Source organism: Lactuca sativa, chromosome 8, assembly GCF_002870075.4.
Source record: "Lactuca sativa cultivar Salinas chromosome 8, Lsat_Salinas_v11, whole genome shotgun sequence".
NCBI lineage: Eukaryota > Viridiplantae > Streptophyta > Magnoliopsida > Asterales > Asteraceae > Lactuca > Lactuca sativa.
The window spans coordinates 162,424,755-162,496,843 of record NC_056630.2 but is presented as its reverse complement, the minus strand read 5'-3'; the positions used below and the strand labels follow the sequence as shown (position 1 = coordinate 162,496,843).

At 36.6% G+C, this 72,089-nt stretch overlaps 1 protein-coding gene and 3 long non-coding RNA genes across 7 annotated transcripts; 1 reads left to right on the top strand and 3 right to left on the bottom strand.

Moving 5' to 3' along the window:
- Positions 1-18,314: 18,314 nt before the first annotated feature.
- Positions 18,315-19,051, top strand: LOC111908582 (uncharacterized). The gene is made up of 2 exons (XR_002855910.3): positions 18,315-18,761; positions 18,873-19,051. It is a non-coding gene; the product is annotated as an uncharacterized LOC111908582 (long non-coding RNA).
- Positions 19,052-20,564: 1,513 nt separating this feature from the next.
- LOC111908583 (probable receptor-like protein kinase At5g18500) lies at positions 20,565-34,887 on the bottom strand. Its single transcript, XM_023904404.3, has 5 exons — positions 34,746-34,887; positions 21,988-22,895; positions 21,616-21,846; positions 21,057-21,521; positions 20,565-20,931 (listed from the first exon to the last, which is right to left on the bottom strand). The coding sequence occupies exons 2-5, from the start codon at positions 22,879-22,881 to the stop codon at positions 20,680-20,682; spliced, it is 1,842 nt and encodes a 613-aa protein (XP_023760172.1). The 5' UTR covers positions 22,882-22,895; positions 34,746-34,887; the 3' UTR covers positions 20,565-20,679.
- A 2,863-nt stretch (positions 34,888-37,750) lies between these two features.
- On the bottom strand, positions 37,751-40,753 carry LOC111908584 (uncharacterized). Of its 4 annotated transcripts, none has more exons than XR_006185422.2 (6): positions 40,618-40,753; positions 40,398-40,486; positions 40,209-40,253; positions 39,346-39,467; positions 38,134-39,060; positions 37,751-37,999 (listed from the first exon to the last, which is right to left on the bottom strand). It is a non-coding gene; the product is annotated as an uncharacterized LOC111908584 (long non-coding RNA). The 4 variants fall into 4 exon arrangements; XR_008225347.1 differs by having other exon boundaries at positions 37,751-38,562; positions 38,674-39,060; XR_008225346.1 differs by having other exon boundaries at positions 37,751-38,906; positions 38,999-39,060.
- A 322-nt stretch (positions 40,754-41,075) lies between these two features.
- On the bottom strand, positions 41,076-42,684 carry LOC111908573 (uncharacterized). Its single transcript, XR_002855906.2, has 2 exons — positions 42,270-42,684; positions 41,076-41,455 (listed from the first exon to the last, which is right to left on the bottom strand). It is a non-coding gene; the product is annotated as an uncharacterized LOC111908573 (long non-coding RNA).
- Positions 42,685-72,089: the final 29,405 nt, after the last annotated feature.

Sequence of the window (72,089 nt, the reverse complement as noted above, 5' to 3'; positions counted from 1 at the left end):
TTTTTATTAAAAGTATAATGATTATTATAAAGTAACTAAATATTTTTAATTCCCAATCTTAGTTACTTTAGGAAAAATGTGAATATGGTGCTAGCCCATGGAATTCATACTTTGTACCTTGCCAAGTAGTTGGTGGAGCGTGTGTGGTTAACCGGCACACTAACTTGGACTAGTAAGGATCACGAAGGGTGACTTAATGTTTGTCATAGATCAATGGAGCGTGTGTGGTTAACCGGCACATTGATTAGGTGATAATATTAAGGGTACCAAGTGAATTAGTATGGTTATTCACACCTTGTTTTGTGATCCTCGGCATCCTAGTCACAAAACTTGAGAGGGCACAATCGAGATTGAAACATGCCATTGAAAAGTTCAATGAATCTCAAAAGATCTAGGAGTTTCAAATCCAATTAAAACCTAATAAATTATTTCGTTTTTCGTGGTGGAAATTGGTGAATCGTCATTCGCCTACCTTCAAATATTTTATAGCTTGGATTACGACATCCCTCTTCCAAGTTATAAAATATTGTGTTGGGTCCTAGCCTTAATATTTCATATTGGGTGTTATATTAAGGACTTAAAAATCAACTAACTTGATTTTCTCCCATTATAGATGTCTGGTTCAGACAACTATGATCATCCCAAATCTGTTGAAGATGGTGTCCCTCAACATCATGCTTCACTTCCTCCACCTCCTCCAATTATTCTCCCTAACCCACAAGTTTAAGGTTACTCAAGCCCTATTGGCAAGCATAGTCTATGTGTGCTCACATCTTGGAGATAAAGTCACATATTGACAAGCCGGGAGAGTTGGGTGTCAAAGTCTTGTGAAAGTTGGATGTTCAATCACTTTCTTGGTAACATAGTGAGTCCCTTTGGGACTACTATGAGACAGACTATCACATGACCCTTAATGATCTTATCTATTTGCTTGGTGTTGCGGAATCAGCAATGATTTGGAACACTAGTAAAGAAAATTTTATTAGAAGATCAACTTCCCAAACCTTAAATGGACATTGACAATGGTAGCATTGGATATCTAGAAAAGGATTTCTCTTCCCAATGGAAAGGGATCGGCCATAGTCTTAATTTTAGTCCTATCCTTGTTCACATAAGGAATTAGTCTTAATTTTCCAAAGATGAAAATTCTCATCCATCATATAATAAATCTTGTACGATTCCAAGTTTTGGTCCAAGTTGTGGTGGACTTGACCACAAAGATTGATAAGACTATTTGTCATGGATTGCTAAAGCTTAGTAAATATGGTTATACTTACAAGTTTAAGTATAATTCTGAAGCATTGAAAAGTTTTCAATGTGTGACAGAACGAATGGGAAAGAATCAAATTAGGCAGAAAGATAAAAGTTTCTCAAATCTGAAAAGATGGGAGAGTACTTTAGTATCGTGTTTTATGATCATCTTAATGATTATGAAGCCATATCACAAAATTCATACTCTAAGGACATCTTAGTGCATTGTTATGGCTAAGAAGAGGGTCATGAATTGCTGGAATGGTTAAAATCAAGAGAATGAGTCATACTTCGTTTCAAAATAACTCTTAGAGTTATATTCCAAGATTATAACCTTGAGTGACATATGTTAAAGAAGGTTTATTAACACTAGTAAAATGTAAGGGTAAAATGTTTTCTACTCTTGTACATTTGAAATTGGTAAGCTGTGATGTCTTGCAGAAGACAAAGACCAACTAAGACCAATTATGTGAAGTGTTTATCTTGACAAGAATCCGCACTATCCCTTGAATATTTGTTTTGTCAAGTAATGGTTCTTGACTGGGGAAACTTATATGTCAAGGGGATAGTGGGAGCCTTAAAAATCCTGAAAGAGTTTCAAGATTTAATCAAGAGTAAAACCTGTATTTTATCACTAACACACGACTTAAGGTATGCAACCTATCGTGTTGACATAACTCTTGTTTTTTTGTCTGTTCCGATTAAGTTGACTATGCATATGAGTTCTGTTAGTTCTAAACTGTGTGCATAATAGCTTGGAAGCATTGGTAGGCCTTGTGCTACCAGGTGACAAGAAATTAAGATTGAACAAGTTCAATCCATGTAAGGTTGAGTTTGTCACTAACCTTGTCTTGTGATTATGGTTTTGACAAATTCACATAGATAGGAACTCATACACCATAGAGTCTAAGTGTCGTTAGGTTTCTCTCCGATTCATGAAAATGATGATGAGGAAACGCTTTCACTAAGTAGATTTTAAGTAGATAGCAATTGTGATATTTGCATTTTCAAAAGTCGTTAGTGGAGCGTGTGTGGTTAACCGGCACACTAACATGGACTTGTGAGAAATGGAAAATGTCTAAGCAATTGAGACTATGATTACGGCATCCCTTTTCATAGTTCTAGAAATTTTTTAGATACACAAGTGAGCTATCTAAGGAAAGGTGCATGAATCTAAATTTTACCTGTCCAGCTGATTTCTGAATACATGTCAAAGCTAGTGGGAGCATAAGTGTTATGCTAATAATCATCATGTTAGTGGGAGCATGATAATTATGATTAGTATCGCAAGCCAGCAATGTTAATTATAGAAAAACAAGAGTTTCAATTCGTGAAGTTGCAGGGGTTGGAAAAGTTGTTTTGCTATAATTAAGGGAGAGGAAATTATACTTCATTTCAATTCTAAAATCTTAGATTGAGATTTTAATCATCTCTAGTCAAGGATATATATATATATATATATATATATATATATATATATATATGAATTTTATGTCTGAATGGTTCAACTTAAGGAAATTCTATATATATTGCGTTCTCAAAATTCAATTATGATTACGGCATCCTTTTTCATAGTTAAATTTTGAAAACATGGCAAATAAAATAAAAAATCTTGTAGCAAAAGACTGGTCTAGTATCATGTCTTTATGTGAGACATCATGAATTGTGTCCCATATGCTTCGGATATAGGATCGATTGCATGTGCTATAATATTTATCCTTTCTAAATTTTCCAAATGCTTAGGGCATTGAGAAGGGAAAAGTCTAAAATAGGATATGACTAAGGAGATTAAGCAATTGTTGAGGATAATTTGAGGTTCACCAAAGATTGGTTGCTCATGGACAATTGGAAGTATGATGTAAATTGTCAGAAAGGACCATATTGACCTTTTTCTAAAAAGAGGAAACTCTTGTTTAGAAGTGATAGTCAAAATGGGACTATAGAAATGTGTCCATAGGTGGAAGTTATTCAATCTATGTAAGATTAGAAAACCTTAATGCAAGAAGGATGTTCAAAGCAATGTACTTTAAATATGAGACTTCGTTTCCATAGAGTTGATCTCCTTTGGAATACTCTGTAATGACTGTTGACAAGTTTTGTGACTATGTGCATAATCATTACAAGAGGAACATTGCATAAAAATTTAAAATCTAACAGATTTTTGGTAAATGGTAGGAATTAGGAATTCTTACATTTACAATAAGGATTTGGGATTATGAAATTAGCATCATTGGAATCATGTTCAATTGATCTGTTTCACAAAATTAAAGATCATAGACAAACATAGTGTGCATACTTGGAGTATGGCATAACTATTGTTTAGAAAAACAAAGTGTACATGCTAGGAGCATGGGACGACTGTTGTTTTTATTCAAGTATTAAGTTGATTATTTGAAACATTATACAATGAATAATGTGCAATCAATATGGTGATAAATAAAAGGTGGTTCTATTTATATTCAAAAGGATTCTGAGACCATATTGGATTCAATTATTATTGTGTTTCACTTTGCATGTTTTGACTTCCATAATAGCTAGGTTATTCTTTCCGAATAACTAAGTTATTTAAACACTCCACAGTCGTTCATATGTTGGAAGTAGGTATGAATTAAGACTGTCATGAATCGAGGTTGTAGATGGCTAAAGGTGTTTATACATAGCAATGGTTGCTACAACGTTCATGAGTGCTCATAAGTTATGAGTATTGGAATAAACCCACGCTCACTTGTATCACTTCATGGAATTTATCTCGAGTGATCGTGAGACGGTAATATCATATAAGTCTTCAAACCTAGAGATATGAGTTGTTACCTATGAGTTGGTTGTGCATTGATTGCACGTAAACGCATCAGTAACTTGATGTTATAAAACGTGGCTTTGTGTACAATTCAACAAGTAGTAGAACAAGCATATGAGTCGAAGTTTATCTGTTCCTTCTAGAAATAGAAGCGATATCTGGGCCCCTCGATGATTTTGTGTTGAATCTTGTACCGGGCCCGGTCAGAACTAAGTTGATGTGTTCAATTAAGTTATTTGTCAAACAAATCGGAAATCGAGAAACAACTGCCAGACAATAAGTAAGACATTGTTCCATGTATTTGTCCGGCTGATATCATGAGAACAGAGGATTATATGATCACTTATCTAAAATGGCGCTTCATAGTTCATCAGAGTTTTCGAGAGTTACGATTGTCGGTTGGTTCCTGAAGTAATATAGGCAAATACAGTTATTAGACTTATCCAAGTGGGAGTCTGTTGGATAAGGTGTCTAAGTCCATAACTTATTTGGTATATACTTGACCCGACACGGCATGGTCCATTTGGGTTGCACTTCACCCGAACTATTTATGGATAATTTTATGAGAATTGTATACTTACGATTTATTAATATATTATAAGTTATAATATATTAATATAAAGTCATGTTATTTAATTAGTTTTAATCTTGAATTAATTGTGACATAATTTAGTGATTAAAAGGAAGACTAATTAAATCATGGGCTATTATATTTATATGGTGTGGGCTAATACTCATTTGTTAATGGGCTAAGCTTATATGGAAGTCCATGGATGATCCATGGAGCTTTTAACCCATGGATCCTTGGAAGAGGAAAAGACATGGGTTATTAGGGTTTCACCCTAACCATGCACACTATATAAACAAGCTTATGTTGCATGAAATAACACCCTAGAGTGTGTGTGTGTGTGTGTGTGTAAGGTGTGGCCGATTTCTAAGAGTGTGTATACTCTTTCATAAAGTTTTCCAAGTTTGTGGTGATTTGTGATTTCCATTTGAGGCATTCACATTATTGGTGCTTGGCTCTCAAACTCCAAGGAATCAACACTCATCAAAAAAGGTATGTAATTCGTCTAGTTCTTTTACGTTTAAAAGTTCCCCATGCCATGCTAAATAGGTTATAAACCTTGGAAAACAAATTTTGCATGTATTTAGACAAACATAGATCCAAGGTTTATTAGGGTTGCATGTACACTTAGGAAGTGTTAGAATGCTCAAAACCCAACACTTCATTGGCAGGAAGTGAGCGGATTTGTTTAATCTGTCGACGATTACCCAAATGGTGTCAAGTCCACCCGTTGTCTTAGGTAACTTAGTAATGAAGTCCATTGCAATCCGCACCCCCTTCCACTCGGGTATCACTGGCTGCTAAAGTAGTCTCGAGGGCTTCTGATACTCTACCTTAACCTTTGCGCAAGTCAGGCACTTGCCCACGAAGGTAGCTATTTCGGCTTTCATGTTCGGCCACCAATACAGCTTCTTGAGGTCTAAATACATCTTGTTTGAGCTGGGATGCACTGAGTAACAAGTTTTGTGAGTTTCGTTCATGACAACGTCCCTAAATCCACCAAATTTCGGTGTCCAGATCTGGTTCATGAGACAACGAACTTCGTCATCCCTGACTTCAAGATTTTTGTCCATTCCTCTCAATGCTTCACCTGCCATGTTCCTTGGTTTCAAGGCTTCTTCTTGTGCCTCCTTGATTTGTGTGGACAGTTGTGAATGGATGGTCATGGTTAATGCCTTTACTCGGCGGCTAGAGTATTCCTTTCTGCTCAAAGCGTCTGCAACCACATTGGCTTTTCTTGGGTGATAACGAATCTCGCATTCATAATCGTTTAGCAATTCTACCCATCGTCTTTGTCTCATGTTGAGTTCTTTTTAGTTGAAGATATGTTGAAGGCTTTTGTGATCGGTGAAGATAGTGCATTTGGTGCCATAGAGGTAATGCCTCTAGATTTTTAGGGAGAAAACTACCGCTCCTAGTTCGACATCGTGTGTTGTATAGTTTACCTCATGCATCTTCAATTTTCTTGGGGCATAGGCAATGACCTTTCCTCGTTGCATTAACACACATCCCAGACCTTGGTTTGCTGCATCGCAGTAAACCACAAATTCCTCTGTTCCATCTGGTAGGGACAAGATCGGAGCACTACACAGGGCTCGTTTCAACATTTGGAACGCAGCCTCTTGCTTATCCTCCCAGGCGAAGGTTACTCCTTTTTTAGTCAAGGTGGCGAGGGGTTTTACGATTTTGGAGAAGTTTTGGATGAATCTTCGGTAGTAACCGACGAGTCCTAAATATTGATGGATTTCTGTGGGTGTTCTTGGCGCTGCCTAACTTTCGATTGCCTTGATCTTTGAAGGGTCCACATGTATTCCTTCCTTGCTGACTACATGTCCGAGGAAATCCACTTCTCGAATCTAGAACTCGCACTTGGAGAAATTTGCGTACAAGTTCTCTGCCCTTAGTGTCTCCAGGACTTGACGTAAATCTTGGTTGTGTTCTTCCTTACTTCGGGAGTAGACTAGTATATCATCGATGAAAACAATCACGAACTTGTCTAAGTAAGGTCGACACACCCGATTCATCGGGTCCATAAACACTGCGAGTGCATTTGTTAAGCCGAAAGGCATCACTACAAACTTGTAGTGACCATAGCGTGTTCTGAAGGTTGTCTTGGGAATATCCCCTTCTTGAACTCGTAGTTGATGGTACCCTGATCTAAGGTCAATCTGTGAGAAGAAACTTGCTCCTTGTGGTCAAAGAGGTCATCGATTCGTGGCAAAGGGTATCAGTTTTTAATGGTGAGTTTGTTTAATTCTCGGTAGTCAATGCAAATGCGGAACGTCCCATCCTTCTTTTTGACGAACAAGACTGGTGCTCCCCAAGGCGAGAAGCTTGGCCTTATGAAGCCTTTGCTTAGCAGTTCATTCAATTGACTATACAATTCTTGCAGTTCGGCTAGGGCTAGACGGTATGGCGATTTGGCTACAGGAGTGGCTCCAGGAATTAGGTCGATTCGGAATTTGACTTGTCTAGTAGGGTTCACTCCTGGAAGGTCTTCCGGGAATACGTCAGGGAAGTTACAGACCTCCGAAATGTCTTTTATGTTTTTAGCTTCTTGTTTCTTGTCTACGACATTGGCTAGGAAGGCGTGGTACTTCTTGCGGAGATACTTTTAGGCCTTAACACATGAAATGATCTGATTTTTTGAGCTAGGCTTGTCGCCATAGACGACGAGAGTTTCACCACTTGACAGATTAAGGCGAACAGCCTTTTCATGACATAGGATTTCAGCATGGTGAGAGCACAACCAGTCCATGCCAATGATGACATCAAAACTTTTTATGGTGACCGGCATAAGGTCGATTTGGAAAGAGTGATTGTTTAAGGTGAGAGTACACCCGGTAAAAATGTCGTTAGTGTTCTCTGTTTTTCCGTTGTCCATTTCTACGGTGAATGTGTCTTTTAGTGTTTGTGGTTTTTGTTTAAGCAAGTGTTTAAATTGATGGCTCACAAAGCTTTTCTCCGCACCACAATCGAAAAAAATGCATGTGTATGTATTGTTGAGGAGAAACATACCGGTAACCACAGTTGGGTCTGCAACTGCTTCTTCATGGCCTATCGCTAGAACTTTGCCCACTTCACTCGGGTTAGGGTTTCTTGCTTTCGGGCAGTTGCCTTTGAAGTGCCCTACCTCTCCACAACCATAGCGGGTTCGACTTGCTCCGGCATTGGCAGCTTGTGTGTTTTGTTAGATTAGAGCTTTACAAAATCGAGCGGTGTGCCCCTTTTTGTTACAGTTGGTGCAATGCATTTCACGACAGGCACCATTACGGTGAAAGTTGCACTTGTTGGACTTTGGTAGGTTCCCGGCGTATTGCCTTATCGGAGTTGGGTTGGCAATAGTTGTGGCAGTGTTCACAGCAACCACTTGTTGTTGCTTGGCAGGGTCTTGAGCAGGTTGACCCTTCTTCTTGTTCCAGAATTTCCTTTTGTTGTTTCCCCCTTTAGCTTGCTCGAAGGTGGTTGTCACAGTGCCATGGCTAGCTTTATGGTCGATGAGTTGTTGTGCCAGTTCTTTGGCACTGTCAAAGGTAGTTGGCTTTGAGGCCAATACGTTCCCTTGAATTTAGGAAGATAGTCCCCATATGTATCTTTCTACCATCTTGATTTCCGATGGAACCATCCCTGGGCACAATATGGCTAAATCACTAAACCTTGAGGTATAAGACAGGATGTCATAACCTATCATTTTGAGACCCCAAAGTTCCTCTTTCAACTTTTGTATCTCGCCCCTTGGCCATTCCACCAGGTGAGTGCCCTTTCAGAGAATGTGCATGCTAAAAACTTGACCTTGTTTGCTTCAGGGCATGCACATATTTCCAAGACAGATTCGGTCTTCTCGAATCATTGAAGCAATGTTATGACACCTCCGCTCCCATTGAAAGTTTTGGGTTTGGCATTAGTAAAGTCTTTGTAGGTACACTCTCTCGAGCGTCCCTGGCTGTCCCCGTTGTTAGAATTTGTAGCACCACCCGCATTGTTGGTGCTTATTTGGGATATGGCAGCTGCTACTACGGCTGTTACGGCTGCCTGGAACATTACCAGGTCGAACTGAGGAGGTGGTGGCGGTGGTGGCGCTGCAGTTCCTGTGGCACCGCCGCGTCTAAGATTTCTACGAGGTGGCATTTTCTGCCATATCAAGAATGAAAAGACAATAAGTCTTTGACAATACTCACAAGCTGAGAGTTAAAACTAAACATTATTAGTTCTTTAAATGCATCATGATTTCGACTTGAATTGTATGAATCCATCCATACTAGAGATAGACTTTATGAATTTTGATAGTTTTGATTCTCATCAGATGTCCGTGATAGAATCCATACCGGTCCTGTCCAACAATCATTTGATGTATAATATTTACATATAATTAAGATTAAGTAGACTTTCGAATTCTAGGTCGACATGGTCTAAATTATATGTAACCTGGATTCATACATCAAACAATCATAAATCGGACACCAGTAAATTTTTAATCTGAAAATAACCCTTGTTATGAACTTGATGTATCATTCCCAATAAAACAAATAGCATGTCAATTTCATTGATATAACATGGTATACAATATTTGGGAAAATTTTGACCCTATAAGGGTCTAGGCTACATCAATGCATGGAAAAATTTTGACCGCCTAACAGACCCCGGAAGTGTAAACACTTAAATCGTGGGATCGGACATAGATTACTAGAAAATAATAGCAATATTTATCCGTAAAACTAGATTAAACTGAAATGAGTAGTGCAGGCACTACTTACAGCAGTTGAAGCTCTGAGGACCACGAAGTGAAGACATGAAGTTCCTGGTTTCCCTCATTTCAGCTCTAGATTCTGCCGCTTGGCACTCTGCTTTTATCAGACGTTCTTCTAAGGTGGCTCGGTGTTCTCGAAGCTCTTGTACTTCGGTTCAGGTCACGGCCATTTCCCTTCGAAGAACTTCGGTGCGGTCTCGAGTTCGATCGTGGTCTTCATCAATCCGGCGGATGTGAACGGAGTTGACTTGGCTGGTTGCACCAATTCCCATGAGGTGGTGGATGTTTATCCTAGTTTGTTCTTCATGGCGTGCGACACGGTGAACCATGATAGGGAGGGCTCTATCGGCTGATCCTCCTCTGCTGAGGTCGTAGAAACCTCGTTGCATGCCATAGGGAGGTTGTTGACCTTGCTCTCGACTCCATCTATGTATAGTCTCGGCCCATTGGGGCATTGGGCCTTGGAAGTGCTGCGAAGGGATAGGGGCAGGGTGTGGATTGTAAACTTCGGGTTCGGAGTCGGTTCCATCTGAGTCTTCTTCCTCTTCACCGTCTACCGACTCTTCCTCTTCTATAGGCTCTTCGTCCTCTATGGGTTCTTCATCCTCCATGGGTTCTTCATCCTCCATGGGTTCTTCTTCGGAATTCTCCTCGGGGTCTTCCTCGATCCAACCGGCATTCCCTTGGTTGGGGAAATAGGGGTCACCCGGCAAGTGAAATCTTGTCATTGCGCCTGTACGAGAATAGGGATAAGAAGGATGTCACGAAAAATTTGGTATAAGAAGTTAGTTATCGCAATTTATAATGTGCTTAATATGGTTTTTGTGTTAAAATACTCCTATAGTATTTTTTTTCGTTTGATTCTCGATGTTTTTGGTAAGTTCAAGACTTGTTGCTCATCATGATCCTTCTTCGGCATACGTTGGTCATGCCTTAGCTAAATATAGTTGATCAGGCTATATTCATCCAAGATCTGACTACATACCCCGAAGTTGGATCATGGTGTCCAACTTGTCTCAATACTTTTATGTTTATTGTCATTGTGATACTGAACTAGTGAGTGTGATTGTACGAATACTTTTAAAAAAATACAAATTTTTATTCTTAAAAGTATTTTTGAAAAGCTACGTCAGAGAATTTTGTCCCGTTGTATTATAGTTTGTATATCTTACGTGGTTCGATATACTTAGTTCACTATAAACAAAGTTCTGATACCAATTTGTCACACCCCCAAACCAGAACGGCGGAAACGTTCGGGGCGGAGGACGTTGTGTTCAGTATCATAACCATAGTGAAGAAAGTAAACACCACCATCATAAATATAATTTAAAAGGTTACATTGTTGCAAAAATACATGTTTCCAAATAAATTACATATGATGTCAAAATAGTTCAAAAGAAATGTGTGCTTTAGCGTCTTGCCTTCACAATCTTGTGGTTACCTGTATTACTGAATACCTGAGAATACAAGTTGTTTTTGAAAGAGTATCAGCATTAAAGCTGGTGAGTTCATAAGCAATTTATGAATGAAAAATGAATATTGTTCCTTAAAGTTTGTTACAAGTTTGTTTCCAGAAAATCCAATATTTTCTGAAAGGTTTATTGTAGTCTTAACTGAACCAAGACTTAGTATATGTAAGTAAATCATCATACTTATATGTGGTTTTATATTTAAATAAAACTCCTTTTTGTGAAATCCTTAAATTTCTGTGAACTGTGTGTTTGTTAATTCCCCATGTGAGTTGTTATAATCATACTATGACTCGAAGACCTCGTACTCGACGTTCTTCAAGCGTCGGAATGTTATGACACTTGTCACCCCATACCCGCTGGTCTAGCTGTTGCAAGCAGCTTAGGTGCGAGTTGTCAAACCCAATATAGATATATACACAACTATCACGCTCTCTCTACAAGAGATTCTGGCTATAACTACAGGACTTTTCTGTTGTACTAAAGAGTACTCCGAAGATTAATGTTTCACAAATTTATTCATTAACATGTTCACATAGTTTGTAATAAAATACTTTGCTTTATAAATCGATTGTATTACCGTTTATTTGTTAAATGACGCGTCCAAACTATACCTATTATAGTTTTATCAAAATGTTTTATGTTGTAAATGAAACCTTGTTATGCATGACCTTGTATTTCAATAAAATGATATTGAAAATGCTAAGTATAAAATCTTTCACACCTTGCTCAACATGTTACAATGTGTGAATAACTCTTAGACTCGTTTTAACAACTTAACTCTTAACTTTCACTGTTTTAGATTATTTATAGAAAAATCATCGTAAGTCTAAAACTGAATCCGTAAACTCGGAGAGTTTGAATAACTTTGGGAAGTGATAATGATCATCTGGCTTGATGTGTTTTATTAATGTAAAAATGAAATTACAAACATGATGAAGGCAATACGAGTACAAATGTAATGGTCAAGCTAATCGTGTATGTAGTGTGCTACTTACAAGTGTTATTTATAGTCTAAGTTAATTAACAAGTCTGAGATTTTTGGGATCCTCCTTGAACAGGTATTTGCACTTTGTTTGACTTAGTATTCTCGGGTCTTAAGCTTGGTTGAAGTAACTTTCCGTTGAAAATGAGTCACGTGATGGCTAGTTCTGCACATGTGAGAAAAATAAAGAACAATATAGCCATTACTATTGTTAGAAATATTATTGGTAATAATCATGATCCTGGGATATGTTTAAGGATCCTGAGGCTTCAGAAATATTTAAGGATCTTGAATATGATTCAAGGATCATGCCCCTAATAATGTCATATATTCAGGTAATTAAACCATATGCCGACGACAAATCGTCAGTATATTATTAATGAAAACTACTTAGTATCGTAATTCTCGGAGATTAAAAAAAAGTTATTTGTGCCGGCAACTTCTTGTTGGGATAGAGTTCATGCGGGTCATCACATCGTTTTTAATTTCTATACCACTGGATATAAATAGATCAAATTATAAATTTCATGTCATATATCGACGACATGCCGTCGGCATAGATTTTCGTAAAACCGCGTATAGACTTTTCGTTCTCGCCGAAGTTATGGCGACGACACACCGTCGGCATAGATACACACGTCAAACTAAGTTAGTCAGCCCCGACGGCATGTCGTCGGCATAGCTACATTTGTAGCGACAACTTGTGTTGTCGGCATAGATGTCGTTAGCATAGGGTGTTATTCTTGTTGCGATAGTGATCATCGCGCGCGCGTGCACACACACACACACACACACACACACACACACACACACACACACACACACATATATATATATATATATATATATATATATATATATATATATATATATATATATGAAAAGGTTCAATAGAGAACCATAATTATGGGTTCTTCAAGGAACCAAATCTTTTTTTCAATTTCTAGAGTTTATTCTTTATCGAAAAAAATCTAAAAATATCTAAATTCATATATTAACATTATGAATGTGAAAAATATTTTTCGGATTCACGTTGTGAATTTTCGAAGATTCACATTGTGAATTTGACGTAAAAATAAATAAATAAATAAAATAAAATAAAATAAAATTCGAATTTTATATCATTGGAAAAAGGATAAAAAGTTATGAGTTTCTGTATTTTTAGTTTTTTTTTTTTTTTGATAAAAAATAAGTTCTAAAAGTTGAAAAAAAGATTGGTTCCTTGGTTAATTATGGTTCTCTATTGAACCTCACCCTATATATATATATATATATATATATATATATATATATATATATATATATATATAGAGAGAGAGAGAGAGAGAGAGAGAGAGAGAGAGATAGGTTCAAATGTTTTTGACAAATATTGTGTGCCTAAATGCTCCAATCAGAATTTAGGAAAAAAGAAATCATTAATTAAATAAAAAAGGGTAACTTAGTCATTTTACCTTTATAAACCAAAAATAAATGTTGTATATTTGGAAAATCATTAAATGAATATCACATATCCTTTTTAAATCTTTGTTCATCTCACTAACCCTAATCCCTGCTCTTTTCTTTTTTCGATCGGCAGGCATATGAGAGACCCGATTTCTTCTTCCTCCCTCTTCATCAGATCGCAAGGAAGTGGAGCCATAATCCCTCTGAAGCCAGTAAATTTATTAAATTCTTGGAGCAAGCACAGCCTGTAGTTTGGGTGAAAGTGTGTGTGTGTGTGTTTTAGATCAGAAGCAATCTTGGGAAAGCATGGAGAGTTGGTGTTGGATGGAATTTTCGATTGCTTCCATGAAATCACGGTGGCGTTTGCTTTAAGTAGGATGATGAACTCTGCTTACCGGGTCGATACCACGTCCCGTCTCGCTCAATGACATATCAATGATTTTGGGTCTTCTTACCGAAAATCTGATTCTTTCAAGATCGACAACTGGAACTGGTAAGTTTCATTATTTACCCAAATAATATTGCCTTCAGAGTACTGAAAATTAAAGAATGCATTCTTTCTAAGAAGTATCAACCAATTCCGTTTATTGTTGGCTTCAGATGGAGTGATAGAAGGTTTGAGCTCTCCTGTGCTTGAATTTGAAAAAGACATTGAGTAACCAATTATTTATTTAGTGCCTACCAACTGTTTGTTAAAAATATTAAGAGACAAGATTTTGTTTTTCATGTTTTTCACAGGTTTATTGGCCAAGGGATAAGCTGTCATTATTGAGAATTTAAAGAAAGTTTCATGCTGCTTACCAACTGCTCGATAAAATGCTTAAATCAGGTTTCTAGATTTTCTATCCAATCTTTTTATATTCTGTCAAAATGTATTCTATGTATTCTTCCAAAATATATAAAGTGCTAGGAATTGCATGTAACATTCTAGTAATTCTGACAGAATGCATTTTTACATTCTATGCTTTAGAATGTTTATATATAGAGAAATACGATTGCAAATGGAAAATCACATGCTTTTAATTCTTTATAGTGGCATGTAAAGTTATAACTAGCAGATTTTATTTTATGTATTCTGCGAGATTGTATTCTATGTATTATGCAAGATTGTGTTCTGTATATTCTACCGGAATGAATTATATGTATTTTCCCAGAATGTATAAATTAATAGGAATTGCAAGCAACATGTTTTTAACCATTATTAGTTTTTGTTGAATTTGTGATAGGAATGGTTAGAAGAATGGTTGGAAGAATGGCTTGAAGACCTGATAAGAATGACTTGAAGAATGAGCCAAAGATTGATGACACTCATAGTTTAAGAATGTTCTTATTTTTTAAGAATTACACTTGTATTTATTCATTATCTGTATATTCAAGAATGCTGGTTTTTTATGATATTCTTTTAGAATATGTATAAATATATTAAAATGTAGAAGGCTATTAGTATGTAAAAATATGTATGAATTTGTATTTAGGTTCGAATATATATGAAAATACTAAAATGTTGTTATTCTTCAACTAGGAGTTCAAGAATTCTGTTATTCTTCATTAATATTCTACTAGAATAAAACTCTGAAAGAACATCATTCAAACAAAAATCCATTATGGCGGAATAAAATCGGTTATTTTTACAAATTATGTTTAGAATTAATTTAAAAAATTCAGATTTTAAAATTAGAAGTGTTAATGATCCCTTAAAATCCGAAAATTACCTTTTTTAAAATAGGTTAATTGACCAAAATACCCTTTTGCTGAATTTTTTGTGATTATATGGTACATGCTACTCTATTGTAATATCATAGACCCTCAGATCAAGATCATTGATTCTATTCCATCCGTTGGTCCAGATTTGTGCATACGGGCACACAATAGATGTCAAGAACATTTGAACCTAGCCCTATATATATATATATATATATATATATATATATATATATATATATATATATATATATATATATAAGGTTAGGATCATATGTGAATCCTAAGTATTGTATGAACGTATAACCAAATCTTAACCACTGGATTTGAAAAAATGAATGGTTATGATCATAGGTTACATATTATGAATATGGACTTGCATTTACTATCTGATTACATTCAATTAATTATAAAAACAAATATGTCATTTTATTAAGAGTGAGAAATTTAAATTAACTAAATTTTAGGCAAATAAGTCAAATCATTTAATAAATTAATTAATGAATTAATATCTGTTTTTTTTTTAAATAAACGAGTTCAGTTCCTAAAAAATTTAAATCACCTGTTATTAGAAATATTCTTAAAGAGTATTATATATCGATTTTGAGAATGATGAAGAATTGATTTTTTTAATTAAATAAGCATTTTTTTAGAATGCTTAAGAATGTATGTTTTAGTCAAATAAGCATTTTTAGAATGATTTTTTTTAGTTAAACATGCATTTTCAATTTTGAGAATGATTAAAAATCAATGTTTTAGTTAAAACTTCATGTTTGTTGTTGAAAATAGTTACAAATGACATTATCGTAAAATACTTTTGAAAAACGATAATTTATTCTTTAAGAATCAAAGTTAATTCATTAAGAATGTTTTGATATATAAATGTTTCCAACCGCTATTTTCATGAAAAAATATATATAGCTAAAGTTAGATATGTGCGTTTTGATTTTGAAAGACACATATATTTTGGTTCATTCTAGAAGAATATGTATTGATTGTCAAAAACAACATAGTTAAACAAAAAAACCAATATATTATGATGCATTCTAAACGAATAATATTACATATATTCTTGAAGAATATTTTGTCGCATTCTAGAAGAATATGCATTGATCGTCAAAAATAACAAAATTAAACAATATATATATATATATATATATATATATATATATATATATATATATATATATATATATATATATATATATATATTATGATGCGTTCTAAAAGAATAATACAATTTACATAACAAAGGAAATAAATTTAAGATAAATGGGTTTTATATCTAAACAAAACAATACCAAAATGACATGGACAAGAAGAACAGTTATGACACCACCCATAAACAATACCAAAATAACACTTTAGGCGAAAACTAAGATTGATTATTCTTCTAAGCAGCAACATCACAACTTGAAGTGACACTAAACATGTATATACTTAAAAAACATTCAGCCAATCAAAATTTTGCAGCAAATAATATATTATGAATCTCAACTTTTAATACTTACTTATATCATGGTCTTCAAAATTCAAATGCATTAATGGAGAGTTCAGTAGCACCCAAAGAGATTATGTTAGATGCTCTAACTTCAAATGGACTTTGTGACGATATTATATGCTAGATCTTCCATTAGAGTTGGGAAATAATGCTTAGATCCACGAACACCCTTGACTGCAAACTGGATTATAACAAAACACAACAAAAAAAAAAATTCTAAAGTGAGGGTTGGTCCCACTCTTATTTACTCTAAACACACTTCTTTATAACTAATACAAACAACTTGTAGATGAACTGAAGGCAAATACATATGAAAGAATCTATTAGAATAAAGATACACACCAAAAGAAAACCCACCTATTAAGTCCACGTGAAAAGCAAACACCTAAAACGAAAAGTCTGAAATTGCAGCCCATGTAACCTAGCCAACGGCCATCCTCTATGAGAAAAATAAACAAATGCCAATACTTACATTCATCCTGGTCTGCATCGACCACCAAACATCAATATTTCGAAAAGCAACCCGAAATTTCATATCATAAGAGAAAATGAGTTATGATCGGTTCTAAGAGAAGGGTAGCTATGATTGAGACACAAGTGGAGAAATGGGTATCACCGGTTTTTCCTGATTTCGGACCTGCATAGAGAAAAAGAAAAATAAGGAGTCGAATTTATGGTCGTATCTATTACCAGCCATCGTGAAGGAGAAGAAGGAAGGATAAAAGGGTTTTCTTGGATGGGATTATCAGGTGTCCTATATACAAAGGCATAGGAGGCGAAACCCCTGATCAATGATTTAAGAAAAGGGAAAAGGGTGATGCGATTTCATACATGAGGTTGAATCCTGATTATTTTGAAGTTTATATGAATCGATTCAAAACGGGGAAAAAGAAAGGGCAGTAAGAAGGAGAAATGTGAGCACGAAGGAAACACACACATGATGTTGGTTGGGAGTGATTTAGTCAAAGTCTAGGGTTCTTAGTGTAGTTACCGGGATGCTATAATTACAAGCTATAAATTGTAATTAGTTACCAAAATTAAAATGATTTAATATTATAGAATAACTAATTTAAATGATTGGCCAAGAATTGGCCATATATTCATACAATAATTAAGGTTTATATATGAACCTAACTATATATATATATATATATATATATATATATATATATATATATATATATATATATATATATATATATATAGCTAGGTTAATGTGTTTCTTACATTTGTTGTATGTTAAAATGCACCAATAGGAATTTAGTAAAATTAAATAATTATTTAATTAAATAAAGATAGATATTAAATAATTTCCATAATTGTATGTATAGTAAATGATATCCATAATTATAACTCTTTTTTATGGAAACTAATTTAATTCGTCATTAATGTTAGCAATAACATTTTTTCAGAATGAATTTGCATCTAAGTTTTTATATATGGGTTCATTTTTTGTTTTACTACTCACTCGCTTAAAATACAATAAAGTCGCATTAAATATGAAGAACAATGATATATACTATTAGAATACACTCTCATTCTTCTAAATACGAATTTATTCTGAAATAATATTATTGTTGACATTAATGATAATTTTAATTAGTTTCCATAAAAAAGAATTATAAGTATGGATATCATTTAATATACATATAATTATACTTAATTCTTATTTGTGCATTCTAGCATATATAGCATATAATAGATAGATGTGAAAAATATGTAAACCTATATATATATATATATATATATATATATATATATATATATATATATATATATATATATATATATATATATATATATATATATATATATATATATATATATATAACCCCTCCTGTTGGTATTTTTTTTCTAGGTGTTTGTGTTTCTCTCTGTTGATTCCACCTTTCTTTTGTCCGATAGAAAACTTCCAGATATCTACCACCGACTTCATCTCCATCCTCCACCACTCTCCCACCTTTATGGAACTTGTCCTGTTGGGATCCATTTTGGATTTAGAGTCACCGCTTCATCTTTCCATAGGTGTCCACCCACCGCATTATCTGCTTCTGATGTCCACCCAGCTCATTCAATTTACCGACCCTCCTTCTCCACATCCACGCCTTCCTTCTTACTGCTATTATGCCCACCCAGTCGGAACTGTAGCATATTCATCTCATTCTCAAGCTCCAGAATCGGTCACCACCGTGGAACCGTCGAAGCTCCAAACGCCCTTCCGCCGGTCTTCACGACCTTCGTTTTGCTAAAAATCTCCTCACACTCATTTTCTAACCAGATTACACCACCAAATACCATAGTAAGTTTGACAGCAAGATATACTGATACATTTCTTGCCATTTTGGGCATATGTATTATTGTTTAATTAAATATTTATGCATTTTAACTTCACACATCTCTCTATTTCCAGGTTTTGATATGTGAATACGTTTTTGGTGGTGGGGAAGGTGAACCAAATGGAGGTGAAGGAAGCCTCATACTTATTAACAGTATGTTTTCCACAAGTTTATTATGTTGTTCAAACCTGCACTTAACCTATTCGATGAAATGCCTCAGTGAGGGAAACAAGATCCTTTCAAAATTTTGACAGTTTTTTTTGTGGTTCTACTTTAATATTTAAAGAGTTCAATTGTCAATATATGCTCAGCTATATGGTTTCGACAAAACTCTGTTTGGACCCAATTTGGTTAAGCCCGACATCAGGCTTTCATTATCCCTAAAAACGTTAGACTGCTATAAGGGATTTCCTAGAAATAGTTAGTTGTGAGATCATTCATAAATACAATTAGGGTATAATTACTGTTATGGAACTATAAATCCGTTCGGCTAAAGGTGTACTTATTTCGTTCTAATTAAAAGTGATGGGCAAATTCCGCAACCGGTTGCCCCCTTCATTTTCCTCTAAATGGTTATAAATGCACTAAAAATGAAGTTTAATAGAAAAAAAAACAAGTACAAAAGTGACAATATGATGCTACTACGTGGCATTAACCCTATACTTTTTTTTTTATTAAAGTAAAACAGAGAATGCAATATATTTTGACATGAGCCACCTTAGCCACATAGACGCCATCTTGACAGTTGTATGCCACTTAACCGCCTAAAGGTCCTAAGTAATTGAAAAAAAAACAGTGACTAAAAATGGACTAATCACAAATTTGGTTTACCTGAATGTGGCTTTAAACCCAAAGGTTCTTTTGATCAGTTTCAGTTGCAATCTTGTGGATTCGCAAACTGAAGCTGTAACTGATGTTGTTGAGGGTATTCTTGTCATTAATGGAAAAAGTTCAATTGCAAAGATTGACAGCGACTTTATTTGTGCTACTACGGATTGGTGGCCACTTGAGAAGTGTAATTATGGCATATGTAACCACCAGGTATTGCATAATTATTAAGTTTTAGGTTTATTTAATTTCCTTCTTTTTACCTTTTCCTAGATGGATACATACTCTAATGTATGTATGTTTATATTTGATTGAGTAAACTGCTGTCACTTTCTCATATAATGGTATATATGCTAGCAAAAGATTCTAAATTTTATTCTTGATGATCTTAAATTCTACTTTGAAAAGGGTATTTTGGGAAATACAAGAAATTATAAAGAAATTGATGTCATTTACCTAACAGATGGGTACGAGTTAGTTTTAAAATGGAGTGCAATTTTCCAATTTTGATCGGATAGGTTACAACTTGTATGGCTAATGTTTATCTTTGTGTGAGGTTTATTGCAACTGCCAAAATTATGAAAAGGTAAAGATAGGTCTTTACATTTTTGATTCCTTAGCTATTAAACTCCAACAAATATATTTTATGTTGATATTTTTCTTTTTCTTTGTGTGTGGTTTTTATAAGATTCAAAGGTTTATTTAGTGTTTTTTTTGTAGATAAACAAACTCTCATTGATTAAACCAAAAAAAATATTTGGGTAGTGAAACCAAAAAAAAAAAAAAAAAAAAAGAAAGTACAATGGCTTTTCTATTTTTGTAAATAAGTCTTCCAACCCATGCAGAGCGTGGGCCTCTTTACTAGTAATAATAATAAAAGAAAAAAAAATAAATAAAAAAATAAAAAAAAAACTTAGGCTTCTACATGACAAAGTCAATGTGAAAAGGATGCCAACATTTTATAGTAACAAATTAAAGGTGTGAAAGGATCCCAACATTTCATAGCTACAAAAGGTTTTTTATTCCTTACCCTTAGCATGACCTAGTAATTAGTTATATAGTAGCTCTCAAATATACACCAATGGCATCTATATAATAGCCACAACGGCCAAAAAATCCAGCAAATGAGTCTTTGCCCCATGGTACAGTGAAAGGGGTCCCTGTTACACTACCATAAGGTCCATGCGTTTTTTTGTTGGTGATGAATGTGAGTGACGATATTATCGTAATACCAGCATAGGTTCCCCTTGAGACACCAACTGTTCCCTCGATAGCAGTAATTTCCTCGTCCCACGTAAAAGTAACCTGAGCCACAAATCGAGAAATGGAAAAGGAAAAGTACAAGTCAACCAAAACAGCAAACAATATCAGGTTAAAAAAATAACAAATACAACGAAGCTCTAGACATATACGTTGAGTGAGATCGGTACCTTAGACTTTACGTCTCCACCTTTCCAACCACCAGCCTTGTTAGAAGTTTTCTCTTCTCCCCTAAATTCGGTAGTGAACATGAGAGAGTATATGAGATCCCCATGATCTATGGTTATCTTCTTCAGGTGATGATTTCTCTCCAGTTGGAAAGACCACTGGTTTTGGGGACCTCCAGGCGCTTTAATTCCCCAATATCCAACCTGTGTGATTTCGTCAGAAGAAGCCTTCATATAGACACCGATTCCATCAATATAGTAGCCTGCAAGGCCATAAAGTCCACCAAAATTTCCTTTGTCCAATGGAACAGAGAAAGGATTAGTTGTTACTCGACCAAAAGGTCCATGAGTCTTCTTGTTCGAAAGAAATGATAGTGATGAAATTACTGTGTAACCAGCATATTGCCCTGTTGATACCCCCACTGTTCCATTGATGCCAATGATTTCCTCATCATCTTCAAACATAACCTAGCCAAGTCCGACAATCATATTGTTAAAAAAAAAAAATAGTGCTTTTAACTCTTAATAATTAAATGTATAAAAAATTAGGGTTTGTTAAGACCTCAGAAACTGTTTCTCCACCATTCCAACCACCAGCCTTTTTGGAAGTGTACAAAATACCCTTTGATTCAGTAGTAAACATGAGAGAGTAAATTAAAACACCATGATCAATAGTTATCATCTTCAGTTTATGATCTCTTTTAAGCATGAACTCCCAAATATTTTGGGGACCTCCACTAGATTTAGTTCCCCATATTCCAACTCGAGCGAATTCTGCTGGTTTGAGAGAAGCCTTGCAAAAAAAGAAGATACAAAAGTACAGCTAATTACGTACCCAGAGTAAATTAAATATAACAATTGAAATATAAGTTATACGTTATATCGAACCATGTAGAACATAAATTAAGTATCCAACATAAGTAATTAAACTTACTTGAATTTTATATGCGTTCTCGAGTTTTTCAATGATCTGAGCCATTCTTGGACGTTCACTTCGATTTACCTTTAAGCATTGATATGCAATGGCTGCGAATGTGTTAAGCGAATTTAGACTCATTTGTTTCCTCAAATTAGGAAGAATGATATCATCCAATTTCTTCGTAGTATACATACGTTCAACCAATGGACCAAGAAAACCATATCCTTCTTCATATGCCAATCTTCCACACAGGATTTCAAATAGCACCACCCCAAACGAGTAAACGTCTGATTCCTTTGTTAGAACTCCAGTATGATGATACACCGGATCTAGATAGCCGTATGTGCCAGCAGCAGCGGTTACAAGAAAAGTGTATTGTATATTTGCGGGAGCTATTTTAGATAATCCAAAATCAGCTACCTTTGCTTCCCAGTTCTTGCTGATCAGGATGTTTGCACTCTTTATGTCTCGATGGATAATTCTATGTTGTTGTCCGACTTCATCATGAAGATAATTTAAGCCACGAGCAGCTCCAATGCTTATTTTCAGACGTTTAATCCAATTGAGGTCGATTGGGTTTCCTATATATTTGTCAAGGCTTCCATTAGTCTCACGTTCATAAACAAGTATTTTTTCCTTGTCGACGTCACAAAAACCAACCAGAGAGACGAGGTTTTTGTGTCTATAACAGGAAAGAGTTGTAATTTCCATCATGAATTCATGGTTTCCTTGTCCTGATTCAGGGTCTAACCGCTTCACAGCCACATCAATGACACCATCAGATAATTGGAGTACGCCCTTATAAACACTCCCAAATCCACCTTTGGCAATGAAATTTTCTTTGTTAAAGTTTTTGGTGGCTAGCTGTATATCTTTGAGCGTTATTTCCAAGTGTCTCACTTTTTCCATAACTAATAAAATATCTGCAAAAGTAAAGCCAAAATAGTATCTAGTAACTCAGATTTTGGTCGGTTGATGGACATTTCAAAGAATTTTTTGTTTTGCCACGTATGAATCGGTATTCAATGTGATATTCAATAAAAATCAAATTATAAGTTTTAATGAATAAATATGTATTTTTATCTATGCTTTGAAGTTAGATAATAAGATTCTTAGTAATCAAAATTAGAAAATAAATGATGATATTTGCACAAGTTAGTGTTTGATTGTGTTTTTATTGCTTTATCAATTGTGGAAATGTTGGAAAATTTATCAATATTTAATAAATCTATTAACAGGAATGGAACTATGCCCTCTTCGCATTCATCAAAATGACTATGTATTAATGTTACATTTGAGATCCCAATAATTATGTGATAACATTTTGACTCACATAAACCATCTCCAACTCACTTTCATTCTGTGATTCAGGGTCGTGGCCCGAAAGTTGATTGTGTAAAGTCTTTGGGCCTTAAGCAGGCAATGTTTAGACCTTTTGGAAAGAGGTAATGTTGGTTATGAGATCTAAACCTTTGAGTTGTGTTTTAGAGTCATAGGGTAAAACGGGAAAAGTCATACGACAGGTTCTTGCATGAAATATGGATTTTTGTTCGAGAAGTTTTTAGTCCAGGATATTTAGATAATATTGTAGAGCTCTTTAATACATTTACGTGGATATAAAGATTGTCGAAAACAAAGTTGGAACACACAAGTTATGATCGTTTGAAGTTAGGGTGGTTTTGGGTTGAGTCGCGTACACTGAGCGTACTCAACATATACGTTGGTCATTCTAGGGCATCCCTAGTATGTTGGGCATAAATTCAGTACGATGGGCATATGCGATCCATTTCCAAACCCTATTTTCATGGTTTGAACCCTATTTAAGCTCCTTAAGTCCCCCAAACCCATTCCATTCTCAGCCTCCACCTCTCCAACACCCTCTCTTGTAACCCTAAGCCTAGATTGAGCCTTGTAAGCAAAAAGAAGGTGCTTTTAAGTGTTTTAGAGTGTTCTCGGTGTGCCTTGGAGAAGAAGGAACTCATTGAAGAAGTGTTCGTTGCATTGGAGCTAGTAGATCCAAAATTTGTTCATCTTGATCTTTCTTCTAGAAGTATAAAGTTTGAATATTAATGATGAAATTGTTAGATATACCTAGTTTTGGGTGTTATGATATTTTGGTCACTTTAAGTGCATAATGTTTAGATCTTGAAAGTTTGTGACATTGTTATGGATAAAGTTATAAACTTTATCCATCTAAACACCATTTTGATTCAAATCTGAAGGTTGGAGACTTGTATTTAATGGATTAAGTTGAAAAATATGCACTTTTGGGTCCCTTTGAGACTTAAAGAAAAGATCTTGTTTGTTGGGATCGTTCTAATGGATAAAGTTGGAAACTTTATCCATTACGGAGCTATTATGAACCATAAAAATGTGATTTTGGCCCTTCTATCCCTTCCATACAAGAGTTATGATGTCTTATTGGGATAAGAACTTAGGGTTTTGGACATTAAGCAATTTATAGCCATGCAAAATCATAAAGTTGGAAACTTTATGACTTAGGACATCATTTTGGGTTTGGATCTGAGTTTTGGACGTAAGGGCTTAATGGTATAAGCTCTTAATGGAGTTTTAGGATTGGGTTATGTATGTTGGGCGTACCTGGAGGTATGATGTGCGTATGCGTTCAGCGCCCCGCTTTTGGTCAACATCAGAGTACTCTGAGTGTACTCTCTTGGTATGCAGGGCGTACTCCGTTGTATATCAGATCCTTATATGAGATATAATGAATCGAGTCTCATATGCTTCGAATATAGGATCAATTACATATGCTATAATATTCAATTATTCTAATTTTTCAAATGATCAAAGCATTATGAGAGAAAACAACTAGAAATTTTTGTTACTAAAGTTATTAAACAATTGTCAAGAACATTCTAAGGTTATACCAAAAGACTGGTTGCTTGAGGATTATTTAAAGTGTGTTTTCATTTTGGACGTACCATAGTAACATCATTATGGATTGAGATGGTTCTTGATCAATATTGATGGTTATATGGAAGTATGAAATTGTTTCCATAATGGGAGATACTTGAAAAATCTACATGTGAGTTGGAAACGTTAATGCAAGAGAAGTATTCAAGAAGTGTACCTTGAATTAGAACCTTCATTACCATGAAATTGTTTCTTGTAACAAAGTTTCAATGGTATATTCTGTAATATCAAAAAACTCAGCCTTTGAGACTTTGGAATCTTGATATCATAGTAGATTAATTCACTTTAAGTCAAAATTCCATCATATCTTGGATAGTGATAAGAATATGGAATTGTGAAATGAGCATCATTGGAATAATGTCCAGTTGATCTATTCATAAATGAAGGACCATAGAGAGACATAGTATGCATGTTCATAACATGGCATGACTGACATTTAATTCAAGTGGTTAGTTAATTACTTGAAACATTATACAATGAATAATGTCGTAATTGTTATGGTGATTAAATAATAGAGATTTATTTATTTTTAATAGGTTTAAGACCATAGTTAATTATTTATTATTGTGTTTCACTTTGCATGTTTACTTCCCGAATGATTTGATTATTCAAAATTCCACAGTCGCCCATACTTTCGGAAGTAAGTATTGAATTAAGGCTATCATGAATCGAATTGTATATTTGTTGGAATAGTGTCTAAGGCTGCAACTATATTAGGCAAGTATTTGACCCGATTGTGCATGGTCCTTTTGGGTTGCCTTCACCATAGCAACTTGATAGGATGATTTATTATGAGAGAATAAATATTATTAATATATTATGAGAATAATATAAGGAATAATAATATTGGTATTTGATTAATATAAGTCATAAATTAATTAGTATTAATTTGGTGACTTAAAGAGATTAATTAAATAAGAGGGTATAAACTGTCAATTGTTTGATAGTTACACTTTAGACTATAAATCCTTAAGGGATAGGGATTGGACGGATTCTAGAGCTTGGGATAGCTCAAAATCGTCTAAGGCTTATCTAAGGTAAGGATTTGGATTGCTTTAAGGAAAGGATTATCCAACTAGGGTTTAAGGTGAAACCCTTAAGGAGTCTACAAGTATAAATAGACCCTATGGCCAAGGGAAAATCGGCACCTCTTAAGAAGAAAGAAACCCTGGCCGAATTTCTTCCCTCTCCTCTCTCTCAAATCATTTTCTTTGCTATTTGGTGTTTGTAAGCCATTAGAGGAGTGAAAATTGTGACTCTAGAGCTCCAAGACAACAAGGTCAAAACAAGAGATTCAAAGGTAAACTTCTAGATCTGATTTTGTATTGTTTTATACCTAATTAGTCATTAGAAGTCTTGGATTCAAAGCATGTTTAATTAGAAAACCTAGATCCAAGCATTAGGGTTTTGCATGCGCACATAGGAAAGTTCTTATGGCTAAAACCCATCAGTGGTATCAGAGCCTAGATTGGTTTCTATTAAATTGTTGCTTGTTTGTTTGAATCTTGTTTGCAAATTTCGAATTTTGTGTTTCTGTGTCGTAAACTCGACGAGTCCCATGGTGGACTCGACGAGTTGGCCTGACTCGACGAGTCCAGTAGGGAACTCGATGAGTTCGAGCGTCAGAAAGGGCCAGATTCGGGATTTCTTCATATTTATCTTATGGAAACTTGCCTTTATCATATTAGATCAATCTTAATCCGATTTTCTGATATATATGACTATAATCTTGATCTAATTAAAGACATTTATCAACTAATAAAATATTTAATTTCCTTATGTGATAATTAATTATTTATTTTGATTAAATTGGTAATTATCTTGCAAGAAATCATTAAATAAATCAAATATGGATATTTATGGAATTAATTGTTAATTGAGATTATTTGTTATTTGATCCTCCGTGTTTTAAATGTTTAAAACTTATCCTCAAGTTTTGAAATTTATGTTTTGTGATTAAAAGTTTTAATTTAGACAATTTAAATTTCAAACCTAGATTTTTAAAAAGTTTAAAATACAACCCTATACTAATATAATATTACAAGATTTATATATATATATATATATATATATATATATATATATATATATATATGTATGTATAACTAAATGCTAGTCTTACCGTTAGTAGGCCTCATTCATGAAGCCGATGTATAAGGTGGGTATAAGGTTGCGGCCTATAAAATGGCGCTTAATGGGTGTACACTCACACCCAACGCTTGCTTGATCGGTGGAGGGTCGTTAGCCGAACGGGTAGGATAGGGCAACCCCATCCTCTCATTAAAAGTATAATATGAAATACAAAGTAACTACATATTTTTTAAAATTTTCCAATCTTAGTTACTTTAGGAAAAGTGAATTGATGCAATCCCATGAAATTACACTTTGTACCCTTGCTAAGAAGTTAGTGGAGCGTGTGTAGTTTACCGGCACACAAATTGGTTCTAAGCAAAGGTGGCGAATGGTGATTCATTGTTTATCATAGTTTGATGGAGCGTGTGTGGTTTACCGGCACATCGAATAGGTGATTGTTACAATGAAGGCACCATGTGAATTTGCATGGTAATTCACACCCGCTTTGTGATCCTCGGTATCCCAGTCACAAACAAGAGGGGCATATCGAGATTTAAACATGCCATTGAATAGTTTCAATGAATCTCATCCGAACCTAGGAATTCTCAATACATTTAGGACTTAAAGTTATGTTTTTATGGTGGAGAATTAGTGAATCGTCATTCACTTACCTTCATATTATTTGCATGTTGGATTACGGCATCCCTTTTCTAATATGTAAATATTGTTGTTGGATCCTAGCCCTAATTTTTCTTATTGGGTGATAATTAGGGATTCATATTCTAATTTATCTTTGTCCTTTCTATTTGTAGATGTCGAACGCAAACAACGTTGCTGCTAGTTCTTTCACATTGATGAGCCTTTGTCAAAAGGTCACTTTCGATGGGACGAACTTTAGCGAATGGATAAGATACATTCGCACCATTGCTCGCTATGAGGATAAGGAGTATGTCCTCGATGAGAAGCTCGAGAAAATTAACCCTGAAATCGCTACTCCGGCTGAAATGACCGCTTTTGAAATTCATGAGTGCGATGCAACGAAGGTACATTGCATCATGATAGCCACCATGAACTCCGAATTCCAAAAGTCCTATGAGGACATGTACCCGTACGAGATGCATCAAGACTTATTGGAGAGATACCACCAAAACGCGAGACAAGAGCGTTATGAGATTTTCACTAACATGATTTCCGCTAAGATGGGTCATGGAGAGTCTCTTACCGTGCACCTGCAAAAGATGCAAAGGTATTTCGACCGCCTTCGCAAGTTAAATGTTGACTTTGGGGAAGACTTGGCGATCGACATGGTGCTTCAATCTTTGCCTCCGAGCTACAATCAATTTAGGATGACCTACCACATGAACAAAGAGGAGGTCACCCTAAGCAAACTCCAAGGTCTCTTGAGGGTCGCTGAGAGCAACTTCAAGGACAAGTCTGTTGCACCAACTCCCAATCCGCCTGCTGCTCCTGTCTTGGCTATTGGACAAGAAAAGGGAAAGAAGAGGAAGGCTTCGTCTAAGAACTATCATAAGGTTAAAGCCCGAGATGGTGCCTCTTCTAGTGGGACCAAAGTTGATCCTGCTAAACCCTGCCCTAACCCGAAGGAGGCAGAGTGCCACCACTGCCACAAGATAGGACATTGGAAGAGAAGTTGCCCAGAGTACCTGCAAGCCATCAAGGAAGGAAAGATCAAGCCATCTTTCGCAGGTATATACACAATTAAATCTAACGATTCTAATCATGCTATTTCTTGGGTTCTTGATACCAGTTGTGGTTACCACATTTGCTCTAATGTGCAGGTACTAAGAAGAAGTAGGGATGTGGAGCAAGGAAGGATCAATCTAATCATGGGGAATAGAAGATCGTCGCATGTGACCAAGATTGGAGTGTATTCTTTAGTGCTTAGGAATAGTTTATGTTTAGATTTGAACAATTGTTGCTATTCGCCAGAAATGGCTAGAAACATCATTTCATTTCATGGTTTGTTTAGACAAGGTTTTAGATTTTCTTTTAATAATGAGAATGGTTCTATTTTAGCTTATCTAAATGGTGTCTTTTATTTTGAAGCTTTACCATGTAATAGAATATATGAAACTGTTATGATTGTTGATAACTTAGGAAATGATGTTTTGAACATAGATTCTTCCAATAGTATGGATAGAGCATCCTTATGGCATTGTCGTCTTGGACATGTCAACAAGAAACGCATAGCCCAACTCCAAAAGGATGGAGTGTTGGAGTCATTCGAACTTAGGGAAGATGACACGTGCGAGTCTTGTTTACTTGGAAAGATGACTAAGTCACCCTTCACAAGTACGTATGAAAGGGGTGAGGGTCTATTGGACCTAATACATACCGATGTATGTGGACCGTTTAGATCAACCACGAAGGATGGGAACCGCTTCTACGTGACTTTTACCGATGACTATAGTAGATATGGGTATATCTATTTAATCAAGAAAAAGTCAGAAACTTTTGAAAAGTTCAAAGAGTTCAAGAATGAAGTGGAGAATCAATTGGGCAGGTTAATCAAGATGCTTCGATCCGATCGAGGAGGAGAGTACCTAAGTCTTGAATTCCACGATTATCTCAAGGAGTGTGGAATAGTTTCACAATTGACGCCACCTAGGACACCACAATTGAATGGTGTGGCAGAAAGGCATAATCGAACCTTATTGGATATGGTTCGCTCTATGATGAGTCGTGCTTCACTACCTATCTCTTTCTGGGGGTATGCCTTAGAGATTATCGCCCATATCCTTAATCGAGTCCCTACTAAGAAGGTTGCCAAAACACCTCACGAGATGTGGACAGGGAAAGCTCCCTCGTTGGCACATATCAAGGTTTGGGGTTGCGAGGCTTTCGTAAGACAAGATACTCACGACAAGCTCGAACCTCGAAGTGAGCGATGTATTTTCATCAGCTACCCGCAGAAATCCTTTGGATATCTCTTCTATAGACCGAAGGACAATGTTGTCTTCGTTGCGAGGAGAGGGGTTTTCCGAGAGCGAGAACTCATAAGCCAAGGAGACAGTGGGAGGCAAATTGAGCTTGAAGAGATTCAAGAGTCGATAGATGAAGGAACCTCTACCGCTGGCACTCAACCCGAGGAGGAAACTCCGGTTGAACCGATTGACGAGTCCTTACCTCTTAGACGTTCCGATAGAGTTAGAGTTCAACCCCAGTTTTATGGTTTTCATATTACTACCGAAGGGGACACGTATATTAGTGATGGTACACTGATAAACCTTGATGAACCTAATAGCTATAAGGAAGCCATGGCAGGCCCGGAGTCTGCAAAATGGAAAGAGGCAATGGATAGCAAGATCCAATCCATGAATGATAACCAAGTTTGGAATTTGGTTGATAATGTGCCCGGACGTAAGACCGTTGGGTGCAAATGGATCTTCAAGAAGAAGACCAACGTGGATGGAAACATACACACATATAAAGCGCGATTGGTCGCGAAGGGCTTTACTCAAACTCCCGGAGTTGACTATGATGAGACCTTCTCACCAGTTGCGAAGATAAAATCTATTAGAGTGATGCTAGCGATTGCCGCATTTCATGATTATGAGATTTGGCAAATGGATGTCAAGACCGCTTTCCTTAATGGTAAGTTGGCTGAGGATGTTTACATGGCTCAGCCAGAGGGGTTTGTGGATCCGAAGCATCCGAATAGAGTGTGTAAGCTTGAGAAGTCCATTTATGGACTTAAGCAAGCGTCTCGCAGATGGAATCTTTGCTTCGATGAGAAACTCAAAGAGTTTGGATTTGTACGAAGCGAAGATGAATCATGTGTATATGTCAAAGCCAGTGGGAGTATAGTAAGCTTCCTCGTTCTATATGTCGATGACATATTGCTCATAGGAAACGACATCCTGACTCTGCAGGAGGTTAAGTCCTGGCTCGGGAAGTGCTTCGCTATGAAGAACCTCGGAGAGGCTTCTTACATTTTGGGAATAAGGATAGTGAGAGAAAGAAGTAAGAGACTAATAGGACTTAGTCAGAACACTTACTTAGAGAAGGTACTAAAATGTTTTAGTATGGAAAACTCGAAGAAGGGAGAATTACCGATACAAAGTAATGCCAAGTTGAGTAAGACTCAATGTCCGAGTACCGAGGCTGAAATAGCAGAAATGAGTCGAGTACCATACGCTTCCGCAGTTGGCTCAATCATGTACGCTATGACTTGTACTCGCCCTGATGTAGCCTTTGCTTTGAGCATGGTTAGCAGATATCAAGGGAATCCTGGCAGAGCCCATTGGATTGCGGTGAAGAATATTCTTAAGTACCTTCAGAGGACGAAGGAATGGTTCTTAGTCCTCGGAGGGAGTGATGACTTGAAGGTGAGAGGGTATAGTGACGCTAGCTTTCAGACCGACAGGGACAACTACCGTTCGCAGTCGAGCTGGGTCTTTACCCTGAATGGAGGAGCAATGACATGGAAAAGTTCCAAGCAGGAAACGGTAGCTGATTCAACGTGCGAATCAGAGTACATTGCAACGAGCGAAGCGTCGAAGCAAGCAATATGGTTGAAGAACTTCATCGGTGATCTTGGAGTTGTACCCGCCATAAAGGAACCCATGGAGATTTTCTGTGATAATGAAGGAGCGGTTGCCTTGACCAAGGAACCGAGAGATCATGGTAGATCACGACACATCGACAGAAAATACCACTTTATTAGACATCGTGTAGAAGAAGGACAAATTGTAGTGAAGAGGATATCATCAGAAGATATTGCTTTTACCTTCTTAGGATAAAAGTTACAGATAAACTTCGACTTATATGCATTTACTTATTCATTAATCAACTATACACAACAATGCATTTTATAACATCGAGTTACTGATGCGTTTTCGCATCATCAATGTACAACCAATTAACAAATAACAAACCATATATCTAGGTTTTAAGACTATATGATATTATCGTCTTGCGATCACCCTTTTATATCATATTCCATAAGGTGATTCTAGCAAGCGCGGGTTTATTCCAATGCTCAAAACCAGTTCATAAGCACTCATGAACGTCGCAACAATCTTTTGCCATGTCTAATACCATTTAGACAATCTACGCTCCAATTCACGACAATCTTCATTCATATCTACTTCCAACATATGAACGATTGTGGACAATTTGAATAATTCGATTATTCTTAACAAATTCAATTATTCTGGAAGTCAAAACATGCAAAATGAAACAATAGTTAAACAATTAACATAAGACAGTAACATTACTCATAAATAAAACTCCTTTATTTAATCTTCAAATGTTAAAAACATGCTAGGAGTATTGGGCTGAAGGATGATATTAGCATAGATTAGATAGTATTAGAAACGTGTAATAGACAAATGTAATTAATTGAAGGGTACATATAAAATTAGCCTAACACAACTATTGAAAAAAGTTACTATTTTTATTCTAAATAAAAGACAAAAATAAGATAAATTTATAAATTTAGGCAAAAAAAACACTTTTTCAAAAAATATTCAGCCGATGAAATAGCATATGACTAGACCCCATCCGCTACTTGAAATCCTCTTGCTACAAAACCATGTTTTGGATTGTGATTGTGGCCTAATTTTTCGGTTCATAGCCCAAAAATAATGAGTGTATATAAAAGATATGATTTTATATTTTTCTACTAAAATTGCAGGTGGAGCGTATGCGACTACCCTAAAAAATTCATGTTTTTTCCCAATAAAATACTATGAAATCTGACATTTTTAATTATGAATTCGTACAATTATAGTGGATTATAATCATTATATATATATATATATATATATATATATATATATATATATATATATAAATATATATATATATATATATATATATATATATATATATATATATATATATATATTATAACACCTGTGTCAGGTACGAGCTAATTTATTAAACTTTGAATTTCATTCTTGGGTGGCCACAACGTAGTGGATCTTTATTCTTGGGTGGCCATTACGTGATAGGTGATTTTAATGAAACCCTAGATTTCCGGGTTGGACCTCTATATAAAGGAATGAAGAGGATAGGGTTTACACACTCTGAGCCTCCATCAGCCTCCTAAAGCTATAAAGAAAAACCTAACATATTTCCTCCATCATTGAAGCCCCTTTTGGTGTTCTTGGAAGTTTGGAAGAGAGAAAGAAGAGAAGGAAGTTAAGATCCGGCAAACAGGTCTCCATTCTTCACCCTAGCATTTTTCTGGACCTTTGTAATTGTCCAAGACTAGGTTTTTTTTATTATGCTAGATTGCTAGATCTTGAGTTTTAGCCTTTAATCTTCTTGTTCTTGATAGTTGGAAGGTAAGACTTCATAAATGTTGCAACTTTATGAATCTTTTTAACATTTAGTATGATTGTGGGTTTGGATCTAAAGTGTAAAGTTTTTGAGCCATGCATGTGATTTTTTATCAAAAATCCATATTTTTGACCCATTATGGCTTCAAGACATGCGTTAGACATGCATGTCTATAAAGCACCCATCTTTATGCTAGATCTGGTATTAGAAACTCTTATGGAGTGGGTGGGTAAATGACCTTTTCGAAATAAGGGCTTAATGGTTAAGACATTATGGTATTTAACCTTATTTGGCTCTAGGGTTTGGGATTTTGTCATTTAGGGTGGTTCTAATGGATAAAGTTGGAAACTTTATCCTTTTAGACCATGTTTCAGAAAGATATGAGCTTCGGAGCTCTTGAAACCAAAGAAAATGGCTTAACCCATTAAGTTGTTGGAAATCTAGTGTGCACAACATGGCCTTAGGTCACCACGACGTGATGACTGAGGAATGCCCGTCTATTGATCGTATGAGGGTCACGGCGTGGCAAAGGAAGGCCACAACATAGTGGTTAACTACAATCAACATTGACTGTTGACACCAGGGATTAAGTGAAGACCAAAAGGATTATACATATACCATAGTGGAAAGAGGCTGGGAGCAGCAACGAATACAGGAGATAGGCTAAGTTAAGGATGGCGACAGTAACAACATAAATCCAAAGGTCAATGTCGACATTTATACATCTTGAAGCTCCAAATACATAAACGTGTAATTTTTTACTTTTAGGATTTTTTTTTCATACTTTGTATTACTTTTCAAATGCAAAAGATCAAAAATTTAAAACATATTGTATCTATTATCTATAAAAGAATTTATTTATTTTTGTTAAAACCCATTGTTGTCTATTATTTTGGTTTCTTTTTATCATAACTTTTTTGGTTAAAATACATATTAACTTTGTAAAACATTTGTTTTTAACAACATATCTATTCAATCAATATTTCCAATTAGATTTGAACCACGACCTTAAAAAGAAATGAAGTCCACAAGACTAGAAGTCTTTGATGTTGTAAAACCTATTAGATCCCGACAGTAAATCTATTAAAAGATATACTAATGACACCTTAAACACAAGACAGCCCGGGAAGACAATACCTTCTTTCATATGTTTCTACAAATAAATTATTGTAAATAAAACAAAATACTTTTTGTTGTAAGTTGGGGAGAATTATCCAATAATGGATATGAGTGTAAATAACAAAAATTAAAGAAGAACTGAAGAACAAACCAAAGAAAGAAAGATGAATTTAAACATGAACTATTGTAGATTTGTAGGTAAAAGATTCATTATCGATCAAAAGCACCTAATGAGTATCAAGAAGAACTCATTAATATATCTAAACACAAATACTTAAATAAAAAATTAAAACAGAGAAACTGACTTCAAGAGAAAATTAATTGTAGATGTATCTTACCTATCAATGGTAGAAATGCTGGCTGAAAGAGTGAATTATAAATTTCGTCTCTGCACCTGAAGCTAATTTTTCTCACCCCTAAATGCTGCAAACATGAAGCTCATTGCAATATATTCTACCATTCCATATATATTTCGAGAATTTTACAAAATTTCACAATTGGTCCCTATGTTTCTAAAAAGTGACAGATTAAAAACCACTTTCAAAAACGTTTTAAATATGGACATATAATTGAAAAACGTGCACTTTTGGTCATTTTTTTAGCGTTCCGTCCAAATGGAGTTGTTATTTCTTTAAGAAAATGACCAATATATCCTTGTTAAGCACAAAGACAATTTCTGAAAGATATTTCCTTGAAATCTAAACAATACCCAGATCTCATGTATTCATGTGTACTTTTTCAAGAAATCTAACAAAACTCAGATCTTCATGTGTTGTGTGTTCATGTTCAGAAACTCATCGAAGGTTCTAGTTCTTGCTCTTGTTCTTGATGAACATGATTTACCTTGAAACTCATAAAATTGTTCAAGATGAAAATGATTTGCCAAGAAACTCCACTGTTCTCTCGATAAACAAACCCCAGAAATCAGCTGATGAACAAACCCTAGAAATTGGCTGATGAATATGAACACGTTTTTTTATTCAGGAACAAACCCTTAAAATCGATCATGTTCTCTCTTCTCTTGATACACAAACCCTAGAAATCGACTGATGAAGATCACCGGAAGATCAAGAGCACGTTTTGATTCAGGAAAAAGAGCCTATAAATCCTTCATCTTATCTCTTCCCCTTAAAAAAGCTGACCAGAAATCGATTCAGGAACACGTTTTTTAATTTCATATATGATTTCATTTAGAATGCAAGCTCTAGAACACATTTTTTTAGTGTACATACTTGTCCAACTTTAGAGTTGCATACAATAATAAAGAATTCAAATCCTACCATCTTGGGTAGAAGAGGAGAACGTATAGAGGTGTGCGAGTGTTTGGTTTTATAAAAGGATAACCAGGTCAATTTATATATAATTAAACTATGTTTATTAACAGAATGTTAAAAGGACCAAAGTTTCAACTTTTTGAAACCAAAAGTCCATTTTCGAATCGTTTTGGAAAGTTTCCTCAACTTGGCATTTTATTAAATACTGACATGACTGATTTCTGAAATTTTGTCTGTTTAGGAGACTATAACACAAAAGTAAGGAGACTCTAACCAAAAGTCAATTTTTGAAAAATCAAATATATTAGGAACATTTTTATTAAAAATTACCTATAATAAATTATTTATAATTTATTTTGCTGAAAATAATACAAATCTAACCAATAAAAAAATCTAAAAAAATCAAATAGGATGTCTATACCGAAAAAAAAAAAAAAAAAGTTTTTAGTCAATTCCTATCTTTTTAACGGTTTTAATCCCAAATTTAAGAAACATGTCGTTTTGGTTTTTGGAAAATAAAAAAGAAAAGAATCGACACATCTCTCTCACACATACAAACACAACCACATATTTATAAGGATACAAACACAATCATTTGTTTAACACATAAACACCCAAAATCTCCAATTCATGTCCGATGAGCTCTGGTTCTCTTCCTTCTATCCCTCTTCCCTAGAGTTCACCATCCTAATTTCACCACCACCATCGCCACCATCATCCATCTCCACCACCCTCACCTCATTTTTTACGACAATCAACCCCCACCATCGACGTTGCTGACAACTAAATCTCACTACAACCCATCGTTTGGCCCTGATTTCTGAGAAGCATCCTCCAATATGAATCGTAGGAAGAACTTAGCCAATGGAGTTGGTGGAGAACTCAATTTCGATGGCACCCCCACCTCCCCTTCCGATGAACCGGAAAAAAGGGAGTTGGAGTTAACAGAAGAAACTTTTATAAAGGTATTGTTGAAACCGATGATATAGGGTTCAATTGGGTTTAAAAAGAAAAGGTGTAGAAGGTAAGGGAGGTATACGCCAGTGAACAAACTTTTTTGAGTTTGTGATGTTTTTTCAAGTCATCAAGTTTGATCTTTTAGCATTTGGTTTTTATTTACCGAATCATGATGTTTTTAATCACCATCATCCTACATGGTTTGATTTCAAGTATCGATTATGGTTTTAATTTATGGCTTTGATTTCAGGCGGAGAAGGGCGTCAATGATTTTAGCTTAACTTTAGTATTTTTTTGGAATTTTCATTTCATATTGAGTTCAAGTTTTGTTTCTAGGCTATATGTGAGGAATACAAGGGTAAATGGAAAGAAAAGTGAAAGAAAGGAAAAGAAGATACTGAAATGAAAGAAAGGAGAAAGAAGAAACAGAGAGGGATCGATATCAATAGTGAGTGCAAGCTTCAATTTCAGCTTGACTTCCAATGAGAGAGAGAGGATGGCATCTGTGGGGGTAGACCTATTTCTTTTTTCTTTTTCTTTTTTAATTATAAATTTAATGTTAAGAAAATGCTAAAATAATATAAACTATGCGGGGAGACCCGCGTTGCGGGGTCATGAACGACAATTTTTTCCGTTGTTTGTTCTTTGTAAATGTTATTTGATCAACTATTCATTTATAGTTTGAGTATTGTTATGGGGTAGTAATATTGTTTCGTCATAGATAATTTTTTTGTTATCGGATAAGCTGTTTATTGAAATATATATACTTCATGGGTTTATCATTTGGTTGATGGGATCGAACTGGAGAGCTGGATTCCACGGATCAAATACTTAATGAGTTTTTCCTCATTAAGTGTTGTCTAAGTATAACATTGGCTAGCTCAAAAAACATTTGATAAAATGACAACACAAGTATCAAATAAAAGCAAAGTCACCACAACAAAAATATAAATGAGCTTATCCGAAAGGAAAACCAAGCAAATGCTATAAGTGATGCATTGTTGTGGAAAACAACCACCAACACACATATATGTGATCATTGCTAAACCACCAACAAAAATATTAGCATAAGAAAATAATCATCCGTAAGGAAACAAAATAGAAAAAAAAAATTAAGGTAATCACCAAAAAATCAAAGCAAATTTTATAAATGATACATTGTTGTGATATAATAACAGTGTGCAGGGGAAATTTGGTCCTAAAACTGTAAAGAAATTAATTTTATTTGAAAACTCATTCCATTCTTAAAGGCGGAACCAAACATGGTCCAATTCCATTTTGACTTCATGTCTTCCACATGGTCCTTTATACCTGTAGGCACCACCCAGTTGGTTTTTGGACTTTCATGCGTTCTCTTCTATCTAAAAGATAGCTAAGGCAATAACAATACACATAAAAGTAAATTAGTTAGTTAAATGGTTATTGGGTGAAACCGGCCATTTTTTGCTAATGTTGTTGGTTTCCTTGTTAAAAATGCATATAACCACAAGGATACATGATGAAGATCCACCCTTAAGAAGCTGTCATATTTGAGTCATCCGACAGCGATGTCAGCAAGTTGATCGATTGTGAAATGTGATAATCAATATTTATTGTTGAGCTTATTTTCTAATAAAAAGTTGTAGAAGCTGAACTTGTACTTGATCTATACAATGCTTCATACCTTGAGATTTGGGAGTTCTCTAGTAATGAATATATCGCCTCTTATTTAAGAAAACATGTGTTAAGAGGTCAACAGTTGTACACTGTAATCAAAGCTTTTACCAAGAATAGACAATTTCAAGAACTGAACTCACACTTCCAAGTTTATTATCTTATGAATAATTCCTTTCCTAAAAGATGAGAAATAGTTTATAGGATTTTGTGGATTCCAATGTAATTTAATTCCATATGTAAGATTGGAGTGGAATTGAATGCATGAAATCTGGAAAAATAAGTAAGTATCGAGTAAGAATTACTATGCGTCAAGTGTAACAATGTCTTTCTCGCCTCCAGGAACTTCATGTTCCATTGACATTATTTTCTCACGGAGTACCTGTGTGGGTGGTTAACTGCAACAGATGTGCGGTGAATATGGTGGAATAGTATTCCGCCTATGCCGCCACCCGTGTCGCCTGTCAGCACTAAAGTAGTGTATTAAGCATACCAGGTGAATGAACAATGGTATGGTGAATTGATCATCTCTAGCAACCAACAATTGAAATTTCAACCTGAAACACCATCTATCAGTAGGACCATTGCATGTAATACAAATCAGACTAAATCCTCCTGTAACAAACCACAAAAAACAAATGAAGAGATGATGATTGATGATTGATGACAAATGAATCAGAATCATAATAAGAGAAACCGTATATCACTTGCAACAACATTCGACCCGTGTTTCATCTCTGTTGCAGTTCTTCCTAAGCTTTCCCATTACCTGATGAAAATTGGAAGATGATGAAGATGTAAATAAGACTGAAGGTAGTTCGGAAAGCAGATCCGAACTGAAAGAGTCTGATAAAGTTTATATTATGACATGCACTTCCATTCAAAACATGCTCTAAATATCTTAACACCACCTCCTTCTATTCAATGACAGGAATCAAAGATAGAATGGAATGATTCATTCCTGAGAGAATGTATTTTGTTAATTTTTATTATTTAGCAAAAATGTGTTTTTTTATATTTTATTATGGAATGGAATAGAATTTTTTTATATTACCCATTTTCATTTGTATATAAAAAAGAGTTGGATAGAACTTCTTCTGTAGAAACGACTTGAATGATTCCAATGTTAACTGAATCATATTATCCAACTGGTGACACTCTCTGCTTCGCATGTGTCTGTCGAATCAAAATTATAAAATCAAATTATTAGACTCATGTAGATCTAATATAAAAAGTAAATAGGCAACAGTTTTCTCCATTAAACATTACTATTCAAAAAAAGATACTATTGATAGGAAGACAAAAACAGTCGAAGTTTATTTCAAGTAATTTACTAAACATTGTTTTTTATTTTAACACTCCTACCATTTGACAAACAAAAAGGGTAATTATCTTGTAAGATAATATCAATATGATCTAACTATTTGAAGTAGTTATCCAACCTAATTCCATGATCAGTTTTCTAATTATTCCACATCTATATGGCTTGGTCTTCACTTATCCTACATACATATTCTTAATCTTGTATCCTTAAGATAAATAAATAAGATAGGCAGACTACATATACCTTTATGATAGGATGCTATTTAATTACATTTCTGGTCCAACTTTAAGAAATGCTTAATTACATAAACAATCAATTGAAGGGAAAGATAAAAAAGGGGAATTGTACCAAAAAAGGGACCACAAATACTCCTACATGTTTATGAAGAACATCGAGCTGCACCTTTTTTATAACCAAAAAGGTCACATAAAGCAACCCATATCTCCACTTGAAATATTAACAAAATGTTTTGGAAATGAGTGTGAACTAAATGTCTAGATGTATATGTATTACACCAAAAACACACATAAAAATATAGTTTAGAAGAAGTTAAATATTTGCTAAAACAAACCATAAGAGGAAATAATTTATACCCCGTTTGGCAACAAACATATCCGTTTTGCCTGTCTTGGATGCATCTGTAAATTGACCAAGAAAAACAGCCATTTATTATAGAACAGAGAAAGATTCAATTGCCAACCCTCTCTTTAGAAAACTGTTTTACTACTTATGAAACACAAAACAACATAATCTTTATGACCCAAGAAGCCCAAATAAATTACCTCTCTTAATAAACCTAAATCCCTTTTCATCCTCAATTTATGAATCTTCAATAACCAATTTCACAAGGTAATGACCTGGTTGAATAGATCTGCCACAGAAATCAAACAAAGACAATATACGGTCATTAAAAACAAACAAACATTTCATCGAACACCTTATCTATGTACAATATACACTTTTCCAAAAGTACAAATAGAGAGACGCAGAGAAGGCGACTACAGGTGATGATGATGCAGACGATTTCGGCCACACAGATTTGTAAACAAGAGAAGATCCAACAACTGACTGCGCCATTTTCGGTTTAGTTAGAGGGTGTTTGGTTTACTTTTGTCGGGCAAAAAAAAAAGGACTTTTGGAAAAGTTATATTTTGGAAAAGTCAAAAGTTAAAGTGTTTGATTTAACTTTTATATGTAAAATGACAAAAAAGGACATGTTTACATATTTACATTGATTTACTAATTTACATATATTATTTTATATAAAAAAATTTTAACACATATTATAATTTTATAAACATTTTATTAGAAAATATAAAATATAAATTTATTTTAAAATATTTCTAATTTTTTAGATTATACCATGAAAATATTAAAATTAGTACGTTCATACAAATTGTAAATAATTTATAAGAGGACTTTTTGTATTAGACCATGACAATATTAGAATTACGTTCATATAAATGTAAAATATAAATTACGTTCATACAAATTAAAATATTTCTAATTTTTTGGATTAGACCATGACAATATTAAAATTACGTTCATACAAATTGTAAATAATTCATAAAAAAATATCATAGATAATATTACATTCATCTACGTAATGTGATTATATCTTGTGCAATAATATCCCGTCTCGCTGCCATATATAAATCATCATTGCTCGTGCGACGTGTACTTGGACCTTCTTCATAAACATCACTATTGGTATCACCTCGTACGGGATTGTAGGATTCATAAACACCATGAAGCTACGATTATCCCACCCAAATTTTGGTTTTTTCATTTTTAAAGATGTTTCACAATCACCAATTGTAGTATTGTTTTCATCCATTATCTGTGAATACATATAGTATTAACATTTAAGCAACAAACCAATTTCATTAACCTTTCTAAATGATTTCATTAGTTTATCAAAATTCTAATTAAAACAGAAAAAATAGATTATCACAACATATCAATTTCACAGCATTCAACAATATACAATGATAATACTTTGTTAATGATCTTAGTTAACATTATTTTTATCAAATATTGCATTTTTTTTAAACAACAAATATGTCAAAACCCTTAACTTACCATGGGTTTTCGGAACAAATATGTCAAAACAGTAATCTGTTAGCACAAACATAATCCATGAACAAAAAATTTCATCAGCTTGATATTTCATCAATTTCACTAATTGTTAATTCATTTTTCATAAAGTTCACAAAATAATCACTATTTGACAGCATATTTCAGAAATCAAGAATAACAAATCACTATTTTAGATGCTAGAGAGAAGAACAATTCAAGGAAATTTTGAAATCGGTAGGAGCACATTTCACAGCAAATCAATTTCACAGCATATCAATTGTTTCAGAGGCTAGAGAGAAGAACAGTTCATGGAAAATTTGGAAATCAATTTCACAGCATATCAATTATTTCACAGCACATCATTTTCACAGCAAATCAATTACATATAATATCAATTTCAGAAATCTAAAATCAAATGGAAATCGGAAATCAAATGTAACATCAGAAATCGGAAATCAAATGTAACATCATAGATCGGAAATCAAATGGAAATCGGAAATAGATAGGAAGAGATTGCAACATCTGAGATCGGAAATCACATCTGAGATCGGAAATTGTAATGAAAAGAAACAAACCTGATCGCGGGGTTGCAGATCGCCCGGTGTCGCCGGTGTTGCAGGTCGCCGGCGTCGCCGGTTTGTTGCAAGTCGAGTCGCGAAAAGCTAAGTTGCGTCACCGGTTTGTTGCAGATCGAGACGCGTCGCCGGCGGAGAGAACAAGAAGAGAGATTCGTATCTGTGAATGTGAACTGGGAATGACGTTAATTAGGGTGGACAAGGGTATATTGGTAATTTCTAATTTTTAGTTGGTGAAAAGTTAGAAAAAGTCAGGAATACGTGACTTTTCAAAAAGACTGAAAATACACTATAGAAAAAGTCATTTTCAAAAGTCAGTTTTACCTTACCAAACATCTTTTTAGACTTTTTATAAAAGATAAAGAAAAAGTCATTTGAAAAGGCAAACCAAACACCCTCTTAGACTCTTGAAATGTTAAATACCAAAAAAAAAAAACAATAATCGAAATTAAATGTAAAATGCGTAAATATAGCCATACCTGCTTCCGTTTATGAGGGTAGATAACGGTTCAGTAAGCCCCGATTTCCTATTGACCGAGAGAGCGGTGACAAACAGAAAAGACGAACACGTTTAATCAATTTGGGTAATGCTTACCAGCATGGAAATTCGTGTGCGGCTCACCATCGGTAACATACTGTCCGACCACGTACCTCATCATCAGGGGTGGTGTGAAGCGGGGGGACATGCAAGAGAGAAGGGATAAGGGGTATGAGTTTGATGTAGAAGAAACGGAGTGCCTAAAAGTGAAGTGGGAAAGAAATGTATGTATGTTATTGGAGAATAAAACGGTGAACAAAAAGAAAGAGACACGTAGATCTTTGCCATTTGCGTTCATCAGAGGTCGGAGGTGGATATTAGCGAAAGCAAGTGATGGTGGATATAAGAGAAAATGGGTCACCGTCTGGATTTAGGGTGAGAGAGAGAGAGAGAGAGGAGAAGAGGAGCGGAACATAATCGGTGAGAGGTGGTGGAATTGGAGACTGATCGTCTCCAAAAGACCGAAACAAATAGAAAGCTGTGGAAGCAAGCGTATGTGATTGGGCGAGGGAACAATGATGGGGCGGTTACCATGGAGGTATGGTGTTTGATGCTCATCTGAAATTTTGAAGAAATCAAAGGTGACAGGGATGGAGTTGGAATCGAAAGATATTGGATAAGGAGGCGGTGAAAAGGATCCGTAATATTGGATAAGGAGCGGTGAAAAGGATCTTAAGATGATAAACCAAACTATAATCAACACGTGTATACTAAATATTTTCCATAAAATACCCAGATACAAAAACAAAATGGAAACAACACATCCAAGGGCCATTCTTGCCAAACAGCTGCCAACTTTACTATTCAAAAAGATTGTCATCTTTAATATATATATATATATATATATATATATATATATATATATATATATATATATATGAATTTGAAATTGAAATTGAAAGGGTAAGACGATCTTTCTTAAAGTAATTTAGGACCATTTTTTAAAGTAATTTAGGACCAAAATTACAGAAATTTTAAAATTTTAATCTTTCCATGCAGGTTGAAATTTTTTAGGATCACATCTAATTTTTTTTGCAAAACACATAGACCAATTCTACGGTTTGTGTAGCGTAAAGCGTAAATTATTGAAGAAAAAAAGATGACCATAATAGATTTTAAGAGTAAATTACAAGAATAGTCCCTATGGTTTTGGGGTAATTTGTACGTTTGATCTCTAACTTTTTTTTTTTACATGGGAGGTCCTTACTATTTGTTTTTGTTACGCGTTTGGTCCCTACTGTTTGTTTTTGTTACGTGCTTGGTCCCTGCATTACCTAAAAAGACTATTATTTATATAAGGGAAAATGGTGGGGTAAATAAGGTAAGTGAGGGGATAGGTTCAGGGTGTGTTTATTTAAATAAATTAAAAAATTAAGGGCAAAATAGTCATTTTAGGTAAGATAGGGACCAAACGCGTAATAAAAACAAATAGTAATGACCTTCTGATTAAAAAAAATAAGTTATTGACCAAACGTGCAAATTACCCTAAACCATAGGGACCATTCTTGTAAGTTACCCTTTTTTTTATTTACCAAAATTAGTCATAAAAAGGAAAATGATCCAAACAGTCATAATTTTCGTAGATGACCATCTGCGTAGGGATGTCAACGGGTGCAAATGGGAAGGGAAGTGCATCTCACGCCCCTGAAATTTTCCTATTTCCCTGTCCCCGCCCCCGCCCCCGAAATGTTCTGCTTTCCTAACCCCGCCCCCGCCCCTGAATCCCCTTTATTACCCTCGCCCCCGCCCCCGATTTTTTAAAATTTTTTCCCTCAAACGGGACAGGGCCCCCACGGGACTTTTTGACATCCATACATCTGCGAAAATATATTGTCATCAGTTAAATTTTTTTCAAATCAACATCATTTTGGGATGTTAGCTACGAAAATCTGTCAACTTTCTTACAAATTTGGCTTACCAAAATTCATTTTCTCCCTAACTTTAAATATTCATAACTCTTTAATATAAAATCCATTTGGGGTGATTTTTTTATTGTGTTCTATTTAAAAGGTTTTATCCTTTGACATATGACACTCCAAATTTGGATGGTAGGAAGACATAATTTTTAGGTCCAAAGTAGGCTTGTAATTTAGAGTTTTATTTTGTTATTTGTGGTATTTTATAAGAAGTAATGATAATAATTATGTTTATTGCCTTTAAAAAAGACATAAGAGTTATTTATTCATATAATTCAAACATGGCAGCAAATGAACCCCTTCCATAGACTTCAAAAGAAGAGATCACACTTGTTCGGTCTTTGATTAGCATTAAGGATGATGTTATTGATTGGTTTTGAGCATAACAACAATTCCTAAATGTGCATGCAACCCTAATGCTTTGGATCTAGGTTTTCTCTAATTGAACATGCAAACTTGAACACAAAAGGAGAAGCCCTAGGAGAGGTATACTATTTTCGAAAATTTATATAAAACTAGGGTTAGGTTACATACCTTGATTGTTATACTCTAATAACAATGAATCCCTTATAGATCTTGAAGCTTGAGAACTTAGTGTCACAAGTGTAACATCTCTAATGGCTCACAAGCACACAAATGCAAGAAGATGATATGAGAGAGAGGAGGAGGTGGATTTTTGGCTCTGGCTTCTTTCAAAAGGTTTTCGAAAATCCTAGCTTTAGGGTTCTTTATATAATGCACAAAGGATGCTATAGATTAACCCTAATTTCAATTATGGTAATTATCCACCTCCTATAACTATCCATATATGATAAGATATTCTAGAAACTCTACAATAATCTTACATATACACACTAAGATTCGTCTACCCTTCCCCTAGGAAGGTTCTGGACCCTTTTGTTCAACTATTGAGTAATTGCACTTTTATTCCCTACACTATTAATTAATTTTTTTAATCTCAAAATTAATTCCAAATTAATTTCTGATTAAATATTAACTGGTAACATAATTACTAATTAATATATTATTTTCATAACATATTAACAAATCATTAGTTCCAATTTATTAATCAAATTAATAAATTCTTCCTCTTTCTCAATTAATCATCATGTCTAGTTGCATGTGTGAAGGCAACCCAAAAGGACTATGTGTTGGATTAATGTCTAAGTCCATAACTATAATTGGTAAGACTTGACCCGACCTGACATGGTCCATTTAGGTTGCATGGCATCGGGACAATTGGATTGACAAGATGAGGAAAAAGGATACTAGTGATTTATATTAATATATTATAAGTTCTAATATATTAATATATAATAATATTATTTAATTAGTATTGATCAAGACTTAATTTATAATTAATTAGTGATCAAAAGGAACTAACTAAATATGGACTCTTAGATGTATATGTATGATGGGCCAAGTTCATTTAGGTTGGCTTAAGCTTTCATGGATAGTCCATGGAGTGTTTAACCCATGGATCATATGAAATGAAGGGTCATGGATTTAACCCTAGTCTCCACACTATATACAGATGTCCTTGGTTGGTGAAATTGGCACTAGTGTGGGTACACCAAGAGGGCTAGTCGATTTCACTAGAGAGAACCAAGTATCCTTATTCTCAAGGTTATTCCAAGTTTTCATGGTGTTGTGTGAACCATTTGAGGTGTCACACTTGGGGCACTAGGCACTTAAGCTTCATGAAGACAAGCTACATCAACAAGGTATGTCTTCTAACTTGTTTTATTACCCAAGTATCAAAGATTGTATGGTAGATAGGGTAATACCTTGGAATATTCATATTTGCATGTATAATAGAGAAAACATAGATCCAATGTATTTAGGGTTGCATGTACACTTAGGAGTGTTAGAATGCTTAAAACCCAACAGTGGTATCAGAGCCTAGGCTTGTTTTCTTGTTATAATTGCAAATTTAGCTGAAAAATCGAATTTTGTTGCTGTCTGCACAACAGACTCGTTGAGTCAAAGGCAAAAAGCATCCAACTCGCTGAGTTGGTTCATACACTCGACGAGTTGGACCCCATGACAGCATATATTCGATTGTTTTGGCTGGAATTGGACTAGGAACATTACCCTAAGATGTTTTTGGACTTATAAACTTATTTTTGATGTGGCAATGTTCATGCTAATCCAATTTCAAAGATAGTTGTCAATAGATTCATGTTTTGTATTAGTTTAAAAGTTATGCTAATTACATGAAAAAGGTTTGATGTGAATTATTTTTGTTCATATGATTTGCTTAGATTAATAGTAAAGTTAATTGATTATGTGTTTTCAATCCATTTTAATCTTAGAGTTGATTCTAAAATGTGTTTGTGTAACTTGTCCTCAAGTTACATGAAAGGTCACATTTAAGTTTCTTAAAAACTCATAAAAGTTGGCAAAGGTTACAAAATGAAGAGTCTTGTCCTCATTAAATGGTTTTATGACTCTTGTCCTCAAGTTATGGAGGTTCAAGAGTCTCTTCATTAAATAATAAGAATGTGTAGCCTTAATTAGTTCCATAAGTTACAAAAGAAGAAGAGTTACATTCTTTAATAGTTTAAAGTCTTCCATAACTTGAGGAGTTATGGAACTTGAAGAGTTTTTAATTAAAACTACTTTAAACTCATAATTTATGGAATTAATTAGTTTTGAATAGTTTCAAAACTTGCCCTCAAATTTTGGAATTTGAAAAGTTTTCACTTATGAATACTTTAATTCCAAGTTAAGCCCTTAGAATTTTAAATGTTAAAATTCAACCCTTATACTTTATATTATTATAAGTTAATAATATTTATATATATATATATATATATATATATATATATATATATATATATATATATATATATATATATATATATATATATATATATATATGTATAAGAGCAAGTCGTCTTACCATTAGTAGGCCTCATTCACGAAGCCGGTTTATAAGGGGGGGGGGGGGGGGATAAGGTTATTGCCTATAAAATGACAGTTTAATAGGTGTCCACTCTCATCCACCACTTCCTTGACTGGTGGAGGGTAGTTAGCCAAATGGATAGGACAAGGACTATAATTCTCCCTTCATTAAAAGTATTAATGATAAATACTAAGTAACTAAACTCTTAGCAATACCCAATCTTATTTATTTAGGAAAATGTGAATTTGGTGCTAATCCATTAAATTACGCTTTGCACTTTGGTTAAGTCGGTTAGTGGAGCGTGTGTGGTTAACCGACACACTAACTCATATTTAACAAGGTAGGCAAAGGGTAACTTAATGTTTATCATAGTATCGGTGGAGCGTGTGTGGTTAACCGACACATCGATTGAGGGGTAAAAATTAAGGGTACCAAGTATATATGCATGGTTATTCACATCTTTTTTTGTGATCCTCGGCATCCCAGTCACAAAACCTGAAGGGCACACTCGAGATTGAAACATGCCATTGAACAGTTTAATGAATCTCAAAAGATCTAGGAGTTTCAAATCCAAGTAAAACCTAATTAAATTTTTTTTTTCGTGGTGGAAATTGGTGAAGCGTCATTCACCTACCTTCAAATATTCTATAGCTTGGATTATGGCATCCCTCTTCCAAGTTATAAAAATATTGTGTTGGGTCCTAGCTTTAATATTTCATATTGGGTGTTATATTAAGGACTTTAAATCAACTATCTTGAATATCTCCCAAAAGATGTCTAATTCAGACATCTATGATCTTCCCAAATCTCTTGGAACTTCACTTCCTCCATCTCCTCCAATTATTCTCCCTAACCCAAAAGTTCAAGGTCACTTAAGTCCTATTGGCAAGCAAAGTCTATGTGTGATCACATCTTGGAGCTGAAGTCACATATTGACAAGCTGGGAGAGTTGGGTGTCAAATTCTTAAGAAAGTTGGATGTTTATTCACATTCTAAGTCACATACTGAGTTACCTTTGGGACTACTATGAAATAGACTATGACATGACCCTTAATGATCTTATATATTTGCTTGGTACTGCTGAATCAACAATGATTTGGAGCTTTGGTAAAGCAAATTTGATTAGTAGATCAACTTCCCAAACCTTCAATGAACATTGACAATGGTTGTATTGGATACCCAGTAAAAAGCTTTCTCTTCCCAATTGAAATGGATTGGCCGTAGTCAATTCGGTTGACCAAATGGTAAAGAGAAAGGCTAAGTCTGAGATTGTCTCATGTACCATTCCCAAAGGGTCTATATGGTTCTATTGCCAAAAGGAAAGGGCGTTGGTTATGAAGCTGCCATATTTACCTGAAAGATCATAAGGTTGATCATGTCAATAAGATTGACTCTACTTGAGGTAAATTCCACTATCTAACTCTATTAAGTTTCTATTATGATATTCTTGTTACATGATGTGACCGGGTCACATGTTGATGTTGTAAGAATCAAAGACAAGTGAAGAAACTTACAGAAAGAGTATGCTGAATCTGATCGCGTAGATGGATTTCTATCGCATAGTTTGAAGATCGGATTCTTGAGCTACTTCTTAGGAGTTATGATATATTGCTTAGAAATAGATAACAACAAAGTTTTCATGTGCTTTTGCACTGTAAGGATAGCTTTTCCGAAAAGTTTTTAAAATAAAAGAAAAACATTTTGATTTTATTTATTTTAAAATATCCTTACAATGGCATTTGTGGAAAAAAAATCTTGCTTATATGATTCCATCAATATCAAGAATGGAAATATGAATTTGATTCTTTCATTTGTGGTAGTGTCTAAATTTACCAAATAAGGAAAGTTTCTCTTCACCCAAGTTTTAATTGGACCGAAACTTGGAATCATGCAAGTTGTATAGTATGATGAATGAGAACTTTCAAGCATTAGAAAATTTAGACTAATTACTTGTTCACATGGATAAAGTGAATCAAGTGAAGGACTAAGGGATCGAGTACACACTCTTGTGCACTGATCAAGTCCACTACAAAAGATCTATAAGACTATTCGTCATGTTTTACTAAAGTTCAGTAAATATGGTTACACTTACAAGTTTAAGTGTAATTCTGATACATTGGAAAATTTTCGATGTATGGCAGAACGAATGAGAAGAATCAAATTAGGCAGAAGGATAAATGTTTCTCAAATCTGAAAAGATAGGAGAGTACTTTAGTATCATGTTACATGATCATCTTAATGATTAAGAGACCTTATCACAATTCATCCTCTAAGTGCATTTTGATAGCTAAAAAGAGGAGCTATGAATTGTTGAAGTGGTCAAATCAAGAAGATGATTCATCCCTCGTTCTAAAACAAGTCTTAGAGTCATACTCCAAGACTGTAAGTTGAGTGAAATATCTTAAAGAAAGGTTTATTAACACTAGTCAAATGTAAGAGTAAAAGTATCCTACTCTTGTACATTTGAAATTGGTAAGTTGTGATGTTTTGGATAAAACAAAGACCAACTAAGACCAATTGTGTGAAGCGATTTTCTTGATAAAGAATCCAAACTATCTCTTGAATATTTGGAAACATAGTCTTATATATCAAGAGGATAGTGGAAGTCTTAAAGATCCTGAAAAGAATTTCAAGATCTAATCAAGAATAAAAACCTATAGCTTAACACTAGCACACGACGTGAGGTTTATAACCTATCGTGCTGACATATTTCTATTTCTGTGCCCATTCCAGTTAAAGTTGGCTTTGCATATGAGTTCTTAAAGTTCTCAATTGGTTGCATAACAACTTGGAAGCAATGGCAGGCCCTTGAGCTGCCATGTGGCAAGAAAATAAGATTGAGTTCAATCTATATGAGTTTGGATTTGTCATTATCCTTGTGTTTTGACTATGGTTTTGACAATTCACATGGATAAGAACACATACACCATAAAATCTAAGGGTCATAAGGTTTCTCTCCGATTCATGAAAATGATGCTGAAGAAACACTTCCACCAAGTAGATTTGAAGCAGATAGCAAAGATCTAAACAACTGAGACTATGATTACGACATCCCTTTTCATAGTTTTAAAATTGTTTAGACACACATGTGAGCTATCTAATATAAGGTGTATGATTTTGATAAAGTCTTATCAAGGCAATCTCGTCTCAGAAATTTGAACTTTGGTAAGAAAGTCAGTAATGTATTGACTTCTAGAAGTCCAGCTGATTTCTGAGTACATGTTAAAGCTAGTGGGAGCATAAGTGTTATGCTAATAATCATCATGTTAGTGGGAGCATGATAATTATGATAAAGGTCGCAAAGTAGCAATGTTAATTATAGAAAACAAAAAGTTTCAATTCGTGAGGTTGCAGGGGTTGAAAAAGTTGTTTTGCTATAATTAAGGGAGAGGAAATTATACTTCGTTTCAATTCTAAAATCTTAGATTGAGGTTTTAATCATATTTAGTCAAGGATATATATATATATGAATTTTATGTTGGAATGGCTCAACATAAGGAAATTCTATATATGAGTACATTATTTGCGTTCTAAAATTTGATTATGATTGCAACATCCCTTTTCATAATCTGAATTATGAGAACTTGGCAAATAGAAATATTATAGTAAAAGGACTGGTCTAGTATCATGTCTTTATGTGAGACATCATGAATCATGTCCCATATGCTTCATATATAGGATCGATTACATGTGCTATAATATTCATCCTTTGTAAATTTTCCAAATGCCTAGGGCATTAAGAAGGGAAAAGGTCTAGAATTGGATTTGACTAAACGGATTAAGCAATTGTCAAGGATAATCTAAGGTTTACCAAAGATTGGTTACTCAGGGACAGTTGGAAGTATAGTGTTAATTTTTGGAAGGACCATATTGACATATTCTGAAAAGCGGCAACTCTTGTTCAGAAGTGATAGTCAAAATGGGAATGATTCCATAGGTGGAAGTTGTTCAATTTGTGTAAGATTAGGAAAACTTAATGCAAGAAGGATGTTTCCATGGAATTGATGTCCATTGGAATACTCGGTAATGTCTTTTGACAAGTCTTTGTGACTTTGTACATAGTCATTACAAGAGGATCTGTGCATATAAGTTTAAAATCTAAAAGATTTCGATAAATGATAGGAATTTGGAATTCTTACATTTTCGATAAGGATTTGGGAGTATGAAACTAGAATCATTGAAATTATGTTCAATTGGTTTATTTCACAAAGTAAGGATCATAGAAAAACATAGTGTCACACCCCCAAACCAAGGATGGCGGAAACGTCCAGGGGTGGAGGACTTCATGTACAGTATCACAACAACGTGTATAATAGTGCTCAAAGTAAATACAACCATCATAAATATAATTGAAAGAGTTACATCAAAGTGTATGTTTACATGTTTCAAAATCAATTACAATATGATGACAAAAATAAATTGTTGACGGTTTATCGTCCCATCCTCAAAGCGCTGAAATTTTCCTGTTTCACTGATTTCCTGAGAATACAAGTAGTTTTGAAAAAGAGTGTCAACAATTAAGTTGGTGAGTTCATAAGAGTTTTGTTTGGAGTAGAAACCGTTTTCCTTTTTAAAATCGATGAAGTTTGATTTCCAGAAAATCCAATATTTTCTTAGTTAAGTGTAAACAGAATAATCCTAAATGATACGTTGATGAATTCTAGATTTACCCGTAGATTTCCCCTATAATTGTCCAGCCTATATAAGTTATATAAGATTTAGGTTAGATATAACGTCGAATGTAATGGGTCCGCCCTAGGTCCACAACCAAACAAGGAACAGGAGATGAGGCGGGCACCACCAATTTCAAGCCAATCCAGACTAAATTCTTGTATAACTCAAGCATATACGCTCAACGATTATAGTTGAAGTCTAACCATATGAAAATCTATTGTGATTATAACCTATACATATCATAGTTCACCGGGGAGTAATAGGGATTAGGGAACCTGAACTATGCATATGAATAGCTTATCAAAAGTGATGATGATGGTGAATATAACCTATATGATGTGTTAATGTGAATATAACCTATACATATCATAGTTCACCGGGGAATAATAGAGATTAGTGAACCTGAACTATGCATATGAATAGCTTATCGAAAGTGATGTGAATATAACCTATATGATGTGTTAATGTGAATATAACCTATACATATCATAGTTCACCGGGGAATAATAGAGATTAGTGAACCTGAACTATGCATATGAATAGCTTATCGAAAGTGATGTGAATATAACCTATATGATGTGTTAATGTGAATATAACCTATACATATCATAGTTCACCGGGGAATAATAGAGATTAGTGAACCTGAACTATGCATATGAATAGCTTATCGAAAGTGATGTGAATATAACCTATATGATGTGTTAATGTGAATATAACCTATACATATCATAGTTCACCAGGGAATAATAGAGATTAGTGAACCTGAACTATGCATATGACTAGCTTATCGAAAGTGATGTGAATATAACCTATATGATGTGTTAATGTGAATATAACCTATACATATCATAGTTCACCGGGGAATAATAGAGATTAGTGAACCTGAACTATGCATATGAATAGCTTATCGAAAGTGATGTGAATATAACCTATATGATGTGTTAATGTGAATATAACCTATACATATCATAGTTCACCGGGGAATAATAGAGATTAGTGAACCTGAACTATGCATATGAATAGCTTATCGAAAGTGATGGTGAATTCCTTTCTTGTAATTAAGTTCCTAGAGTAGATGAAACATAAACTATACCTATTATAGTTTATTACTTTGTTTGTAATATGTATTTACCATAACTATACCAATTATAACTAACGAGTTCGTTTGTGGGGGTATAATGGCTTAACTATACTTATTATAGATTATCTTAATCGTCCATAGCGGCAATAACTCTTATGTAAGTGTAAGACCTTTAATATTGTGTTTGTTATATGAATGACCCTAAACTATACCTATTATAGTTTATCGATTGATTTCGTGGGAAATGAGCATAGGCCTTACTTGTCATAATTTATCAATATTTATATTTTAATGGATATAGCCTCGTAGTATCGTATATATATATATATATATATATATATATATATATATATATATATATATATATATATATATATATATATATATATATATATATATTTGTCATACTTGTGAAGATGTAAATCCATGTGTTTTCTGATGTATGTCTATGTAGGAATACAAAATTTGTCACATATTGCAACTACACATAATCAACTAACGATGTATACCTTGCTCGACATGTTACAAGGTGAAATGAAATTTATTGTGTTTTTCTGTTAATAACCTTTTCTGTAACTGATATTGGAAAAATTATAGAAAAATCATAAAATGTCCAAATCAGGTTCTGTAACTTCTGAGAGTTTGGAAAATGAGTCTAGTTTGTTCATAATTTTTATTATAATTTTTAATGATCTCTAACTTGGGTGAAAAAGTCCATAATCACAGACTGGTCCGGATTGATGTTAGAAATGATATGCGGTTTTGTAAAAATCACCATAAATTGTAGAAAAATCGTATGGAGATGTGCAAGTAGTCATTTTAAAGCTAAGAAGTGGAACTACATGCACCTAAAACAGTTTTGAAAACAAAAATATTTAAGATGTCCAAAACAGTCCGTGAGTGGAGTGAAACTTTTCTGATGAAAGCTGTTAGAAAAATGTAGTTATGTTCTAAGCATTTTAACTTGTATTCCCCCCCTAAAAACTTGAGAAAACGTGAAAATGTAGGGGTATGAACTCACCTTGTGTGATTTTAGTAGATAAGTGTTGAAGAAGAGAAGTGTTCAACCCAAGAACACTACAAGAACCGTTTGAAGATTCGAAGCTCTACACAAATATAATGGAGTTTGTGTAAGATATCCATGATTTGAGTGGAAATAATTGAGGTAATCATAAAGGAAATGGATTATGCTTACCAAAGATGGAGGAAACTCTCAAGATCAGCCCTTGAATCTCGGATTTCTAGAGAGAGAAAGTGAGAGAGAAAGGAGTTTGATCTTCTTGTGAAATGAGAACAAATGAAAGAAAATGAGGAGAGAGGATGATTATCCAGCTCTCAAAGGCATGGGGATGGCTTGTGAGGGAGGTAAAAAGTACAAGGTATGGTGGGGAGGAGTGTGGGTTGTCATGGAGTGGACATGGGGGTTGCTTGCGTCATAACTAGGGTAAGGCCAACACTCTTCTTTTGTACTTTACCAACTCCTTTTTAAATAAGATTTTATTCTTAAAATGTGACTAAATCATTAATTTAGGGGTCTTATAATTAAAAATAAAGTTTTGGGTGAAAATCCCATGTTAAAATAATTAAAAATGGGTTTAAAACGCAAACATATGCAAAACCGGGGCGAAAAATGCAATTTCCAGCGTGCTTCTTCGGATCTCGGCCGAGGCTCGGTCAACTGGGCTCGGTTCGGACGCGGGTGGCTGAGGTGGGGAGGCGAAAGGCGAACAAGCTCGGTCCGAAGCGATGCAGTCCGAAGCGAAGGCGAGAAGCGGAAGGCGGGTTCGGTCCGAGGTAGGCTATCCGACGCGAAGGTAGAGGTTCGGTCCGAGGCAGGCTAGAACCGAAGGAACTGTAGTGAACAGTACCTTCGGTTCGGATCTCCCTTCTACACTAGGTTCGGTTCGGACCTTTCTTCTTAGCAGGGTTCGGTTCGGATCTCCTTCATGGCTGGGTTCGGTTCGGATGAACAGTACTTTCGGTTCAACTCATGAACAGTACTTTCGGTTCGGACCCTCATGAATAGTGCTTTCGGTTCGGTTCATGAATAGTACTTTCGGTTCGGAGGGTTCGTTTCCTTAAGTCCGTTTTTCGCGTAGACTTCCGTTCTTGGGCTATTTTCGCCAAATTCGAAGGTCGGGATGCCCCGAGTGATTATAGAAAGTTGGGAGAGATTTCGAGAGAGATTTGAGAGAGATTCCTCGTTCTCAGAGAGATTTGGGAGAGATTTGACATACTTGGAGAGATTTCGCATACAAAGAGATATGTGGGAGAGATTTCACATACTTAGAGAGATTTGGGAGAGATTTGACATACTTGGGGAGATTTGGGAGAGATTTGACATACTTGGAGAGATTTGGGAGAGATTTGACATACTTGGAGAGATTTCGCATACAAAGAGATATGTGAGAGAGATTTCACATACTTAGAGAGATTTGGGAGAGATTTGACATACTTGGAGAGATTTGGGAGAGATTTGACATACTTGGAGAGATTCCGCATACAAAGAGATATGTGAGAGAGATTTCACATACTTAGTGAGATTTGGGAGAGATTTGACATACTTGGAGAGATTTGGGAGAGGTTTCACATACTTAGAGATATGTGGGAGAGGTTTCACTGGTGACCTTTCTGAGTGTCCGGCTACGCACTGCAAGGTCCGTAAACCCAGTTAAGCCTTGATTAGGGATCTTGCATACTCCCGATGAGTATGTAACATTGTCGTATCGGTTTGGCTTTCTACGTACCACCGTTTCAGGTTAAGGAGATTTAGGTGAACGCACTTTTCGATTTATGATCTCTCATTAGAATAGAGAGTTGTTTAGAAGTTACTTAACGTAAACTCTAGTACTCACGGCAAATTGGGTTGACCGGTTTGACTTGTTGACTTTTGCTGACTTTGACTTGACCGAAAATTGACGGTTGTCACATCATCCCCCCGTTAGAGGGAATTTCGTCCCGAAATTCGAATTTAGGCAAGGAGTTTGAAAATGACTAAGGTCGGCTCTACATTATTTTGATTCTGACTAAGAGACGAGTTATCATACATGAAACTTAGCTTATACACATTATGATATAACCAATACTGGACGGATAGTAAAATGTGTGATTCTATTTCAGTTTCACATCCCAACGAGGAAAAGAAACTAAGTCAGAATTCTCACATTTTATTATCTACCGGGTATTTGTTATATATAACTGGGGAATGTATAAGCGAGGAAATCATAACAAATAACTTAGTAATTCTTCTTAATGAATTAGAGTTCCTAGTCAGGGCTAACATTGAACCTAGATGTATTTTAACCGCTCACCTATAAAGTAGAAGTATGTTCTCGAAAGTTGACCTACATCCCTATGATGCAGTCCCATTGCGGAGTCGAAGCAATTCCTAGAATGGTCTTATGACGGCCTTGGAATTTCCTATTGTTTATGCTCCCAGTTTAATCTTTGGCATTACAACTATGCATGCTTAAATCGATGTTAGACTTAATTAAATAAAGAAATTTGGAATTTAAACGTCGGTGTTAGAAACACGTACTAATATTTGCAGGCAGTTCCGGGGTGGTCTCTCCTTCGGTGATCGCAAGTACCCTTCCACCACCACTGGCATCCCTTGCTCTTGGGCAGTTCCTTTTAAAGTGGTCTGTTTCTCCACATTTGTAACAGGCTGGGCTTACTCCAGAGCCGGGGAACTGGTTGATGGGTCGTACCGGTGCCTTACAGAAACGGGTAGTGTGCCCTTTTCTATTGCATTTCATGCAATGCAATTCTCTACAAGCCCCAGTATGATGGAAGCTACACTTGTTACATTTCGGAAGGGTTCCAGCATATTGCTTTATAGGAGTGGGTGTGGTGAGGGTTGTGGCAGCATGAATCGCGACAATTGGCGTGGTTGTCGAAATGTCACGGCTGGCTCGATGGTCGATCAGTTGTTGTGCCAACTCCTTGGCGCTGTCGAAGGTAGTTGGTCTTGAGGCCAATACACTATCATGAATCTGGGATGATAGCCCCCAAAGGTATCGTTCTATCTTCTTCTCCTCTGGGGTGACCATTGCAGGACAGAGGAGTGCTAGGTCATTGAATCGGGCAGTATAAGCTTCGAGATCCATTCCCGACATTTTGAGGTTCCAGAGTTCCTCTTCTAGTTTTTGCACTTCGCCTCTTGGGCAATACTCTTTTAGCATTAAAGCTTTTAGATCCTCCCAGCTTATAGAGTTAGCCACTGCAGGAGTAAGTGACTTAACTCGGCTATTCCACCAAGTAAGAGCTTTTCTTGTAAAAGTGAATGCCGCATACTTGACTTTGCTCGCTTCGGGACAAGCGCAGATTTCAAAGACTGCTTCGGTCCTTTCAACCCATTGCATCAGCGCGATGACGCCCCCACTTCCGTCGAAAGAATCGGGTTTGCCATTTGTGAAGTCTTTGTAAGAACACTCCTTAGTGCGTCCTGTGCTGTCCCCCTGATTCGAGTTAGTATTCCCGGATCCGAATCCGCCGGATCCATTTGTACCCATTTGCGACATTGCTGCCGCCACTGCTGCTGTTACGGCAGCTTGAAACATTATGGGATCAAACTGCGGAGGGGGCGGTGCTGTGCTCCCGGAGGGTCTGGACTTTTTCTTTGGCGGCATAGTCCTGTCATAAGTTGGTAGAGACGTACAAACGATAAGTTTTTAATAATAGAGACAAGTCAGAAGTTATCAAGCCAGACTTGTCTGTATCATGTTCTGTTTTAAAAGTATTTTGTATGTATTTCGCAACAAAGTCCTCGTGAATGAATTTTAGTGGTGGTGACTCAAATGCAACTAGTGATTTGTTTCGCCTAATCCCTTTCTAAAATTACTTGATATATATTAAGAATTTCTTAGAGTTACCATATGTATATTGTTTGTAGTATAGGGTTCGAGGATAATAGGTTTACATCTCATTAACGTAAGGAAGATTTTGGGCAAAGCTACGGTTCCCTTGAATAGTGTAGTCTCCGGATTCTGAAGGATTCGAATGTCTCCACTTAACAACCTAGGTTGGTTGTGTTCTTCTTTCCAGGTTTCCAAGCACTCTACCTAAGGAGGCGTTGGGCCTTGAATAACCGGACGAGGGTTAGGATTTGGAACAAGGGCTATCAGGGTAGGTTCTCCACTTCAAGGTTGGGGTCAGGGCCATCAACGAAGCCTTCAGCTTGGTGATCATCCAAAGGGATTTGGTACTCACTCTATGGCTCCTCTCCGAGCCATTCAGTATTGCCGTGGTTAGGGTAGTACGGGTCGTCGTGGAGAAGGAATTCAGCCATAATATCTTTGCGAGAAATGGGGATATAAGAAATAACTAAGTAGACATACTAATTAGATAATTATAAGATGATCTTTATCAGGTACTTCAATATATTATTTAGGGTATACTAGTCACATGTATTTGGGACATGATAGACCTTCGAATAAGCGATCCTAACTCTAAATCCCCAATCCAACGAGAACAGGAAGTAAAGCAAAGATTCACAGATTCTAAGCCTATGACGTCCTAGATACATATAGTCTTATTGTATCCTCTAGGCAGTTATTGACCTATTGATAAAAATCTATTTAGTTCTCAAATAACTAATTATAATAATTCCAAATACCCCTATGGTATTTCATTGTGGTAGTGTTGGTAAGTTTTTAGACTTGTTGCAACTCCTACAACCATCCCTGGGCATATGGTAATCATTTCTGGGTGAGACATAGTTGATCAGGCTATGTCATTCCCAGTCCTGACTATACATCCCCAAGCCTACTCGTATTGTTCAACAATTACTACTTTTGTCCCATCCCATCGTGATACTGACCCTAGTGTGTGTGTGCACATGCTCTTACTTTTACCGAAGAATTATTTGTTTCTAAAAGTATAGTTGTTTTGAAAACTTTAAATCAGAGACTCTCGGTCCCAATGTATTTATAGTTTGTATATCTTATGTGGTTCGATATACTGAGTTCACTATAAACAATGCTCTGATACCAATCTGTCACACCCCCAAACCAAGGATGGCGGAAACGTCCAGGGGTGGAGGACTTCATGTACAGTATCACAACAACGTGTATAATAGTGCTCAAAGTAAATACAACCACCATAAATATAATTGAAAGAGTTACATCAAAGTGTATGTTTACATGTTTCAAAATCAATTACAATATGATGACAAAAATAAATTGTTGACGGTTTATCGTCCCATCCTCAAAGCGCTGAAATTTTCCTGTTTCACTGATTTCCTGAGAATACAAGTAGTTTTGAAAAAGAGTGTCAACAATTAAGTTGGTGAGTTCATAAGAGTTTTGTTTGGAGTAGAAACCGTTTTCCTTTTTAAAATCGATGAAGTTTGATTTCCAGAAAATCCAATATTTTCTTAGTTAAGTGTAAACAGAATAATCCTAAATGATACGTTGATGAATTCTAGATTTACCCGTAGATTTCCCCTATAATTGTCCAGCCTATATAAGTTATATAAGATTTAGGTTAGATATAACGTCGAATGTAATGGGTCCGCCCTAGGTCCACAACCAAACAAGGAACAGGAGATGAGGCGGGCACCACCAATTTCAAGCCAATCCAGACTAAATTCTTGTATAACTCAAGCATATACGCTCAACGATTATAGTTGAAGTCTAACCATATGAAAATCTATTGTGATTATAACCTATACATATCATAGTTCACCGGGGAGTAATAGGGATTAGGGAACCTGAACTATGCATATGAATAGCTTATCAAAAGTGATGATGATGGTGAATATAACCTATATGATGTGTTAATGTGAATATAACCTATACATATCATAGTTCACCGGGGAATAATAGAGATTAGTGAACCTGAACTATGCATATGAATAGCTTATCGAAAGTGATGTGAATATAACCTATATGATGTGTTAATGTGAATATAACCTATACATATCATAGTTCACCGGGGAATAATAGAGATTAGTGAACCTGAACTATGCATATGAATAGCTTATCGAAAGTGATGTGAATATAACCTATATGATGTGTTAATGTGAATATAACCTATACATATCATAGTTCACCGGGGAATAATAGAGATTAGTGAACCTGAACTATGCATATGAATAGCTTATCGAAAGTGATGTGAATATAACCTATATGATGTGTTAATGTGAATATAACCTATACATATCATAGTTCACCAGGGAATAATAGAGATTAGTGAACCTGAACTATGCATATGACTAGCTTATCGAAAGTGATGTGAATATAACCTATATGATGTGTTAATGTGAATATAACCTATACATATCATAGTTCACCGGGGAATAATAGAGATTAGTGAACCTGAACTATGCATATGAATAGCTTATCGAAAGTGATGTGAATATAACCTATATGATGTGTTAATGTGAATATAACCTATACATATCATAGTTCACCGGGGAATAATAGAGATTAGTGAACCTGAACTATGCATATGAATAGCTTATCGAAAGTGATGGTGAATTCCTTTCTTGTAATTAAGTTCCTAGAGTAGATGAAACATAAACTATACCTATTATAGTTTATTACTTTGTTTGTAATATGTATTTACCATAACTATACCAATTATAACTAACGAGTTCGTTTGTGGGGGTATAATGGCTTAACTATACTTATTATAGATTATCTTAATCGTCCATAGCGGCAATAACTCTTATGTAAGTGTAAGACCTTTAATATTGTGTTTGTTATATGAATGACCCTAAACTATACCTATTATAGTTTATCGATTGATTTCGTGGGAAATGAGCATAGGCCTTACTTGTCATAATTTATCAATATTTATATTTTAATGGATATAGCCTCGTAGTATCGTATATATATATATATATATATATATATATATATATATATATATATATATATATATATATATATATATATATATATATATATATATTTGTCATACTTGTGAAGATGTAAATCCATGTGTTTTCTGATGTATGTCTATGTAGGAATACAAAATTTGTCACATATTGCAACTACACATAATCAACTAACGATGTATACCTTGCTCGACATGTTACAAGGTGAAATGAAATTTATTGTGTTTTTCTGTTAATAACCTTTTCTGTAACTGATATTGGAAAAATTATAGAAAAATCATAAAATGTCCAAATCAGGTTCTGTAACTTCTGAGAGTTTGGAAAATGAGTCTAGTTTGTTCATAATTTTTATTATAATTTTTAATGATCTCTAACTTGGGTGAAAAAGTCCATAATCACAGACTGGTCCGGATTGATGTTAGAAATGATATGCGGTTTTGTAAAAATCACCATAAATTGTAGAAAAATCGTATGGAGATGTGCAAGTAGTCATTTTAAAGCTAAGAAGTGGAACTACATGCACCTAAAACAGTTTTGAAAACAAAAATATTTAAGATGTCCAAAACAGTCCGTGAGTGGAGTGAAACTTTTCTGATGAAAGCTGTTAGAAAAATGTAGTTATGTTCTAAGCATTTTAACTTGTATTCCCCCCCTAAAAACTTGAGAAAACGTGAAAATGTAGGGGTATGAACTCACCTTGTGTGATTTTAGTAGATAAGTGTTGAAGAAGAGAAGTGTTCAACCCAAGAACACTACAAGAACCGTTTGAAGATTCGAAGCTCTACACAAATATAATGGAGTTTGTGTAAGATATCCATGATTTGAGTGGAAATAATTGAGGTAATCATAAAGGAAATGGATTATGCTTACCAAAGATGGAGGAAACTCTCAAGATCAGCCCTTGAATCTCGGATTTCTAGAGAGAGAAAGTGAGAGAGAAAGGAGTTTGATCTTCTTGTGAAATGAGAACAAATGAAAGAAAATGAGGAGAGAGGATGATTATCCAGCTCTCAAAGGCATGGGGATGGCTTGTGAGGGAGGTAAAAAGTACAAGGTATGGTGGGGAGGAGTGTGGGTTGTCATGGAGTGGACATGGGGGTTGCTTGCGTCATAACTAGGGTAAGGCCAACACTCTTCTTTTGTACTTTACCAACTCCTTTTTAAATAAGATTTTATTCTTAAAATGTGACTAAATCATTAATTTAGGGGTCTTATAATTAAAAATAAAGTTTTGGGTGAAAATCCCATGTTAAAATAATTAAAAATGGGTTTAAAACGCAAACATATGCAAAACCGGGGCGAAAAATGCAATTTCCAGCGTGCTTCTTCGGATCTCGGCCGAGGCTCGGTCAACTGGGCTCGGTTCGGACGCGGGTGGCTGAGGTGGGGAGGCGAAAGGCGAACAAGCTCGGTCCGAAGCGATGCAGTCCGAAGCGAAGGCGAGAAGCGGAAGGCGGGTTCGGTCCGAGGCAGGCTATCCGACGCGAAGGTAGAGGTTCTGTAACAGCCCAAAATCTCAAGTATTGCAAAATTGCATTTTGGGGTGTTTTAAAGTGGAGACTCGGCGAGTTGGAGCCAGACTCGCCGAGTAGGGTCGCAGAATTGGTCGTGGGTTCGCGACTGGACTCGACGAGTCCAGGTATGGACTCGGCGAGTCGACGCTGTTCAGCAGAAACCCTAACCGTTCAGGTTTGGGACGTATAAGAGGCACTCATTGGCCGTCATTGTTCAGTTTGGCCTTCTGGGAAGAACCCTAAATCGAGTGGGTGCATCTGGAGCAAAGTCTTAGGGCCATTGTTGATCTTGGAAGAATTGTTGTGCAAGGAAGAGAAGGGATTGGCTAAAGGAGCAGCAAGGGAGTCACATTCTGAGGATTGGGGACACAGAGGATACACTATTCAGGTAAGAACTCGAATTATCCTCTGCTATGTTGATGTGTTATGGGATTAGGGTTTGTGAAACCCATTTGGTGATTTGATGGATTATTATGTTGTTATACAAAAGTTTATACCCTGGTAATAGGATGATTAGAGGTCCAGAAGTCCCATGAGTGTGTTTTTCGGGAATATATGTATCTCAGGAAGCAGTTTGATCGACTGCATGGCGTGGACTCGCCGAGTCGGATGATCAGACTCGGCGAGTAGCTTGAAGATTCACTGGGACTCGCCGAGTTGTTCTTCAGACTCGGCGAGTGGAGTCGGGGTGGCCCCGCGATTCTTCCAGGAGTGACTCGTCGAGTCAAAGAGGATACTCGACGAGTAGAAGGGGAATCTCAGAGGATTGAAGGACGACCAGACTCGCCGAGTCGCCAGGGGACTCGCCGAGTCCAGTCAAACTGACAATGGACTGTTGACCAGAGTTGACTGGTGTGATTTCTTAGGGTCAGTTAACGTGGAAGATAGGAGTATGAAGTAAGGGATATATGATGTTACAGGGAGCTTGTAGCTCGGAGGATCAAGTGCAAGAGGTTTCAGGAGTTGCTATCTTCCAGTGTCCGCGAGGTGAGTCTTCTCACTATACCTCACCCGGAAGGGTTTGATTGCGTGACCGGAAGGTCAAGTATGTTGTGGGTTATGTTTGTATGCTATGAATGGAAAGTTAGTTGCTACGCGTGATATACATGCTTATATATGGGCCGGAAGGCAAGGTATTATGTGACAGAAAGGTCAGGTATGATATGTGATATATGTGCTTTATGTGTTAGAGTATTTGCATTATGTGTTATGTATGTGTATGGGCCGGAAGGCGATTATCTTGTGGACCGAAAGGTCCGGGCCGGAAGGCAATGTTATGTGGATCGAAAGATCCGGGCCGGAATGCAATGTTATGTGGACCGAAAGGTCCGGGCCGGAAGGCGTATGTGTGTAAGGTATATTGGGGAACTCACTAAGCTTCGTGCTTACGTTGTTTATGTTACGTTGTTTCAGGTTCTTACAGTAACGCGGGATGGCAACGGTTCGATTGTACACACCGAAGAAAGAGTTGAGTTCTGGAGGATCCTGGTCTTCTTTTATAATGAAAATGAAACTACGTTCTGTAATTTGAATGTGAATAAGATTTTAAACAAGTGTTTTAATATTAAAGTGATTAATTAAATGAAAATTTTATTTTTGGAAATCTGGGTGTTACAAATTGGTATCAGAGCCTTGGTTTGAGGGATCCGGACGCGCCTACGGGTAAATCTGGACTCAAACTGAGGAAGTAAGAAAAAGTTTTCCAAATAAATGGTTTTCTAAAAGTAAATAAGAGTTCAAAGAGAAAGCAAGAAAGAGCAGTGTGTACAATCAGCCAGAGCCAAACGGTGATTTCCCAAAATACTCTTACTTTGTATTATGAAATATCTATTATGCACTTTATGAGACATTATTGCATGCTAGAGACAAGCTAGGTATTTCACATCTTAGGACTAGAGTGGCCTGATTTGTGATGCCTTAGTCTAGGGTTTGCTGTTATATGTGCGTTATGCTTTTGGTGTGTATGTGATGAGTGAGAGTATCTAGTTGGAACGCTCAAGGGGTAAAGCTACGGGGTACAGAGGTACTTCCGAGGATGAGCCGAGAAGGTGGAGCTACCACCGATGGGGAGTCCTATGTATGCTTCAATGCTCGAATGCTGCTTGCTTTGTGCTTTGTGGAGTTGTCGATGATGGGAGTTAGCTACTAAGTGAGTATGACGATACTCAGGAGGTAGAGGGCTGGCATCATTAGGAACTCTTCAGCAGCTGATAGCAAAGAAGTGGGAGGACGGTGGAAGGGACTAGGGAGTAAACCTAGCCAAATGAGTGCGCTGGTAGAGTAGAGGATTTCGCTGGGAAGCGAGCACGCGCGATGAGATGGGTGAAAGGGCAGGTTTATCAGCTACTTAGGAACTCTGGGATGGTCCGTGTGGAAAGTATGGGTAGATGTGGCAGGTAGTATGGGCCCGTACTACTGAAAGCAGAGGACCCATACTTGATACAGGGGGCATCCTGAAGGTCCTAAGGAACAGATTGAGGAGTGATGTTATGGTCAGGGCACCATACATCGGAACAGATTGAGATAGATGTTGTGGTTCGAGTGCTACACATTGGAGCAGATTGAGGAGTGGTGCTATGGTTCAGGTACCATACACCGAAGCATGTTGAGGAGGTATGTCATGGGATGAGTACCATGGTTCGTAGTGGGTGGTGCTTGTGGCTATATTGTTATCCGGTTATCGATCGGACGAGCACGAGCGAGCGGGATGCGAGGATTCGCGAGATCCGGCGTGATGAAGTTGCTGCATTGTTGCGGGTTGAGTCGCCAGAATTGTTTGGGTCGATCAGGACCACTATGATTGAAGTAGTTTGATGAGCGATATGCGGCTTTCGCAGAGACGGCTGCCGCGGCGGTTACAGCGGCTGTAGCAACGGCAAAGAAAGGGACTAGTCGGGGTTTTCAGTATCGGGACTTCTATTATGCGAAGCCTCCCGCATTCGATGGAGTTCAGAACTCGATTGTTGCTATGAGATGGTTATCAGTCATGAAGGGGTGTTTCTCCACGAGTTTATGCCCTGCTGATCAGAGGGTGGGTTGTGCTCTGAACCTGTTGAGGCTCGGGGCGAAGGATTGGTGGAGATTGACCACGAGTTCATTTTCCGATGCGCAGAGGGCTGCGGTTCCATGGGATCAATTCATAAGGATGTTTAGTACTCGCTATGTTCCGCGAGATGAAAAGGAGAGATTGGCTTGGGAATTCCTTGAGTTGAAGCAGGGTTTGGAGTCGGGACTGAGATCACCAGGATGTTTATTGGGAGGGCGATGTTTCGCCCTGAGTCCGCTTCAGAGCAAGCTCAGATGCCCCGATATCTGAGTATGTTCAAGGGGGTATCAGATAGTTCGTGTCTGCGCGGAGGTGTGAGACCCTGTTGGAGTTGCAGAAGACCGCCATGTGGCGTGAGTTAGAGGTTGAGTTGCAGTCGCGTGAGCTGAGGCAGGCCCCGATGCAGTCGCAGTCGGCGCCGAAACGGCCCAGGATCGTAGACGTTGGAATGGGAGGTCGGAGCGGCCACACTTGTGGGAAGTGTGGGAGGAGTCACACCGGAGTTGCTGGTCTGGTGGTGCATGCCGCAAGTGCGGAAAAGTGGGACACTATGCGCGGGATTGTCGGCAGTCAGTGCCGATTCGGGATTTGAGGATTTGTCATCATTGTCGGCAGGTTGGACATTCGAGGGTCAACTGTCCACAGCTTTTTGCAGGATCGGTGCAGGCTCTAGCACCGGCCACCTTGAGGAGTTCAGGAGGAGGACAGGATGGAGTGGAGCCCAAGGGCTCAGGGTTGTGCTTATCGGCTTGCGGCAGAGGGAGACGGAGCAGTGCCGGGGGCAGCTGCGGGTATGATGCTGTCTTGATGTCTCGATTAACTTGCGTTGATTGTGGCGTATTGTTGTGCTGGTAGCGTGGATTTCGATGCGGTATTCGTGGTTTCGCGGGATTGGCATGGTTATGGATGGGTGCTTCAGGTTTCGCTTTGGCATTCGTTGTTCCCTGAGGGTTTGGTATGGTTATAGTCTGGTGTTTTAGTGCCGATAGCTTTGTGCGGTTTTCGATGTGGTATCCATCCTTGGCAGATTGCGGGTTTTGGTTACGGATTATTGTTGAGAATTTCGTTGGTTATCGTTTGTGGGGGTTGTTAGTGGAGATGCGACACTGGGTTGAATGGCGGGTAGCATCTGCAGTTGTGGAGTGGATAATTGAAAGATCGGATTCTTTGGAGCGGGTTGATCAGGGAGGAGAGGTGTTTTGCTGAAGGTTGCTTATGCTTGTGGGAAGCAGTCAGAGGGTAAATGTTCTCTTTGTGCAGGATTGTTCTGAAAGGTCGTTAATGACGATCGGTGGCAGTTAGTCAGTGCTTTAGTGAGGGAGAATTGAAGAATTCTCCGGGAGATCGATGAGTATGTGAGGGTGCTTAGCTGTTGGGATTCAGCAGTGTTTGTCAGCGCAGAGTATAGGCCGACGAGAGCGAGTGTCGGGTATGCGGGGCGAGATACAGACCCAGGGCAGTTTATTGTGGAGGCCTGAGAGAAAGTCGGGATCAAGCTTGAGTAAGTAACCGGGGTTATGCGATCAAAGTATTGGTATGTTTGAGGTACGTGTTGGGTTGTACTGCATTAATCCCACGGGATTATGTTGTGCATGTTTCTAGAGCTGGAACCGGAAGGTTCCCAGAGTTAGAACCTGAGGGTTCGCAGAGTTTGGGTGTACGGACCCATAGAGATATAGCCTCGAGTGGCTAGTATGTGTTATGAGAGTCGGTCCAGTCATGCTGGAGACTCTGTTGGTGTTGCTGGATCAGTTTGAGATTGCGGATCGTGTATGTTGCAGTGTGATTGCATTGGAAGGTCTGGCCCCGGGTTATAGATCTTGTTTAGCGGAGGCAGTGATTTCGACGAGTGGAGAGAGTGCATGGGATTGAGAGCCCCTGCAATAAGAACCAGAGTATGTGAATAGCGGTTACGCAAAAAGGGTGGTGTCGCTTGGGACAAGCACTGTGGCACCGATTGGAGTGGCATTATGTTCAAGAGAGTTCCGTGGAAAAGGAAAAGAGGAGGGTATGTAACTCCGAAGGGGTTGCAAGTTCACGAAAGTGAAGGCTGCAGAGCAGAGTTATGGTTAGAGTAGTTCGAGTATGGTTTTGAGCATCGTGTTCGCGGCGGTGGAGTAGGAACCCATTCGGTTGGGATGTCTGTCGAGACTCAGAAAGGATGCAAGGGAATAGAGAATCTTGAATTCTCAGTGTGATTCTGATCGGGGTATAGGACGGATATCAGTGGTTCGTTTTGGGAGATGTTCAAGGATATCGTCAGTGTATCGGATTTTTCAACCTGCGAGTGTTGGGACTAGTTCAGTATGTGTACGTGTTAGTAAGAGGGAACTTGTGAGAGTTGATCTGAGAGGGAGAATGGATCTCTCAGTCAGTTCGGAATGGGCAAAGTGGGCTTTGGATCGGGGATCCGGTGGTTCAGGGTTTCCTAACCCTTATGGGTTGAGTGAACATTGAGATTTGGAGCAGAGTGCATCTTGGGTAAATTCCGATTGCAGAGAGTGATGAGCAGTTCAGAGTTCGTACTTTAGTTGGCAAAGCAGATTCAGCAGGTTAAAGAGAGTTAGTGATCGTCTAGAGTTATCAGAAAAGTTATGCAGGCAGACGCTGTTACGAGTATGTGATTCAGGTTAGCGACTTCGTATTTCTGACGGGGTGCTTCGATTTAGGAAGAGGGGTAAATGGGGGCCCCGGTATGTTGGGACTTTTCGTGAAAGTGCGAAGGTAGGAAGGGTGGCCTATCGTTTGGAGCTGTCAACGGAATTGGGACGGATCCATGACACTGGTATGTGTCGCAGTTGAGGAGGTGTATAGCGGAAGAGTCAGCAGTGGTTCCACTAGAGAACGATTAGGTGGGTGCGAGCCTGTGTTACGTCGAGAGGCCAGTGGCCATCGAAGATCGGAAGATCAAGATTCTGAGGAACAAGGAGGTACCTCTGGAATTGGTTCAGTGGCAACATCGTAGGGGATCGAAAATGACTCGGGAGAGATCGGTAGTGTCTAGGGAAGCCGAAACGTGAGATGCGGGAGCAGCAGCCGGAGCTATTTTCAGGGTGAGACTTCGAGGACGAAGTCTAATTCTAGTGGGGGAGAATTGTAACAGCCCAAAATCTCAAGTATTGCAAAATTGCATTTTGGGGTGTTTTAAAGTGGAGACTCGGCGAGTTGGAGCCAGACTCGCCGAGTAGGGTCGCAGAATTGGTCGTGGGTTCGCGACTGGACTCGACGAGTCCAGGTATGGACTCGGCGAGTCGACGCTGTTCAGCAGAAACCCTAACCGTTCAGGTTTGGGACGTATAAGAGGCACTCATTGGCCGTCATTGTTCAGTTTGGCCTTCTGGGAAGAACCCTAAATCGAGTGGGTGCATCTGGAGCAAAGTCTTAGGGCCATTGTTGATCTTGGAAGAATTGTTGTGCAAGGAAGAGAAGGGATTGGCTAAAGGAGCAGCAAGGGAGTCACATTCTGAGGATTGGGGACACAGAGGATACACTATTCAGGTAAGAACTCGAATTATCCTCTGCTATGTTGATGTGTTATGGGATTAGGGTTTGTGAAACCCATTTGGTGATTTGATGGATTATTATGTTGTTATACAAAAGTTTATACCCTGGTAATAGGATGATTAGAGGTCCAGAAGTCCCATGAGTGTGTTTTTCGGGAATATATGTATCTCAGGAAGCAGTTTGATCGACTGCATGGCGTGGACTCGCCGAGTCGGATGATCAGACTCGGCGAGTAGCTTGAAGATTCACTGGGACTCGCCGAGTTGTTCTTCAGACTCGGCGAGTGGAGTCGGGGTGGCCCCGCGATTCTTCCAGGAGTGACTCGTCGAGTCAAAGAGGATACTCGACGAGTAGAAGGGGAATCTCAGAGGATTGAAGGACGACCAGACTCGCCGAGTCGCCAGGGGACTCGCCGAGTCCAGTCAAACTGACAATGGACTGTTGACCAGAGTTGACTGGTGTGATTTCTTAGGGTCAGTTAACGTGGAAGATAGGAGTATGAAGTAAGGGATATATGATGTTACAGGGAGCTTGTAGCTCGGAGGATCAAGTGCAAGAGGTTTCAGGAGTTGCTATCTTCCAGTGTCCGCGAGGTGAGTCTTCTCACTATACCTCACCCGGAAGGGTTTGATTGCGTGACCGGAAGGTCAAGTATGTTGTGGGTTATGTTTGTATGCTATGAATGGAAAGTTAGTTGCTACGCGTGATATACATGCTTATATATGGGCCGGAAGGCAAGGTATTATGTGACAGAAAGGTCAGGTATGATATGTGATATATGTGCTTTATGTGTTAGAGTATTTGCATTATGTGTTATGTATGTGTATGGGCCGGAAGGCGATTATCTTGTGGACCGAAAGGTCCGGGCCGGAAGGCAATGTTATGTGGATCGAAAGATCCGGGCCGGAATGCAATGTTATGTGGACCGAAAGGTCCGGGCCGGAAGGCGTATGTGCGTAAGGTATATTGGGGAACTCACTAAGCTTCGTGCTTACGTTGTTTATGTTACGTTGTTTCAGGTTCTTACAGTAACGCGGGATGGCAACGGTTCGATTGTACACACCGAAGAAAGAGTTGAGTTCTGGAGGATCCTGGTCTTCTTTTATAATGAAAATGAAACTACGTTCTGTAATTTGAATGTGAATAAGATTTTAAACAAGTGTTTTAATATTAAAGTGATTAATTAAATGAAAATTTTATTTTTGGAAATCTGGGTGTTACAGGTTCGGTCCGAGGCAGGCTAGAACCGAAGGAACTGTAGTGAACAGTACCTTCGGTTCGGATCTCCCTTCTACACTAGGTTCGGTTCGGACCTTTCTTCTTAGCAGGGTTCGGTTCGGATCTCCTTCATGGCCGGGTTCGGTTCGGATGAACAGTACTTTCGGTTCAGCTCATGAACAGTACTTTCGGTTCGGACCCTCATGAATAGTGCTTTCGGTTCGGTTCATGAATAGTACTTTCGGTTCGGAGGGTTCGTTTCCTTAAGTCCGTTTTTCGCGTAGACTTCCGTTCTTGGGCTATTTTCGCCAAATTCGAGGGTCGGGATGCCCCGAGTGATTATAGAAAGTTGGGAGAGATTTCGAGAGAGATTTGAGAGAGATTCCTCGTTCTCAGAGAGATTTGGGAGAGATTTGACATACTTGGAGAGATTTCGCATACAAAGAGATATGTGGGAGAGATTTCACATACTTAGAGAGATTTGGGAGAGATTTGACATACTTGGGGAGATTTGGGAGAGATTTGACATACTTGGAGAGATTTGGGAGAGATTTGACATACTTGGAGAGATTTCGCATACAAAGAGATATGTGAGAGAGATTTCACATACTTAGAGAGATTTGGGAGAGATTTGACATACTTGGAGAGATTTGACATACTTGGAGAGATTCCGCATACAAAGAGATATGTGAGAGAGATTTCACATACTTAGTGAGATTTGGGAGAGATTTGACATACTTGGAGAGATTTGGGAGAGGTTTCACATACTTAGAGATATGTGGGAGAGGTTTCACTGGTGACCTTTCTGAGTGTCCGGCTACGCACTGCAAGGTCCGTAAACCCAGTTAAGCCTTGATTAGGGATCTTGCATACTCCCGATGAGTATGTAACATTGTCGTATCGGTTTGGCTTTCTACGTACCACCGTTTCAGGTTAAGGAGATTTAGGTGAACGCACTTTTCGATTTATGATCTCTCATTAGAATAGAGAGTTGTTTAGAAGTTACTTAACGTAAACTCTAGTACTCATGGCAAATTGGGTTGACCGGTTTGACTTGTTGACTTTTGCTGACTTTGACTTGACCGAAAATTGACGGTTGTCACACATAGAGTGCATACTTAGTGTATGGCGAAGCTATTGTTTAGAAAAACATAGTGTACATGCTTGGAGCATGGGACAACTAGTGTTTTTTTTTTCTTTTTTTTTTAATTCAAGTATAAACTTGATAGTTTGAAACAGTATGCAATGAATGATGGGTAATCAATACAGTGATAAATAAAAGATGTTTTATTTATATTCATAAGTTCTGAGACCATATTGGATTCGATTATTCTTGTGTTTCATTTTGCATGTTTTGACTTCCAGAATAAACTAGGCCATTCTTCCTGAATTACTAAGTTATTCAAACCATCCACAGTCGGTCATATGTTGGAAGTAGATATGAATCAAGACTGTCATGGGTTGGCTTGTAGAGGTCTAAGATGTTGAACAAAGTGATGCTACAACACTCATGAGTGCTCATAAGTTATGAGTATTGGATTCAACCTGTGCTCATTGGAATCACATCATGGATTTTAT

Coding starts and splice junctions, on each gene's coding strand:
- LOC111908583 (XM_023904404.3), bottom strand. CDS start 22,881: ATGGAAAAAGTGAGACACTTGGAAATAACGCTCAAAGATATACAGCTA. Junction 21,847..21,987: donor AGAACGCATATAAAATTCAA/GTAAGTTTAATT, acceptor TTTTTTTGCAAG/GCTTCTCTCAAACCAGCAGA. Junction 21,522..21,615: donor GTGGAGAAACAGTTTCTGAG/GTCTTAACAAAC, acceptor GGACTTGGCTAG/GTTATGTTTGAAGATGATGA.